Genomic DNA, 72,089 nt, shown 5'->3' with positions numbered 1-72,089 from the left:
GGCGAGGGGCTCTTTTGCGGCCGCTCGAGGCCGGAGCGAGAGGCGAGCTCGCCCTCGTGCCGTAAGTAGCGTTGCGGTGGCGGGCTGGGAGGCGGAAAGGGCGGAGCCTTCGGCAGGCGCGGCCGTTTGAAAGGCACTGCGCAGGCGCGCGGCGAGCCGGCTCGCCGAGGAGAGCGGCGGCGGGACAGGACAAGGCAAGGCAGTCGGCGCTGGGGAAGGAGAAGGGACTGGGAGGCGGCCAGGGCCGGCGAGGGGCTCTTCTGGAGCCGTTCGAGGCCGGAGCGAGCGGCGAGCTCGCCCTCGTGCCGTAAGTAGCGTTGCGGTGGCGGGCTGGGAGGCGGAAAGGGCGGAGCCTTCGGCAGGCGCGGCCGTTTGAAAGGCACTGCGCAGGCGCGCGGCGAGCCGGCTCGCCGAGGGGAGCGGCGGCGGGACAGGACAAGGCAAGGCGGTCGGCGCTGGGGAAGGGGAAGGGACTGGGAGGCGGCCAGGGCCGGCGAGGGGCTCTTCTGGAGCCGTTCGAGGCCGGAGCGAGCGGCGAGCTCGCCCTCGTGCCGGAAGCAGCGTTGCGGTGGCGGGCTGGGAGGCGGAAAGGGCGGAGCCTTCGGCAGGCGCGGCCGTTTGAAAGGCGCTGCGCAGGCGCGCGGCGAGCCGGCTCGCCGAGGGGAGCGGCGGCGGGACAGGACAAGGCAAGGCAGTCGGCGCCGGGGAAGGAGAAGGGGCTGGGAGGCGGCCAGGGCCGGCGAGGGGCTCTTTTGGGGCCGCTCGAGGCCGGAGCGAGCGGCGAGCTCGCCCTCGTGCCGGAAGCAGCGTTGCGGTGGCGGGCTGGGAGGCGGAAGGGGCGGAGCCTTCGGCAGGCGCGGCCGTTTGAAAGGCACTGCGCAGGCGCGCGGCGAGCCCGCTCGCCGAGGAGAGCAGCGGCGGGAGAGGACAAGGCAAGGCAGTCGGCGCCGGGGAAGGGGAAGGGACTGGGAGGCAGCCAGGGCCGGCGAGGGGCTCTTTTGATGTGTTCGAGGCCGCTGTGCACTTGGCAAGCTGGGGGTCAGAGGGCGGCACCCAGGGCATCACCTGGGAGCGCTGCGGAAGGGCAGACCCCTTGCGTGGGTGAACACACCAGCTCTGATGCTGCTTCACAGGTAGAGCTCTGGTGTGAACACGCTGCCACCCGGGCGTTGGGCTGCAGGTTTAGCCCTGCTCTCACGCCAGTGGGATGGCAGCGGTGAGCATGGCTGTGGCAGGGGTGCCCGGGTAGAGGAGCTGCTATGCTTAGTGATGGAGCTCAGGGAGGAGGTAAGCAGGTTGAGGGTTTTCAGGGAATGTGAAAGAGAGACAGATGCCTGGAGTCACACCCTATCTCCCATGACAGAAACCCAGCAGGCAGACAGAGCCTCTGCTGTGGAGAGCTCCCACTCCTCTCCCCGATGGGCTGAACAGGGTAGCTTGGAGGACAGGGGGCAATGGCGAGATGTTCCTGCCCGACACAACAGGCGCTGTAGGCACATCTGTCCAACAACTACCACACCTTCCGAAGTCCCATTGCAGAACAGATACACTGTTCTGCAAGGGGAACTGAACAACAGTGAGGATGATAACCCTCCTAGCTTGGAGGTGCCATTGAGGACTAGTCGGACCACCCCCCGAATCAAAACTGCCTCGGTAAAAAACAAAAGATGGGTCATTGTAATAGGGGGCTCAGTTCTGAAGGGGACGGAAAGCCCAATATGTAGACCAGACCCGCTATATAGGGAGGTTTGCTGCCTCCCTGGGGCCCGGGTTAATGATGTTAGGAAGAAGCTTCCTTCCCTGGTGTAGCAATTAGATTATTATCCCCTTTTAGTTTTTCAGGTCGGCAGTGATTGCAGTTACTGAGACGTGGTGGGATAGCTCACGTGACTGGAACACTGTTATGGAGGGCTATGTTCTCTTTAGGAAAGATAGGCCAGTGAGGCAAGGTGGTGGAGTCGCTCTTTATGTGAGAGCAACTGGAATGTATCAAGCTCTCCCTGGGGGCAGACAAAGAGTGAGTTGAGAGCTTGTGGGTATGGATTAAGGGGCAGGGTAATGAGAGACACTGTTGTGGGTGTTTATTACAGGCCACCTGATCAGGTTTGGGAAGTTGATGAGGACTTCTGCAGACAGGTGAGAATTGCAGGCCTCATGGGGGAGGGGATTCTCATGGGGGACTTCAACTACCCTGATATCTGCTCGAAGGCTACACAGCTGTGCATGTACAGTCCAGGAGGCTCCTCCAGTGCATTGATGATAACTTTTTGACTCAGGTGGTGGAGGAGCCCACAAGGAGAGGTGCACTACTGGACCTACTACTGACAAACAAATAGGGACTGGTGGAGGATGTTAAAGTTGGGGGCAGACTTGTCTGCAGCAATCATGAGAAAACTGAGTTCAGGATTAAGTGCAGTGTACACAAAATGACAAGTAGGGTTGAAACCTTAAACGTCAGGAGGGCTAACTTTGATCTCTTCAAGGAATTGCTTGGACAAGTCCCATGGGAGAGGGCTCTAGAGGGTAAGGGGTGTCTAGGGAGCTGGCTGATATTTAAGTATCACTTCCTCCAAGCTCAGGATCAGTGCATCCTGAAGAGAAAGAAATCAGGCAAGGGAAGCAGTAGACCTGTATGGCTGAGCAGGGACCTTCTGAAAAAGCTCAAGTGGAAGAAGGGAGTTTACAGTAGGTGGAAGGACGGGGCTGACCGCTTGGGAAAAGTATAAGAATGCTGTCAGGGTATGCAGGGAGGAAACAAGGAAAGCCAAGGCAGCCTTGGAATTGAACCTGGCGAGGGATGTCAAGGCCAATAGGAAGGGTATATAGGAGGCAAAAGGAAAACTAGGGAAAATGTGGGCCTGCTGTTGAACAAGACAGGTGCCGTGGTGACAAATGATGCAGAGAAGGCGGACTTGCTGAATGCTGCCTTTGCTTCTGTCTTCACTACTCGGGTCAGTCCTCAGGGGTCCCAGACTTTGTGGGTAACAGAGAAAGTCTGGAGGAAGCAAGAGTCCCTTGGTTGATGAGGAACAAGTTAGAGATCAGTTAGGTAAACTGGATATCCACAAGTCCATGGGGCCTGATGGGATGCACCCGTGAGTGCTGAGGGAGCTGGCGGAAGCCATTGCTGGGCCACTCTCCATCTTTGAAAGGTCCTGGAGAACAGCTGAGGTGCCTGAGGACTGGAGGAAAGCCAGTGTTACTCCAGTCTTCAAAAAGGGCAAGAAGGATGACCCGGGAAACTACAGACCGGTCAGCCTGACCTCCATCCCTGGAAAGATGATGGAACAGCTTGTTCTGGGTGTCATCTCAAAGCATCTGGAAGAAAAGAAGGTTATCAGAAGTAGTCAGCATGGATTCACTAAAGGGAAGTCATGTCCGACTAATCTGATAGCCTTCTATGATGGAATGACTGGATGGGTGGATGAGGGGAGGGCAGTGGATGTTGTCTACATTGACTTCAGCAAGGCTTTCGACACTGTCTCCCACATCATCCTCACAGGCAGGCTTAGGAAGTGTGGGTTAGATGAATGGACAGTGCGGTGGATTGAACAGTGGCTAGCAGATAGAGTTCAGGGGGTTGTGGTTAGTGGTGCAGAGTCTGGTTGGAGGTCAGTAACAAGTAGTGTCCCTCAGGGGTCAGTACTGGATCCAGGCTTGTTCAATATATTCATCAATGACCTGGATGTGGGGATAGAGTGTACTGTCAGCAAATTTGATGGTGACACAAAACTTGGGGGAGTGGCTGACACGCTGGAAGGCTGTGCTGCCATACAGCGTGACCTGGACAGGCTGGAGAGTTGGGCAGAGAGGAACACTGTAAAATTCAACAAGGGCGAGTGTAGGGTCCTGCACCTGGGGAGGAATAACTCCATGCATCAGTACAGGTTGGGGGCTTACCTCCTGGAGAGCAGCTCTGTGGAAAGGGACCTGGGAGTCCTGGTGGACAACAGGATGACCATGAGGCAGCAATGTGCCCTGGTGGCCAAGAAGGCCAATGGCATCCTGGGATACATCAAGAAGAGTGTGGCCAGCAGGTCGAGGGAGGTCATCCTTCCCCTCTATTCTGCCCTGGTGAGGCACATCTGGAGTATTGTGTCCAGTTCTGGGCTCCCCAGTTCAAGAAGGACAGGGAACTGCTGGAGAGGGTCCAGCAAAGGACTACAAACTTGATTAGGGGATTGGAGCATCTTTCTTATGAGGAGAGGCTGAGGGACTTGGGTCTGTTAAGTCTGGAGAAGAGAAGACTAAGGGAGGATGTTATCAATACTTACAAATACTTAAGGGGAGGATGCCAGGGGGATGGGAAGAGTTTTTATTCAGTGGTGCGCAGTGATAGGACAAGAGGGTAATGGGCACAAACTTGAGCATAGGAAGTTCCATCTTAACATGAGGAGGAACTTCTTTACTTTGAGGGTGGCAGAGCACTGGCACAGGCTGCCCAGAGAGGTTGTGGAATCTCCCACTCTGGAGATATTCAAACCTGCCTGGACGCTGTCCTGTGCAACCTGTTGTAGGTGCCCCTGCTTGGGCAGGGGGGTTGGACTAGATGATCTCCAGAGGTCCCTTCCAACCCTGACCAGTTTGTGATTCTGTGAACACACTGAAAACATATACAGGCACAGAAACGCGTGTCATGTTGGTATGGCTGTTTGCCTTATGCTTGATGCTACTAGTGCTACAGTTTCTATTTGCTTTGCAGGGGCAGCCAAACTGAGAAATGGCTCGCGGGATTTATTGTAAAGATCAGGTTACAGAGAGAGCAGGCGCCCCCAGTGCTTTGAATGCTTAATTTTGCCTAGGGTATCCTGTCTGAGAGCAGTTGTTTCACACAGGTGTAGTCTCTAGAGTCTGAATTGCTGTTAGGCCAAACTGGAAGTTGAAAAAAAATTTTCTCCAGTTTTATTTTCATGCATAAGAATGACAAATTTATTTGCTCCAACTAACAGTTCACATGTGTGGATTTCCATTTCTAACATCACCTTCTCCAGAACTTACCCAAATTATACCATTCTGCTTGAAGGGAGAGGTCTTTCAGTTATCATTTGATACCATGTCTATCAAATCTCTGTTTCTCCCTTCCAAATTTCACTCCAAGCACATATATCCTGATTATTACTTGCTACAAGTATTGTGAAGTGAAAGGGAATTCAATGGGAGCCGTAGATAGCAGGCCCCCTTCTCCCCCTTTATTCCCTTTTCTTTCTGATCTGTGTTGAAATGGAAAACTGGTGAAACATGAAAGCTATTGATGGTTGTACTCAAGAGGCACAAAACAAATTCCTAACAAAGAACAAAATCACTGATATTAAAACAGTTTGTAAAACAGAAATCATAAGAATTTTTTTCTTTCCCTCCTCCAGAGCAGAAGAACACAATTTTGCACCAGGGAGAGAATGTGAAGTACCACCGGGCTGAGGTGAGTATAGCAGTCTCTTGTTTTAAAATAGAAATGTAGCCATACCCCCTTCTGTGGCTGCTTCTCTCATTCTTACATTTGCCAGTTACAATGGGCATACTCGTTTGCCAACTATTTCTGCTACAATGACTAGAGAAACACTTAGATATAAAATATCTACCTTGGTTAAAATAGTTCTTCAGTCCTTCAGATGGATCAGTCTGGAGGCTTAGGGAAATGGCATATGGCTAGCAGATTTCCTCTGTAATTTGTAGTGCTATAATTCCATTTCAAGAAGCTATACAGGAAAATTCAGTGTACATCTACTTACCAATAAAAGAAAAGAGTTTCAGCTACAGCACTACAGAGCTTCCCAGCTTCATCCATATCAGGAATTCTTTAAGGAGGGCCTTTCCAAGTTATCTCATGAATTCCTCTTTCTAGATACAGATGATTTACTGCTGTGACTCTTATAGAGCCACTGATCTGTCAGCTGCTGATAATTGTTCTATCAATAAGGCACACAAAAGTTCAAGTTGATTCTGATCTTAACTAGTTGAGTTACTCCTGCCACATATCTAAAAAAGGTAGAACATATGATATGTATCTTGAAAATTAGCAGCCTAATAACAATAAAGTAACCTGGAGTTGATAGCTTTTTTTTTTGGTTGGATTTTAATTTTTCAAATCCAGATCAGGAAGTAATTCAATCAGAGTTTTGTTGCATTTGAACCCAAATTTCAAGAGCTGAAGATAGGATAAACAGCTTATGGTTTTTGCTCATCCCTGTTGAGTAGTAAAAAAACCCTCAAACAAACCAAATCCCAGAACCCCCCCTTTTCTTTGTCAGATTGCATGTTCCACAATTCTTGGCCCTGTTTGAATTGATTCAGTTGCTTTTGAATGCAGCATACTCAAAAGAAAAATACAAATCTCCCTGCCTTGGTAGAAATAGAAAGTCTGAGTCAGAGGCCATTTGTATCACTGCAATCTACTGAACTGTATCTCATTAGGTTTAAATTCTTCTTTCTTAATCTCTCCAGCTCGGCTTCGCAAGCTAATCTCCGCTTTTTTTATTCTAAAGCGGGAATAAAGAAAAATATAGAAGAGGGAAAAAATCCCCAATAACAAAGGATCTGAACTATTCATTAGATACGGCTATCTTTGTCAAAGCTTTTGCCTGCTGTAAAGTTCTGTAAGATAAGGTAAATGATACACGGTCATCAATACAGGGTCTAAAATTTGGGAAACTTTGGAAAAAAGGAAAAGAAATAATTAGCTCTATAGCATTAAAAAGCTATCATTGGATATCATAACTAAACCATGTTATAATTGCCAGCAGTAAAAGCCTCAAATGGCATTTTATCCTCCATGGAGAAAATTAGTCTTTCATTTTATGTTCTTACTTTTTTTTTTTTTTCATCCATGATCAAAAGCTACATTAAATAGCTGTATATCTGTCAACTTCAAACCCTATCTATGAATTACTGTAAAAGAAAAGAAGTCGCCGCCCCTGGGAGTTTTTCAATGAGAAAGAGCAGATTAGAGAAATAAAATGGAAATGGACTCCACGCATTCTTTCCAGAATGTCTGGCTTTAAATCTGCACAATAATTTAAATTATTGAACGCGCAGAGAGCATTAAATCATTGTGGTTTACTTAGAAGTATTTTTAACTTAGAACACAAGGAATACAAGACCTGCTACCTGTGTTTATCTGCACGTGCTGATAATTCTTGGGATGTACAAAGGAAATGGATTCAGCATTTTACATGTTATGTAGTAGATGTACCTGTATAAATCAGAAGGTTATTTTGAGTTGGCTCTGGGACCCAAGCCAAGGTTACCTATCAAGAGATAACATACTATGAGACTTTTAGGGAGGCTACAGAAAAAAATGTTTGGAACCTCCCTGAGTGTGAAGAGCTGGACGAGATCCTAATCAGGTGTCATTTCTTTTAAATGAGTCTTTACCAGTTCATCCTAGTAAATCCTTTCTATGCAGTGAGAGAAAAAACATTACTTGAATTTCTTCCCTAAAAGTCTGTACCCGCTTGCTAGCACAGAAGGAAGGATATTTTGGTTTGGTTGCATAGATAAGTCAGTCACATTTTTTTAAGCACAAAAAAATGTACATATTAAAACTTTCTTGCCTAAGTCTAATTTCATTTCAGCCAAGTTATTAGCAAAGAGTTTTCACTAGAAGCCAGACAGACCTAATGTAGGTGTGCAGCTACACAGAAGATGGAAGCCATCTCTTCACAAGTTGCCATGTGTAGAAAATGAGGGGCAACAGGTACAAGTTTTGGGACAGGTTTTACCTTGACATAAGAAAGACATTTTTTACAGTAAGATCAATCATTCACTGGAACAACCTCTCCAGAAGTCTTCAAGACACTTTTGGACAGGGTGCTAGATAATCTCATCTAGGCTCCCTTTCCCACAGGAGGTTGGACCAGACAATCTCCTGAGGTCCCATCCAACCTGGGCTATTCTGTTTCTCTTATAGGTGGTGTTCTGTGGAAAGGTCTGATAGCAACCCAGACGCTGATTTTAGGAGCTGGTGTGCTCCCAGGGCTTTTCCCCAAGGAAGAGAGGGATACTAAGAGGAGCGTGAGTACCATCAGAGGGAGTAATGGTGACTGGAGGCTCTGCAGACTCAGGTGACTAAAGAATTTTTAAAAGCTAGTAATCACTGCACACTGTCCACGTGGAAGGGTACTTGTCCTGGCTTTTAATATCCCGTAACAAAATGCAAGACTTAATAGACCTCACTGAAATGAAAAAAAAAAAAATCTCAGTATTGATTTGATTTCACCAAAGAACTTCATTCAGATTAACAAGTAGCACAGGAAATGGTTAACTGTATGATTGTTTTCTGAGGAGTGACTCCTCACTGGCTAATTATGTCAGGACGGATAGACCATTTTTCACTATAACTTATACATCACATTATATGATATATCTGCTACTGCTTTCAGAAACTACAACAGGCACCATTCTGCATGTTTTGTAAGTTTAGAGTACACATTCCACAACTTTTCCTTCTTTTTCCATTGTAGATGTTGCTCAGGGTCTGGCTACACATCGTAACATGTTGTCCCATAGAAAGAGCTGAGATCTCTCTCTAAACAAATCATGATGTGGATAGCACGGATGGGGTAACACAGTACTCATCCAAACTAACATTTGCTGCTTTGCTACTGCTGCGTATGGGATATCCTGCAAAATTTCTAGTGCAGCATATGGCAAAAGGGAAATCTGGAGATAAGATTAAAAAAAAAAATCTGGTCTAGACAAGGATCCAATACCCCCTCTTTAGTTTCAGGATTCCAAAGATAGATGATGTGATTCAGGATTTTGAATCTTCCTTTAGGTGGTAGCACTGAGATTCAACACTCCAGGTTGATTCTAAGGGCAAATTTATTTTTTTGAGGTAAAAATATCTCTAAAAGAGTTTTCTCCCTCCACCTCAACAACAAATCCTAACTACTCATTAATTCTAGTATATCTTCCTGTTTATTATAAGTCAAACTTATGGGAGAAAGGAAATAACAGAAATTCTCCTTTTTCACAATTTAATCCTAATGAACGCTAAGAACAGCTACCCTGGAAAAAAAACTTAGGAGTTTCAGCATCTTTCAAATGAGCTTGAGTCAACTGATAGATTATTACAAAACTCTTTGAAACCACTAGTTCCTCTGAGCAATAGAAGTGATCTTTGAATTATTTTTGGTGGAAAGCTTGAGAGGCTTGACTGTAGGTGCATCAAAGCTGATGGAGGCTTTTTTCATGAAATGATAAAAAATGAAATGGGTAAATCTGGGACAGTGCTAAAATCCTCCAACAGCAGGAAATGCAGTGTGGAATAATTACTAAAAATGATCATTAATACAGCATTGGTCACACATTAAGGAAAGGTTTCTAGGCTAAAATATAGCCGTAGCTGATATGTGAAGAATCTGCTACATCTGCGATTCCCTGTACAATACTGCTTGCAAAGCAACATGCAGAGTGGAGTGGGGTGGAGACTCCAAGGCCAAACCCCGTGATAATCCAGCAAATATGGGAACGAGATGGCACCATGGAAGAAAAACAGTGCGAAGGATGGAGCAGAGTGGAGACACTGCAGCTAAAACTCTGTGATAAAATGGGAACTTGGGGACCAAATGGAGCCCTTGAAGGTCTTATGGAACTGATAAACTGCCTACTTGTTACCCTGAGCCAACAATCTGTCATTTTTTTGGATGAAATGCTGTCCTTTAGTGAACTTTACTCATTATAGTGTCATTATAATACCAAAACACACCTCCATCCCAAAAGCTACGCGCCTCCAAGGTGTGACCACTCCTCCTTGAGCCCTGAATTTTTCATAAACTATACCTTTAATTGTGAGGCGAGAAAATTTTACACCAGTCATAATGAAAGCATTTATGACTAGAGTCACTCAAACTCCACCTTGAAGATAAATAGTATAAAAATAGCCCAAGAAAAGGGGGATGTGAGGGAAGACACCATCGTGGACTTCTGGGACCAGTTGACGTGCTGAGCCTCTCTTCCCTCCCCCATAAGGATGCTTGTGGGTAAGATTCGAACACTTGGCTATACCAAGTGCTTCCCCGGGAAACTTAGAAATCTCTATATAGAGTGGTTTTATAACTTAGCACATTTGTAGCCAAGCTATATTGCTAGCATCTTTAGTATTCGCATGTGCTTTGCAGACAGTCTCTATCACCGGCAATCCAAAAGAACTTGTGTATCTGTTGTTTAAATAAACTGCACTGTGTAGGCAGCTGGTTGTGTGGGTTTTCTCATTGAATGCGACCAAAACAAGGCCATGTTAGTTCATGAGCACGACTGGGCTGAAGGTGCAGTCTGCTATTAGTGTATCCAGAACTGTGACAGTTTAATATATATTAAACGCGCCTGGGCTGATAGTGGTGAATTGGGCATCACTCAGAATTTAAACCTAGCCGCACCTAGCCTCCCACCTCGGTGAGGAGCGTTAGAACGCAAGGGGGTTTATTTTCTGCCAAAACTACTTTGCCTCTTAATGCAACACATAGTAATAGTATTTTCAAGAAACATCACACAAAGTGGGTTTAACAAGCATGTGGCAAAGATGTGTGGGTTTTATAAAACTTCTATGAAGAAGTTAGGCCAAACTACTCCAGCATTTTGAAAAATTTAAAACTATGTATCTTTACATATAATTGAACCAAACCATGCCTGCCTTAAAGTAAAATACAAAATATCGATTCAGATTTCAGAAAACTCATCTCTAGACTTCCATGTATTATCTGTAGCAGATGTCAACTGTGCAATTGGCTGTGCTGTTCATATTTGGTTAGAGTGAACATTCACAAAAATGTCTTTGTGTCGTGTCGGCACGCCTGGAGAGTTGCACGTTCTGAGCCATTCAGATGTGTAGAGAACGGGGGTAGAAGGCGGAACAAGAAACACCAGTAGTGACTAGGAGAGAAACATAAAGAATTAATACGTTATTGCTGCAGGGGACTCTCAATCACAAGTGTCAAACGTAATTAGATCACGGCTTGGATATTGCATTGGGTTTTTACCACCTTCAAGGGGCTGGTAGCTCATTGAGATCCTTACCTTGCACAAGTGCGTAACTCCTCTTTTCACGATGCTTCTCTCAGTGGCAACAAGATGAGGCTGGGAGCTTCATAAAAAGCCAAGTGCCAACAAAAATCTCCTCAAAACTCTGTCAGGACAGAACTAAACTCTGGGTGAGGTCTGAATGCCAGACCAAGTATCGCTGACTTCAAAAAATAAAATACCAGACAAGAAACCAAGTGTGGTGTTCTGGAGCAATGCAGTTGCCTGTAAAATAGTTACAAGTTTTTCATTATCATGCAGTCATCATCAAAATATGTGACTTGGCTTGAAAAAGCAGCCCACCAGTGATATATATATATATATAAATATATAATTTTTTTTTAATTTTATATATATATTTTTTTATATATATATAAAAAAAAAGGGGGGGGGGGGGAAGGCCTTTTTATTCCTCAAATGTGGTGTCTTTGTGGTTGTGTCCCTGGCTGTCAACACTTTCCTTCCTGGTTGAAAGATTATCAGAAAAACAGGGTTCTGCCAGTGCCAGTGGCCTCAAGACCCTCATTATATCATGAGGATAACCCCAGAGAACACAAAATCTAAACATTGGCCATAGAGAGTTCTGTTCTGTTTGGTGAAGGTACACACGCATGCTTCAGCTGCTTACCAGCAGGTGAAGCTCATATAGCTGCACATAGGCAGGATTAAGAAAAGACCATGAGAAACTTGGCAACTTTTATCAGATTTTCTAGGGGGGGAAAAAAAGCCATTGGCAGGTAGGAGAAAAGATCTGGACCCAACTTCACTCCCTGCGTTCCCTCTTCTTCCTGGGGATGTGCGTTTTGTCTTCTAGAAGGGGAAACTGAGACCTATGAGAGGAGAGGTGAAAAAAGGAGTGAAGATGGAGTCCTTGGAAGCTTTTCTCATGAGATAACTAAAGGTCTGGTGGTCATATCTTTCCCCATCCCTTTGGAAAAAAGCTTATAATGCTTTTATGGGTTTTTTGCTCTTGGACTAAAAGCCTACAGCTGTTTTGAAGGTTGACATAGTTCTAGCATATAATTAATACCATTTCCATTTAACTCACCAGTTAAATCTTAAACAGAATGCACAAGCTGTGACATATTACTGAAAAGAAGCAACACATATTGGACAATTGACTTGGTGGTGGCCTTTAATGCTGTGCCCCGTTGGTGTGGTGTCTGTGGTTACCATTTTTCATTGGAGAAATGTCAAACAGTTCATGGGCCTGGCAAACATAACTCTCTCAGGCAATTCTGCTTCTGCTCGCTTGCGTCTCGTGAAACAGTTGCATTTGCTTACAGCGAGGCATAGATTTACAGGCATATATGCAACTTAAACTCTGCATACGTGCATACCTATTTTTACAGAAATATGCATAAGATACATAGTAGGTGTGGTTGCAGTCTGGTGTAGTTTTTCCTTACTAGATAGCCAAGAAACAGGTAAATTAGTATGGTCCAAAATAGCTAATTTAAATCTGTTTTGGCTATCTGCATTGTTGCAAGTCAGTTCGCTCACTGCAGTGTGGATATACTCTTCAAGTGAAAAAGGTTTGTTGCGAATACTAATTCACAAATGCAGAAATTGTGGTTTATGTGAGTTCTTCGGTATTTGGCGAAATTGTTTCTGTGATCATTTCTGTCTCTAAATTCTTTCTCTGGCATATTAATGGAAAACAGGCATGAAAAGGAAAACAAGCACAATAGAATTAAGAGGTTGACTAAATATTGCAACATTTTTTTCAGTGTTTCCATAACTCTAGTCAACCAGTGTAAATGTGCATTGCCCTATATATTTGAATCACAGGATAAGATTTCTCCAGTGAAAGCTGTTCCTAGCAGAAGCCCTGGTTAGCGCAGATTAGAAATACCACTTAATGTCATTAAAGTAATCATTTCTAAGTAACAGCAACCAATCAGCTGGCACAGTCTATATCAGTGGTAGACAAATTTGTCACAACTTAGCTGAAAGCAACAAAACAGAACATCCTACTCAATATTGTAGGGGTGAAAAATACACCAGCAATAGCCACAGAGGGAGGCTATTCCCACAGAGGGAGGCTATTCCCACAGAGGGAGGCTATTCCCACAGAGGGAGGCTATTCCCACAGAGGGAGGCTATTCCCACAGAGGGAGGCTATTCCCACAGAGGGAGGCTATTCCCACAGAGGGAGGCTATTCCCACAGAGGGAGGCTATTCCCACAGAGGGAGGCTATTCCCACAGAGGGAGGCTATTCCCACAGAGGGAGGCTATTCCCACAGAGGGAGGCTATTCCCACAGAGGGAGGCTATTCCCACAGAGGGAGGCTATTCGAAATGTATTCGGTAAAGATCATTGATTCCCCCTGTTCCTCTTGGCTTTGTTGTTGTTGTGAACGTACTGTTTGAGGGGAATTTTTCTTCTTTCCAAATCTTTGGTGGGGGTGTGTCAGCGATTAGGGCTTGCCCAGGACGCAATCAGTGTGGACAAGTACCGCCCTGAGCTACTGCAATCACATTACGCTCCCCTTATGTTCTTTCCATCAACTGACTATAACTTGGCTGGCTGGCTTTGAATTGGGATTATTAGTTTTGAAAGCCTTTCAGGTGTTGGGCCTGGCTGAATTTTAGACACACAGTAACATAACACCTGCTCTTTCAAGAATCTGCTATCACTTCTGAACTTGGCAGGTGACTGAATTTTTAACTGTGGGGGGCACTGCAATCCCCCTAAAAACTGATTTTATTTATTCCCTCCTAACTTTTAAAACCTACCTTTATATCTTTAATTTCCAGAGGTGTTCTCAGATTGACTACGTTGGCTCTGTATTATTACTCCCCTATCCAGTCGTTTTTATTATTTTTTTCTTACTGGATCCCTTACACTGTTTTTCATGTTTAGATTCTGAGAACCTGGCTTTATATTTTTCCTTTTGCTGTTTATAAACTTACACAATGTTCTGTTACACATAATCATGTAGGTAGAGCAAGTGTGGTATGCTGAAAATAATACTGGGATTAGGCAATTAGGGATTTTTCAATATTGCGTTTCTCTCTTGGGTTCCAATATAAAATCTGTGCGTTATTTCAAACATGAATATTTCTAGTTGTGTGAGACTTGAGAAATGACCTTCTTTGCCTCTCTGCTGCCACAGTCAGAAAATGCCTCCCTGAACAATGCAGCCCGCACGACTGTACCACTTTAAAAGTTTACTGGTCTTTAGCATGAGGCCAATACTGAAAGAATGACGAATGTCTCTCAAACTGTTTATACATGCCTGTCGCACACAGAAGAGCCGGCATTGCTTACTTCATTTTTCAAGTGGTTGAAATCTTCAGCTCCAAATGGATATTTTTGGTTGGTACTGGGTGCAAGCTGGAGTAGAATTTGAAACAAATGGTTTCCCACAAAAAAAATGAATTGAGAAAGACAGCGATTGTGAAGGCAGCCTCAACAACATCTGGGAAAATGCAGACTGGTTAGCTAGTTTTACTTGAAACAGGGAATACTTTTTTTTTTCTGTGGCAGAAGGTCTGATTGAAATTTTTGTATTGACTAGTTGCTTATTATTCTACACAAATTTTCAAATTTAGCACAAAATTAACGAATCATAGAGATGTTGGTTGGAAGGGACCGCTGGCCATCAGCTACTCCAACCTCCTGTCTGAAACAGGACTAAAGCCAACCTTAAATTGAGTCAGCCGCGGCTTTGTCCAACTAAGCCTTGTAAACCTCAGAGGAAGGCGAGTCAAAGGCCTGTCTGAGCAGCCACAAGTGGGGACAGTAGCTATCACCCACAAGATTTTAAAAAAAAAACCAAAGCAAAACAAAAATCCACCCAACAACTTAAAGAGCACTTTCAGGAAATGATAAGACCTTTGCTACTACATTGTTCCCTCCACCCCCTTAACCCCTGGGAAATGTTTTTTTTTCTGCTTAAGACCACAGCTTTTCTGGTGTGCCACCATTTTGTCACCAAGAAAAGAATGCAGCAGCAGCAGAAAGTGGTTACTACTGTTTTATTAAATAGAGATCCTCATAAATTCCAGCTGCTGACCATGTGTTCCATCTTTTTATGTGCAAACTCACTCTCATGTTAAGAAATGCTGAGCACATATGCGAGTAGTCCCCAGGCTTTATATTTGCATTGCACCTAAACCCTCAGCATGTGACTTTAGCATGAAAGGTCTGTTGAACGTGCCCCTGTCACCTTATTATCACTATATCTTTTCTTCTAAAAATGAATCTGACTTTAAAAACTGATCAGGTGATCATTAGACTATTTTACTTGAGCATTATCTAGCATAGATGAACTATGGAGATAAAAGGAGATAGAGATTTCAGCCTCTAATCGTCGTAATTTGAAGGGGAAGGGATTTTGCCCTACCATCTGTGGCAATGCAGGATCAGAATTCAGAGCGAATGGCAGGGGGCAAGTAGGGCTTTGTTCAGAATAGCCACCGAGCTTTTCACAGGGCATTTGTAGCAATGGTTATAACTCAGCAGGCATGACATAAAACCCAACGTCTAGCTAGTATTGCTCGTGAATGCTAGCTGCTGCTGTCCTCAGGAGACACATGGCCATTTTTTTCCTAGTTAACTTCACTGGCATTTGGAGAGGATATTTTGTAAGGGGATTTGAGCCGTTTAATAGTTTAACTTTTCTAAATCCACCCAAAGTCACAAAACGCCTTACTTGGTTACTGCCTCCCCAAAGAGAATAGGGAGAGGACTTGGAAGTTACATTGTTTTGACTTTTGTATTGATGTTATACTGTCCATAAATGTAGTATCTCAAAGGCCAAAGTACAAACTCTTCATCTCAAGGAAGGTGGCAACTAACCCCTTGAGGTACAAGAACCTCAGTAAGAGGAGTTGAATTGCAATTCAACAGACCATCAGTCATAACCACAGAAATTGTTCTTTTAATTCCTTCACCTATTGCTTAGATAGGAGAGCCTAATTAAATCATAACCTTATATATGCTAAATGAAGTCATGCCTATTAAAACACATAAGAAACATAAGTGAGCCACTAAGATAGGGAGTCACCTGCAGCCCTCAATGACTGGAGTAAACGCAGCCCCAGGCAACTTCAATGCCAAAATCAGCTGTTGATTTTAGTACACCTAAGTATATAAGAGGAATAGAAAAACATATATATAAATAAGGAAGGGAAAATACACAGTACAACACTTGCGTAATGCATTAAATCATCACCTGCCAGCTTTCCAAGACAGTAACGAACAACTAGAATGATCTGAATATGACTAAACCAGACAGTCTTCTAAAGAAGCAGCAGGGCTTCTAAAAGAGGGGAGATGAAAGTCGATTTCTCCAGGGAATAGACAAGAAATTGAGGAAGAAGGCTACATTTGTATAAGTGATGACTGGGCAAAGAGAAGTTGTGGTTTGTCTCATGTAAAATTATTTAAAAGCAAGAGCAATGTTCTGCTTGCAAGTTGCAATACTGGCCTTGAGAAGGGGTTGGTTAATAAAACATTGCAGAATTCTTCAGAAAGCTGTTTAAAGCTGTTTCCATATTACCGGTATCATGTTTATGTACCAAAGACTAAGGCATTATGGTTAAATGACTACTTCAAAAGATATATTGAAGTACTTCATACGCCATTATTTTCAACAGGATATATTTAGGATGAAGTTTAGTGTTGATTCTTACAAGGAAAATTTATTTTAAGGAAAAATAGGAGAGACACCCCTTTGATTAATAGTAGTAGAACTAAAACAAGGCCAAAATTCTGTCATTCTGTGATAGTAGTGGGGTTTGAAAGGATTGAAATACAATATTTTCTGAAGGGAAAAAACGAGGCACTTTTACAAATGACTATTTTTGGTTTTCAGTCTTAGAGGTTTCATGGAAGGGCATGGGATTTTTGTTGCAGCGTGATCCTGTTGCTGCAGCCCCTGGGGGCTGTGACAGTGCTGTAGGACCCAGGATATTTCTCAGCTCTTGTGCAAAGGTGTATCCACCAGCCACGTTCTAACTCTGTGGTGGGACAAGGTTCCGAGCACACATGGCAAGGGAGAGTGGTACAAGAGCCGGAAAGGAATGAGTCAGGGCATACACCAGTCACTCTCTGGGGGCTAGCTGCACCAGGGACTCGCTGGTCTTGCTCAACGTAGCCTAAAGGCCTAAGCAAACTTGGGTCATAACACCTCTGGAGCATAAATTAATACTTGAAGGAATAGCTAAGATCACTTGTACCAACCAGTCTAAGTGAGGTCAGTTTTGGATTATGTATAATGAAGATCAGTCATTTAAAACAGCTCCTTCTACTCCAACCTGAATTATTGCTATATGCTGGAAAGGGAAGTTATTTTCTGGCTTTTCAGAGTGATGAGGTCAGAAGTACACGGAGAAGAAATAATATCTAAATGCAATGTAAACTTTTGGCATGTGAACCAGAACTGAAATAATTTGAGGCGGATGCAACGCGAGGACTTTTCTTCTTCTCATTATTTGCCAGAGAGATTTGTGTAGTATGTGACTATTCATCTGCCAAAACCATATGCATCTCTGACAGAAATCACATTATGATTTGTGTCTTTTTTTCACATAGATTGACAAATACAGCCCTCCTCAATTTTTTCCACTACTGAAAAAGCAATAATTTGGTCGGTATTTTTTTAAAGCCTGAGACTGTTCCATGTCTGTTTTCATCTTTGAAAAAAAAAAAAAAAAATTGAAGACAGGTTTCTTAGAGATAGTATTTTTCCCTTCTCAGCAATTGTGTGCAATTTCACTAATTATCTGCTGGGTTTTTTTAAGAGAAGATCAAAGGAAACCTCAGCAACTTCCACACCTCTTCTGACTTCTAAGCCTGGTTATTTCTGTGCTTGAATTACAAACTGAGGTAAATATTTTTGCTAAAAGGGCGATCTTAAACACTTCCTAAAATTTTAAGTGTCAATTGCCTAGAGAAACTTACCGCTGAAAAATACATAGTGCAACCAACTAGTTATGGTCTTAAAAAAAACAACAAACAAACAACAAAAAACCAGAGGGTTTTGGGGATTGCCTTTTCCATACCTTCTCCTTTCAAATACGGTTGGACAGTGAAGCACGGCTGTCTTACTCTGCTCATGTTAAAACAAATCAGATGTCAGTCTTGTTATCTTTTTGCCTCCCTTTCTCTTGAAGATGCGAAAGATTTTCGCAACTTGTGAAAATTTTTGAGACGGATGTTTCTTTTGCATTACTTTTTCATTCTTGAAACATTATGAGCACATGCACCGCTGGCATTCGTTCGTAAGTTTGTGCGAATCGTTTAGTCTTGAGATGGGACTGAGGAGTGCTAATTTCTTCTGTTTTCCTGATGTGCCCTGAAGAAGGGTCTGATTAATGAGCAACTCTTTAGGTCTCTAGAAGGGAAACCCCGCTATAGCAGATCTTATCAGAAAATGCAGCTAGGGCTGTCGTTAGCCTCCAGCAAATTCCCTGAGACTTGGCTGACATCCTTGCATTCCAAAAATCTAAGAAATTTGCTACTTCTTCCCCTGCAGAGTAATCACATGTTTAAGAGACCCCTCATATGAACCAGATTAAAAGAAGCAACGGACAGACCTTTATTTATTGGAGACACTGAAAAACACAGGAAAAGAGGTACCAATATGAAAGAAGGCTTAGAAAATATTAAAAGAAATGTGTGTTCTGTTCACCCTCCCTTGCTGTAGAATAACAGGATTTCCCTCCTTAGGAGTTTTGCTGAAAAAGAAGAGGTCAATAAAGCATAACTGGGCCCTGCCCAGGGATGTGAAGGCTCCATACACAGCATTTTTCCAGCTAAACTTAACCATAGGTAATTTCTAGACAGTTATTGATCAAAAAATACATTATGCATGTGTTTGTTCTACCAAGACAGCTCATAAAAGTTTTGAGGTTCTTTTTTTGCAAAGTATCAGGCAGTCATAGTGCAATATGGTTGTTCACAGCATACTTGAAAGAGAGACATATTCTGGCTGCAAAAAGAAAAGGATCTATGGTTTTGATGGTTTTACGAAAAATGCCATCTTCTCTGTACAGGGGTAGTTTTTCGTCAAAGCTGCATTTCCACATTGCCATCAATAATAGTACAACTGGCTTCAGAAATTCAGGAGGCTCAGAAGTGAGGATTCCTATCCTGCCTCATAAAATGCAAATTATACTCCAGATTACTATGCTTTGGGAAGAACTGTTGGACACCCAAAAGATGCAACAGAACGCAACTTGAGAAGAAAGAGGGAATGTTTAGAAATACACGTGTCGTTTACATTGATGTGCACTGCAGGAATATTTCCTCTGCCAAGGGCAGCTTTGTATCTTTCAAACCTATTGAACACTCTTAATTTTCAAGCTTCTTGCTTGAAGAAAATGGGCAAGATATGATCATCCTTTTTATTTATAATTTCTTTAATTGGGAACCAGTTTTCTGTTCCTTTTCAAGTGATTTAGTGCTCAAATGACAGCAAAGATTATAAGGGCAGTCTTGAAGAGAAAAGCACTAACCATCAGCTGTTGTTGGCTTCATTCTTCCTGCTATACGGGAGTTTAACTAATGAATGCAGTTCTCCCGCTCTTGGAATAACAAATCCAACATGAGAAAATTGCTCAGGGAACTTACAAGCCAGAGTTACGATGTACAAGGCAAAAGACTAAGAATAATCTAAATGAAGATGGTAATCATTAAATGATCCCTTCTTTGAGGGTTTACATTGGAAAGCCTTAGCTGGCTTAGATATTTGAGCCAAGCCCCTTTAGCATAAAACTCTGGTGAGCGTGAGGAAGCTGACGGTTTTCTGTGGAGTCCCTTGAGAGACGGTAGGATGTAAAGGCAAGTGTTTTTTCAAATACTACTGAAGTAAGTTTCATAACAGACCTGAAGAGGTAGCAAAGTTATTGTTCCCACTTGACAGATTTGGAACCTAAACCACTAAGCAATGAGGTCATTTCTGTGAGATCAGACTGCAAGCAATAGCCCTTGCCATCTTACCTTTGAGCCCTAGCAAACAACTTCTTCCCCACAATTATTCTTTAAGGCAAGATGATATTATCCCCCACTTTATAGCTGGAGAACTGATGCCCAAAAGACTTAGCAACTTGTTGGAGATTGTACAAAAAAGCCTTTGACAAGTCTGGAAACTGAAACCAGATCTTCCAAGCCTCTGTCTGATACCTTAAACACATGCCCAGACTGTCCTTTTGTCTAATTTTACCTGATTTGACTTTAAAATGTTGACATTCAGAACATCACCTGCTCATTGCGTTTGTTTTGAGGCAACAAGCACTACCGGACGCGGCTGGTCAGATAGCAGCAGCAAGGGCTGCGACAGCCCACAGCACACATGTGCAGCCCACAAGCAGACTTTCAGCAGCATTTTGGAAGAGAGACATGTCCCACACCATGTGAGTCCTCAGCTAATGCAAAGAGCATCAGAGCTGCATACCAAAGACGCTGTATACTGGTTCTCTGATAAGACGTGCCTGATTGCTGCTTAAAACATGAAAAGGACATTTGATGCCAAAGAGAATCTCTGTAACGCATCCTGTGAATGGCATCCCACTAAACAAAACCCTCAAAAAAACACAAACCAAAATAAAAAAACCCAAACATCCCAACAAAACCAGCACGCTGGAGGAAACGTACTCTCCCTCTCTCTCTCCCCCTGTGAACTAAAAGGTCCTCTGGGAAGTTGCCTTCATACCCCAGTCAACAAATGTAGAAAATCATAAAGATATCTTAATTGAAAAAATAAATGACTCACAGCAAGTCTGGGCTATCTCAACCCAAACAACAAAGCAGCTCAGTTTATTTAGGGAAGACGGATTAGTGGAGAAAATAGTTATCAAACCACAAAATGACTAACCAGGGACATCCCTGCTAAGAGATTTACTTTCCTAACACAACGGTCCAGATTGTTTGTTCTAGTCTTTATGCTCACAGAGCAGTGCAAGAGAGAGTGTGCAAAATCAGGATAAGGCACTTAAATTCCTCTGTAATTCTGGTGCCAATCATGTAGTCCGTCATGTATTGTCAGGGAGCTGTCTGCGTATTCCCTGGGCCATTGCAGCAACCAGGGTGACCGAGGAGGAGAAATTCTCTGGCCATGCTACCTTCTTTCCTGGTCACATTCCTGGTACTGTAGCGGTGATGAAAAACATCTGTTAAGGTTGTTTCCCTAAGACCAGAAAAGACCCGTTTAACCATGGTTGAGCTGTGGATCTGGATGAATAAACAGTGTTTGTGCGATTGTTTAATAAACTTTCAAAAGCAGTGAAAAAAATGTTTTTATCTTCCGTAAAAACTGAGGAAAAAGAATGAGAAGTGGGCATAAGTGTATATAATCAGAAATCCTTCTGACTTTTTGATGCGTACCTTCCCATGGTATTTTTCTAGACAGTGACTTCACATGCTTTCTGAGATGGGTGAATAGCTATTCCTCTGAAAAAAACCCACAGTCCCTGGAGGGGTGTTTTTGGAGCTCTCTCTATTCTTGTAGGGTTTGACATCTGGAATTTGGTGGCCAGCATTTCTTACCAATAAATGAAATACATCTAATTTTATGAAAGGCTATGGAATTATTCCTGTTTACTGAAAAGTGTCAGTTAAATACTGTGAGTAATAAAAGAAAATCTGGGGAAAATTATACCATTTGAATAGAGCCTATATCGCAGTCTGTGGTAAATTCACATCAAATCTTAATCTAACTTTTATATTCATTACCAGTTCATCATGCAAACAAAAAAACATACAAAGATACACTGCCCTTTTACTGCACTTCACAAAAAATGTGATGGAAAGCACAGGGTAGAAATATGTTTACGAAACTACTCCACATAATCCACATAAGTGACTAATACAAGTATAAAAATGAAGGTCAGAAGAGAATTGTTTCCCAGAGTAATTTGTCTGACATGAACTGACCCAGTACAACAGATGACTATTCAGTGTGCTGCCTCATCTAAAATTCAACTATTTCCCAAAACATAAGGGGAAAAAAATAAATAAAAACAATATGAGGAAGCAATTGATATTATCATTCCCCTATTGTTCTCTACCCTGTAAACGAAAATAACTCGAAGGACACTATGAAATCCCCTGATAAAATATCAAGGGGACGTAAGCCTCCAGAAAGCTTTTTGCTAAAAAAAGCTAAAAACTAGAAGACATCAAGACTACCACACAGTTGGTTTTCCCAGAAACATTTTTGGCGTTTAGGAAATTTTCTTTGGTGGTAAGCTTCACGCACAGGCCATGTCAAAACTGGAAGCAGTTCCACTCATCCCAGCTGGGCTCTGAACCTACATCAAGGTGAGGTTTGTGCGCAAATATTTCTTCTCTGCCCATACCTTGCTTCCCCCCCTGGGAATAAAACCCAGGCACGTGGCAGGGAACTGCAGAGCTGGTGCTGGACTGTGGGGCACCATGGGACACATACCCACCACACGCTCTGGGACAGGCACCAGCCTCTCAAAGACGTTCACAGTTGACAATAACAGAAGATTAGACCATCTCGCTAGAGCCCCTCTTTTGGCCCCTAGTTTGCCCCCAGAAAATAAGCTTCCAATGAAGCAGGGCACGCTTTATGGTCTCTAAAGAGAAAGTTAAACAAGTTCCCAAGCAGCTGAGAGAGCGCCAGACCCGAACCTTAAATGGGCACACGTGATGCCCTGAGCATAGTGAAGAGCACGGACGCGTTATAGCCAAAACCACAGAGCCTGCCTGCTGCCAGGGCAAGCAGGATTTCTGACAAGATTTGTCATTTCTCTGTTGTGATCTAGCCCTGAAGGCATTTCATTTTAATACAAAGTAAGCACTTGCGATGATTAAGAGAAATGTACAGTTGGATCGCTTTGTTGTTCAGTGGCCAGTCATAACATAAAATTTGCTGGTTAGTGCAGAAATACAGCGCGTTTCAACCTATGTGTGGTTACTGTCTGCTCCAGCATCTGGGTTGATGCAGCGAGCTCTTTGACACGGACCGACGGGGCTATTTTACGCCTTCATTAGCTCCCCTCCCGGCTACCCTCACGCTGCCACCACCAGCACGCTGCGCTTCTCTCCATAAAATGCCCCGACAGACCCCTGTGGGGACAGGGGGGTCCCCAGGGAGCCCTGTCCCCTGCAAGCTGTACTCCCCCTGTGCAGAGAGAAAGAGAGCAACACTGGGGAGAGTGGCGTTTGCTGACTTTCACACCTAAACTGCAGCCTGGAAATCCCCTTTTGGGAATTGGGGAAGGCTGCGGGCAGACCTTATAGCCCCTTCCAGTACCTAAAGGGGCCTACAGGAAAGATGGGGAGGGACTCTTCATCAGGGAGTGTAGTGATAGAACGAGGCGTAACAGTTTCAAACTGGAAGAGGGGAGATTTAGATTAGATATTAGGTAGAAATTCTTTACTGTGAGGGGGCTGAGACACTGGCACAGGTTGCCCGGAGAAGCTGTGGCTGCCCCATCCCTGGAGGTGTTCAAGGCCAGGTTGGACAGGACTTTAAACAACCTGGTCTAGTGGGAGGTGTCCCTGCCCATGGCAGGGGAGTTGGAACTAGAGGGTCTTTAAGGTCCCTTCGAACCCAAACCATTCTATGGATTATTTGAAAGTGAAGCACTCTCCTCAGATATACCTGGAGACCCTCACAAGTTGGCCAGCAAACAGGCGTGGGATAACCCCAGAGCAGCTCTCAGAGATGCTATAGCACACCCCACCTCATACTTGGCAAGCGTTTTCAACAAGCTGCATGCGGTGGAAAAGCCGTACAGTGCCTGTAAACGAGCTGTGGCAGAGCAGAGCACAGCCTTGCAATCACTGGCAGCGCAGCTGCCCTCTGACCACCAGCACAGCAGAGGAGATGGCCTCTTTAGCTGCCACAGCAAGGTTTTCCGTCCAGACCTACCCCAACCTGAACATAAAAATCCTCACCCTGGCTGTCTCCCCCTTCCCTCCCAAATCTGCTGCCCTTTTCCGAGGTGGGCAACCATAAGTGTATGGCTCTGCGCTGTTTGTTTATCCCTCTCCCTATGGAAACAAGCTGCAGAACCTACAGTACAGACATCTGATTTAAATAAGCATCCAGAAAGAACGCTGGGTAGCTGGCACATTGGTTTGCGCAAGAGCAAGCTCCTAGGCAAAAGATAGGCAACGTCGCTGAGTTTCAGCGTGCCGCTGCCTCATGAAAACCAGGGAAGAAGGATTCTCAGCAAACACCGTTCCTCACACTGTCCTCCGGTCCCAACGGCATGCCCAAACCCGCTTTGTCCATCAACACTGAGCTAAGAAGTGCCATCGTGACTTTTTTTAGAGAACAAGGCAGTTGGCAGACTTATTTCACAACCTAATAACAGCAACTAAATGGTTCCTCTGGCTGTTTCCACTTGTGATGCAGCTAGCAAGAAAAGCCTGAGCAGCACTTACAACAAAAGTGGGATGATAGAAGGAAATGTTTCCCCTTAGCAATGTAATTAATACCTAAGTGTATTCAGAGTTATCAGTTATATTTGTACATGTGTATATATGCAAATAAATATATACATATAAAAAGACTTGCCAGCATATAGCTAGAGGAGAGAGAGGGGGGGAAAAGGAGAAATCTGAGATGTTCTTAAAAGTAAATTTTAACACTTCCGACAATTCAAGCTGAAAAAACAATAGAAAGGATTCCCACTGCTCACAGTTGACAAATGGATTTTTTAGATAGGATTAATGATCTGCTTACCTATTCTCTGTCTGCGCAGCCTCCAGGAAAAACAGAGAAGGGACAGAGCTTCAGACTCTGCTATGATAACCCCAACATGATTCTCCTGCTTTCCTCCTGCTTTTCCTCTTCTGTTTTTTTATTTTTTTCTTTTTTAACTGCTTTTTCATTATCATTGCTCTGACCTCTCTGTGCTTGGTTTGGACCTCATCCTGCTACTCTTCCTCTCTTTCTCCTACTGGCACCTTCAATGTAAACACATTCGTTTCTCTGTTTTCACTGCCAAATTGAAATCAAGAGAGCTGGATTGGGTACAGGTGCTCCTGAAGTACATAATGAATTCCCCCTGAGATGTTTCAGTCCCTAATTACCCTCCTGCCTTCTGTTATCACCTGTTAACAGGTATTTCTGGGTATAACAAAAGACTCCTCCCGATGCCTGATAATAGTGTAATGCAAAAAGACAGCTTGTTGGGCATTGTGTGTAGTTCCTTGGCTGCCGGGTGGCTGGGCCAAGGAGTACATCCATGTATGATACCACTCAAATGAGAAGGGGTTTGGATAGATCACATATACACCTATTGAGTTCCCTCTTTGCCGGCCAGCGAAGTGATTTAAGCCTTGTGTAAAGCCTTGTTTCAATGAAACAGGAGCTGACACTCCGAGATGGTGATAGATGATAACCTTTTACATGTAAATGTATACTTACCAATCCCACCCCCCAAATCCCTGTCTTTTTATCCCGGTCTCCCCATGGGAAGATTTTTTTTTCTCAGTAGAAGTTAGGGTGGAAAGTGTTGGGTAACGACTCATTTATACTTTAGAAATACCGAGCCAGTGTAGGTGTTTGATGATGCCCAGGAGTTATAGAGGAATGCATTAATATCACTGAACTTGTGAGGTTTTTGCAAGTTATTTTTGCAAGTAGGAGAGGAGTTCAGAGACCCAGTGCGATCGGGTAGGCAGCAGGGCGCTCCGGTGCGCGCTCCGCTGACGAACACGGTGACATGGCGGTACCAAGGAAGTTTCCTTTTTTTTTCCCTAAGTGTGTTCAGATAAACAGTAGGGCTTCAGTTCTTCTCTGACACTGTTAGAAATATATTTATTATTCCTTCTCCTTCGTGGAAGCCAAGTGAACCCAGACAGCCTGAATAGATTTCCAGGTTCGCTAATGACCTCACAGGAATTGAATAATGAAATCATATCTGCCTCTTTGCTGAACAGAGACAGCCCAAGCTTACAGAGATCTAATTATTGCATTTCTTGAAGATAAATTGCAGCCTTGAAGGCGTCTTGCAATCAGTTATCAGGCACAGCTCCGTGAGCACCAACTTTCATTTTTCTCCAGTACAGTGATGTACTGCCAATATTTAACAAGGGGCTCCCACTAAAATTTCCCTATTTATCTGTTCTATACCCTTGTGTCCCTGAGGCACATATTCTTGCAGGGAAAGAAAATAGTAATGAAGAAAATTTATTCATTTATTTTTACATTACTGTTTAAACATTTTCTGAGAATCACAGCCAAAGAGGAAAATAAAACCACTTGGCAAACAAACCTCTATTATATGTACTTTTGCAGGAAATGTTTATACTTCACTTCATTCCTGTAAAAAAAAAAAAAGAAGCTGGAGCACTTACAAAATAGTGTTTGACTTGTGATATTAGAGTTGGTAGCAGCAAAGATGTGGAGTTACCTGTCTGAAAAATTGGCAAGCTCAGGAAGTGAGTCTTTTTATCAAGTACGAGAAGGGATAAAACTGATATTCTCAAGCATGACAAGAACAACAATTAGCTAAGTGAAAGGGAAGGGATTCATTGTGAAATGTAGTGATCGCCACCATACTGCATTGAGCAATTCTGTCCGATCCGGTGGGGTAGAGGAACGTGTGACTAAGAAAGAATAAAAGTCCCGGGACCACTCTGTATTTTTAGGTGGAAATAATTCTGCTTTTGACTTTGTACAAGGACTGGTCACTAGATAATATAGTTACAAGAGGATGAAAAGAAATAACCAGATTTAACAAGTATCTAAGGGGTGCCACAGTTCCATTAGTGGTAGGAAATCATCCCAATATTCCTTTCAATTTGGCTGCAAAACCTTAACAAGGCTCTCAAGAACCACCAGGCATTTGCTTCGGTGATGTTCACTTTTTCCCTTTTCTTTTGTCCAAATCGGATTGTGTTTTGAAATTGGCTAATCTTTTGCTTGTATTTGCCTTAACAAGTAACCGGAGATATGTTCTTAAGTTTTTATAGATTGATTCCAAGTGTAAAACAATTGCTACTTTATTTTTATTGTTTGTATAGCTGGTAGCAGTGTTAGTGTCCTTATATGGATTAAAAGGAAGCAGAACATTTAACATTTCTTTTTTTTTTTTTTTGCTTTAAAAAATAAAGTTTTTCCCTGGTCCGAAGTGAAAGAACACATATTTCAGCTGAAAGTTCAGAGCTTCCATGAAGTTTTGTATTATTGCTCACATCTTATTTGACTTTTAAAAAGAACTGATGTGAAAAATATTGGGACGACGTGACTACTCATCCTGATAATGAGCCCTGCTTCCCCACCCTGATAATTAACAAGTAGCCACCCGTTATTAAGCAGACCAAAGATTTCAATAAAGGGTCCTGCTGTGTTGTCTCTGTTCTGAAACAGATTTCACTTGAAAATTGAAATAATGAGGTTCTCCTAAACTGATAAGCAGCTCAATCAAGCCCACTGCACTGGATCCATAAATCTTAAGCAGAGTTTAATTATGAGCAGAGATTTCCTGACAGAGCCAATAGAGGGGCCTTTTTCTCTCGCTTGCTGACTAGTTGTGGTTCCCGTGATCCGAGTAAATCTCTGTAGACCTGCCTGCGAGGAAACCGGTTTGAAGTTTAGACATCCGTTAAACGGGAATTTGAGGGAGTTGCAAAAACGATGTCCCGAGGATGCTGTTGAACATTGCGCACAGACAGCTGAAAACAAAACATGCAAGCGAGTAATTAGCAAGGCCAAATCACCTCCAATGGGGCATCTGAAAGGCAATCTATGTGGTTGCAGAGAATAGAAGACAGAAAATGATCACCTCTAAAAATATACCCTCCCCCGTACACAGAGGAAGCGTTTCAGCGTGTGGGACAATGTAGGAAGAGCGGACTATGATAATGAGGGATCATGTGCAGCTTTCTGTGGTGGGCAGTATGTCTCTTCTAGCGCTATGGGAACATTCGCAAACACTTAGAACACATATATCCTGATAGTGTCTGGGGATACTAAGAGCAAGATTTAGTGTGTGAGAGAAAAGGTCATGCCGAAGTAAATGGGATTAGCCAGCATTTCTTCTTAGCAAAATCATAACTAAGACTGAGTTGGCACTTCCGTATGACTGTTCAAACACAGCAGTAAATCGACTTTAACAATTTTTGGACTAGAGAAACTGGTAGCGGCAGCGCTTTTTGGATCAGAAAAAAGTCAGAACTTTAGAAGTTCAAGTCAGTCAACCAGTCAAAGCAGAGGTCCTTGCCTCTGTGTCTTTTCTGTTAAGTAGGAAATAGAGGTGGATATTGCTGAAATAATGGCTCCTAACTGAAAAATCCTACGCATACTATCATAGACAAACTGTTAAGTCCTCCCCTGATTTTGAAAGGGCAAACAAAGAAAAAAAACAGGTGTAAATGAAGGACGAACCGTCAAATACAGTTTACAGCAAAAAGATACTGCAGAGCTATCAGTCCCTTCTGTACTATCAACGTTGGTATAGAGCTACCAAAGTCTGGAAAACAAAGCTCAAGGAAATCAATAGAAATACAATTTAACATATCTGAAGACTTTTGTGAGTTTTACTTTGTATTCAGTTTAAGACTTAAGACTAATGTGTGCATCTGAGAAAAAAAAAATACAGCACATCCAGTCTTTGCATACAGTGTATTAGATTTTAACTGATTTATTGTTCTGCTGCGTGGACTTGAGGGAAATCATTGTGCTGTGGTGTTTCACAGATGATGCAGAGTACAAACTGAAATATTTGTTATGAAAGCAACTATTTGTTACAGTCACAAATCTTTATAAGCCATGTTGGTGAAAACCAAATTCAATACTACCGGAAACATTCCCATCATACACCAAGGAGCTGGAACATGAAGATATTCACACTAACAGATGAGTCTTGTACCACATACCTTCAGCACTCAAAACTGTTGCATGTCTAACACATATGAGTCTAACTCACATAATGAGTCTAACTCATTAATGGAACTTTTTTTTTTTACTGGGTGGGATTCTAGTAAGTTCAAATGAGCCATGAAAAAAAAACCCAAACATTATGGAAAGGCTTCCAGTTTCACTGAGAATGTGAATTGTTTACATCTTCCCTTTCAGATCTCCTGACTAACCTACTTGGTTAATAACCACACCCCAAATTTCAGCCTCTGTTTGTAGTCTTAAAATATTTGAGGCTCACTCTTCCCAAAATTATTAGGACCTTTGTTAGTAACTTGAGTATGAACAAGAACAGAGAGCGCACGTATAGTGAGGATGCTGGAAAGAGCTTCTTTACATAAATTGTGTTCTTGTTTTTTTGCCGTGAAGGGGATGTCAGCATCTTTGGTTCCTGTCTGCCAGTCCTGAGGGCCGTATGGAATCTCTTTGATTACACAGACAGGAAACTGCATATAGTCCTAATGCCTGTACCTGCACCTGCTATGTGAATGATAGGAGTACTTTTATGACGTGATCATATATACACTGTCTTAGGAATTGACACGATTTTTCCTAGCACTCTTCAGTGTGTCGGGTATGGGGCAGTTCTGCTCCCATGAAGTCAGCCATTGTCGCTGACTGCTACATGGGCCAGTCCTTAACATCTTTGGAGATGCTCTCCTGGATTCCTGGGGAGCTTGCCCCAGACACATCTCCACTTTATGAGGTTCACAGTGCACTTTAGTGTCCACAAGCCATTTCTAGGAATTTGCTGAGTGTGAGGAAAAAGTTATTTTGTATGTCCATTTCAGACTTCCCAATGCCTCTCAAGTGCTGGGGTGTGTATGTGCTTGTGTAATTTTCCTCCCTCTAATTTTCATTTTGAGAGGTCTGTACAGATTCCTAGACTCCCCCATAAAATCTCTTCAAGATTTTCTTATGGAGTAAACGTTGTATAAAAGTCAGGGTTTTTCTTTAATAGTTCTTCACAGTCTACTAAAGAGGAGCCATAAGATGCATCCACTTGTACACCTTTCCTCTCCAATGAGCCAAATAGAAATTTTCCCAGCAACACTGTGCCTTTTAAAGACTTCTGACCTTTTATTGATGATGTAATTAAAAAGGTATATTCAAGCTTAGTGAACGCCCTCTCAATAGCGGAAAAGTCCCACCGTGTGAACTCACTGTCATGGCTGTCAAACTGCAGGAATATCTTTGTGCTTCCCAGAGACGAAATGTACCTGAGATTTGAAGTTTGTGTTCAAATATGAAACCGTCTAACTTTTGGTGAAAGGTGAACAGGTAAAAAAGTGGAACAGAGCGTAAAGGGCACCGCTTTCGCATAGAGGGAAAAAGGGGGTTGTGTTGGGTACGTGGAGAGAACATTCACAGTAAAGCTCTCCCAACTCTGTATTTAAATACTCCCCTATACATACGAATGCAAGCGTTAACCAGTCTACTTTGTGTGATATTTAACATGAAAATTAAGCGTGAAAAAGGACCCAGACTTATTTCTGATTGTCGTTTTAGATCACAAGCCAGAACATCATGCAGAAGGATCATATTCCAGTACTGCAGAGTGACATTTCTGACTGCCTTCTCCAGGAACAGGTTATCACAGCTCCACTCGGTTACACACTCTGACATCCCTGGTGTTTGCACACACACGCACTGCTGCCCCTCTGAGCATAATGGCAAAAGGCAGGCTTAGCTGGCTAATACCGTAAGGTAATTTAGCTGCGTTCATTATTTTGATGTAGTGCTCCAAGTTGTGAAAAGCTCATGACCGCTAACTACATCAGAAAGAAATATATGAAGTCAAATGAACTTCAGCATTTGAGCCAAGCAGCCAAAATATTAAAACTTTGCACTAGGCAAATCTGCTTTTTTTTTTTTTTTTCAAAACAAAACCTGTTTTTAGTGTTGCTGTAGATATTGAAAAAAAAATTTAAAAAAAAAGGACAAGAAATAAAGCTGGTGTGTCTTTTTCCAAAGACTCCCATAACATTAACTTCACTATTTTTAAAATCCCTCTGTCACTTGTGACATGATATTTGCATGAAATCAGAGGCACCTTAAATCATATCAGAGTTAACACTTGAACTGCACACAAAGCATAACACTTGAGTATATGGAAAAGATTTCCTCAACTTTACTTAATTCTGGCTAGCTAGTGATGTTTTCTTCCAGAATGAAAATGTCTAATCTGTCACAGAGTCATCCAGTTGCATTATAAATGTTTTCTTAAATGGCAGTTCTGTCTTTTTCTTGCTACTTTGCAAACCACAAATATTTGTAATGTGTTTCAGAAGCTTAATTTTTCAGTCAGGCTCTGCTATAGCCTTTAAATGTAACCTTGCCATTTTCTTTTCAAACGTTGTACCATTATCAGCAGGTATTGGAATGTAAACTCTCGCTGCCATCCTGGCATTCATCCCAGATAAAGAATTGACAGACTGATTAATTGAGCCTAAATCCTGTGCAGATCGCAGAAAGCGGCGGTGCTGTAGCTGGCACAAAGGGACAACAGTCTCAGCAGAGAATCTCCCCGAGATGCGGTATGTCATGTAACAGGAAGGGATCTGAGGCACAAATGGCGGGGGAAAGCTCATGCTAACACTTTCTTGATGCCTGAGCAGGTGAAGAAAGACCTCGAGACTTTCTCAGCAGTGCTTGAAGCTCACCTTATAAAGCAAACTCCTTTGCAGCATGCGGGGGGCAGGGGGAACCTAGCCTGGAAATCCGCACCCCCGTTCACAGGAGCTTTCCCAGAGCGCAAGAAAAGTGGTAATAAATTAAAGATGTACCTTTGTTTTAAAAGAGAGCGAGAGAGAGTTTGAGCTGACAAAGCACAGCGGTTTTACCGTACGCTTTGCCTACAGTCACTTGGCACGCCACTTGCGTGAGGCAGCACAACTTTTCATTAAAAGTAAATGGTACACGCGTTCAACACAGAGCTCACATAAAAGAGCAAGGAGAGAGAGCCACCGCTGCAATTCTCTGCGCCTGGGTGATGCTAATGATTTATATCTTCTTTTGTGGAACCTGTCATCCTCCGCCTACAAACAGAACGCTTAACTGGCTTGATTTGTTGAAGTGGTGTGGCGCTAGCAGGGCGTTGCATAAATACGAAGTAAGGAGCTCTCCCAAACTTAGTATGTCTTGAAAGAGAGTATTAAACTGAGGATTGCCAATTCCCAGCTGAACTGTGAACCGTTTCTCACTTGAGCTGATGAAGTTCAGTTCCATTCCTTGCCGTTTCAACCCAGCAGGAAAGAAATGTAATTCCAGAAGATAGGAACAAATTCACAGTTGAGGAAAATAAGTATGCAGTATCGTGGACGCTCTGCTTCTCTATGTATTCACTCAGATTTGTTGTTCCAAATACCGTCCAACAAATAAACAACTCTTCCTGCCTTCTGCACAGTGGAAGATCTGGCTTCCACATGTTCCTATACCACAGGCAGCTGGGAAAAGTTGTAGGTTGTTTTGGGTTTCTTTGGTGGTTTTATTTTTATGGGACAAAAATTGCATTCCAGAAGAAGTGTTTTAGAGAGAGGCGTAGTTATAGTCTGTTATAGCCTCTGCCTGTTGCAAGAAGGTTCAAAAGATGAATGAAAACTTCCATTCGGTGCCTAGGAGGTGAGTAAGGACACCTTGCTTGCTTGTTCTCGGCAAGTTGCCTCTTCCAACCTGACTTTCTGTTTCACGCATGAGAACTGCAGACCCTTCCTGAACTGCAAGCTCTCACGGCAAGCGCGTTCTCCCGGCTAACTGGTGAGGTGGAGTCCATATAATGGAAAGGAGAGTGCTGTGCACGCTCAGAAAGGCATTTCATTGGACATTTGCTGAGCGTGTTGAAAACAGCTCCGCAGAGGGAACTCTCTTCCCATTGTGCAGGTCTAATCCTTCTTTTTTTCTCCTCCTTTCGGTGTACCTTTACTGATCTGTATTCCTTCTCCAACCCCCAAGCCCTTCTTCATTACTAAAACCACTTCTCTGATCCTCAGCAAGCTCTGTCATTACCAAATCAATCTTCCTAATCCAACATAGTTTTTCCAAGCTCATTTTGTATATCCAATTCCTGATCCCTGTAAAGAGCTGATTTAAAGAGCGCAGGAAAAAAAGTCATTTTCCGTGAGCAAATTTAGTCTGTATTTCAAAACCTAAGAAATACGTTGCCTGATCTTAACCAATACCCCTTTCATTACTCAGGCACATGTAGATTAGTTTAACAATCCCCAACACTCACCATGACATTGTCGGTCAAAATTATTCAGTTTCACAGGAGCCGATCATAATGAGGTCTTCCGTGTTCGGTATCATAGTTTTGGGCCTTTCCTAGGTCACCTTAGTCATATTAGGAATTCTGAAGAAATCCTACATTTCATACCTTTTTAGACAGCACTTTTCTTTTTAGTATTTCTTAAAGTTTATTTGCACCTGAGGTAGCTTTATTTCAAGTTCTAGACAATGATTCATGCCATTGTAATTTATTTCAGCATTTAGAACTCATGCCTAAATAAATTAAAAATAGGAACAGTCCAATAAACTAACCCTGCACATGCTTTCTCCTTATTAAAAAAAAAAAAGTGCAACAAGAAATATTCATTCTTCAAACGGGATTTTAGAAGTTTTAAGAGCATGTATGAAGTGCAGTGTTCCTAACTGCAGGAAGAATAACTTTAGTTTTATCTCTCCATTCTTGCCAATGAAAATTAAGTTAGAATTTAATTTTAAAATCTGGGATGCTGCCAAGCGTCGGTGCCCATTCATTTTGCTGAACTTCCTTTTATGCAGTGTATTCTTTCAGTAGTGACTTATGTCAACAGATTTCTGTTGTTCTTAATTTTATTCCACAGGAAACATTTTTTTTCTCTTCTGTATTGTATTTTGGAGGTTCCAATGTTGTAGGTGCAGTTTCAATCCCCAATGTGCTAAACAAATAACAAAGGATAGATGTTAACATTTAAAATACTGCAGATATGGGACAAGAAGATAAAAGGGCTATCAGAGCTTGCAATGCCTGGTGGACTAAGAGTAATGACCACAACAACAAAAGATAGATTGGTCTGTTTTGTAAACAGCCTTGAAATCTGGGGCCGTGTACAACTGGTGAAAAGTAATTTCGGGGGGTTAGTGGTTTAAATGCATTAGCAGAATACTTAGTGATGGTTATTTTCTTTATAATATTTACTGTTCAGTACAGCTAATGCAAAACACTGCTAGAGTCACAGTGGGGGATTTGGCAGCTAGAGAAACTTGGAAAGTCTAGCAATTACAGCGTAGGAATGTGCCATGCACACAAAGAGAAAAATGCTATCGTGTATACACAAATAATAGCATGAACCCAATCAAGAAGTACTATTCCATAACTCCCATGTACTCTGAGTCAGTGTGTTAGTTTTCTTAAGATCACAGCACTCAATAGAGTCAGATATTCTAATTCAGGTGTTCTAATAATATTTCCAGCAGATAACTAATACAAAAGGGAACTCTATTCTCTTCATTTCCCAGATGTTTATTCTCCGTACGCCCAGCTCTGCCAGTCACACCGACCTTATTTTCTACATCAGCGGAAGACCATCCACGTGCAAAATTTGCCTGAGTATCAGTGCAGGTAATATTTGAGAAACGTTTTAGGAATTTCCAAGCCAAGTAATGCTATGCTAGCAAGGCTTGAGCACATAGCACTTCTGATATTTAGCATCCTTATAAGAAGATAAACATACAAAAGGAGGAGGTGAAAAATGAGAAAGAGGCATCTATTTTACCATCGTTTCTTAGGTATGAAGTTTGAATCTCCTTCACAGTTTCTTTAGTCTATGGTTTCTTTCAGGAACAGATACTCCACAAGACCAAAGAGAGTATGAATGAAAGTAGAACAGTTATTATCCTGGCAGAGAGCAGGAGAATGTCATCCAAGAAAGATATTGTCTGTTGACTGATGACAATGACAGTTAAAGCCCAGAGGGCTGAAGATAGGGACCAGCCCAGAAAAGCATGTTGCATTCATAGCACATTTAGGGGAAAAAAAAAAAAAAAATCCAGATATTAGTGCTGTGAAGACATAAGCATTTGAAGGATTACATTTGCTATCAACCTCACAAACTCAGTGCTTCACAGATACGTTGTGCACCAGGGGACTGAACTCAGAGAAGGGAGTTGGCTCTGTTGCTCCATCCCACATCTGTGCCTTTTAAGGGATGAGAGTGTGTTCATTAGCAATTCTGCGGTAACAACAAAACCTTGTGCATCAAGGAAAACATGAGCAATTGGAGATGATGAAGGACAGTGAGTCCTGGGGAGATCATGACTCGACTCTCAAAGGGCCTGAGCCTCTAGGTTTTTGGAGGTTTTTTGGCCCTATCTATACTGAAGTTGGATGCAAGTACAGTTTGGAACTGCACAGTCATCCTTTTTGGTGTTTACTTTTATATGAAGAAGTGTAGTAGCCAAAGAGAGGAAGGAGTCTAAAAGGCACTTAAACATTTACCAGCAACATACTTTTTAAAGCAAATCTCTGAATCGGTAAAATACATGCATAGCCAACAGAAGGTAAACGGGAACCCTCTAGAAAGGGATTTCGTAGGCAAGATCATTTGTCTGTGATAATCCATTAAGAACAAATTAAAAATGGTGACTTGACACGGTACAAAATAACAACAGCATTGCGTGAGGTGACAGGATCATTTCCCCTTTGCCAGCGGGTAACAGAGTGCGTGGTTTGTAGAAATCAGGGCTGCAGAGAATGCTAGAGTTAGTACATATCTTTATTCAATGAACAACCCTTCTCATTACCTGAGCTGGAAGATGTGAGGCTGTGCAAAGCCAGTGCTCTTCTACAAAACAGTCATCCTTGTAGCAGCACTGAGAACCTGGTTTCTTTGGGATATCCTATACCATTCATGTTTCCCTGAGCTTTACACTTGGAAATTTCTTATACAGAATTGCTTACCCTTGAGTGACTGTGTGGTCTTAGGGGGACCCTGCTATGAACCCCATTCTGTGACACAGACAAAGCCCACCCAGATAAAGGAAAGAGCGTTAATATGTGGAACGCTTTGCCTAAATAGCCTCAAAAGTCACTTTTCCCTTTTCTCATGCAGAGCTTTATCCCGAGTGCATAAGCGTTGATGATTCGTTGGATGCTGCATAGTAACTTCACTACACCCAGAGATGTGGTAAGAAACACAAGATCAATTTTAATTCTTACTGGAAATATACCCTTTGCACATTCGTGGCAGTCATTGATCAAAGGATCACAAAGTCTTACGTGGGAAAAAAAAACCAACCAACAACCTTTTGCTATATTTTTTTTTTATTGCGGTCAGAAAGCTATCCTTTATTTCAAGTTTCAGTTGTACCCTGAGTTTTTAAGCCAAGTTTCGTACCGACTAAGTGGAGCCTGGAGCATCCCTTCAACTACGGGAGGGAAGGTCTCGTGTATAACAGAATAAATAAGTTGTCCCTTCTCCTCAGGGAAAGCAGTGGATGAGCCTATTCTTGCTGTTCATAAAGTAAGCACAACACACTGATGGGTCTGTGAACAGCAACTGATTTGGCTGAGAAAGATACAGAGGATCAAGTAATGTTTTCGATCAAACTTTCAGACACTGGGAAAAGGTAACAGGAGGGTTTATTCATTCAGAGAAATCTGTGGTTATTCAAGTAACTGAAAGCATTTAAGGAAGGAACGGCATACAAAAGAGAAACATTAATTGGGCCGATCATAGCACTGTAGATCTGTTTTTACAAAACCCAAACACATTTATACGTAGCCCTTCCTTTGAAGCATTTTAAGGCACCATTCCTTTCTTCCTTATCTGCATAATTGACATCTTCATTCTACTTCAACCAGCTGTTGTGTGAATTTATAATCATTTTATTTCTTTCGGGGGAAGGCTTAGTCTTTTGAACTCGAGGAATAATTATTATTGCTAAGCAGTTTTCCTTTTCCAAAGGGACTGCTTTGGGGTCACGGCTGCTTCCAGCCTCTCCGGGCGGGAGAACAATGAAGGCGTTGTTGGGGCTGGAACGCCGTCCCTTCCAAGGAGGTTGGTGCTTTCTCTTTCTGCCCTCCCCTCCACATATTGAAGTGAATTGTGCCACATCAAAAGGCTTTAAATTAGCACTTCACTGCTTGCAAGTGTCTGGAAGCTAATTTTAAATCCTGTGGGGCTAAGAACCTTTTCTACATCCTTGTGCGCAGGTATACCTCTCAGAGTACAAGGTGGCTTACAAACATAAACAACACTTTTACGGTTATTGCCGCTCCTCGTTAAACACCATTTTTAAAATGCACATTTTACAATTTTTAAACTAATCACCAAACAGAAAACACATTATGCGTATTTTGAGGGGTGAGCAGCTATTATTCTATTTGGGAGAAAGCTAGATTTCAGTGACAGGATCAGGGATTATCGCGGAAGAGGGATGGAAGCTGCAGAAAAACCAGTAAGTGCTGCTGCCGGTAGTAATCATACCAGTAAACGATCCTACTATCAGGCATGCAAATGGACTTAGTAAATCCAAATGACTCTATAAGCCTGAAAATTGGCTTGAAAAGTAAATTTTAAACTCTGCATCTTCTTTGCATATTTAAAAGCTTGACATGCAATCGTAAGCCACACAGAGTCTCTCTTTATCCGATCCCTTAATAGAAATTGCAAGTAACTCTAAGTTTAAAATACTCTTCCTGACTCAGTAAATAAGGAACAACTAAAAGAAAGTTAGAGGAATCATCTTCATGCACTGAAAGATGATGGTTTAACTTCTCAAGACCATTGTTTTTATATAATGCGTTTATACAAAGCGAGGGATGGTCAGGTGGGCACCTACTGGCAGCAGCCATTCGTGCGCGTAGCCCAAGCTGAGGAAGGTGCCTCCCTCTCACTCTGCAAGGCACCAGCCGCCACAGCAAGCTTTAAGCATCCAAACAGCTCCAAACAACAGCGTACAGCCCGCCTGGCCTGGCTCGGGGTTGAAGGGACCACCTACCTCATCCAGCGACAGCGGTAGAGTATTTCAGGAGCGGGATCTACAGGCCGTGTGATGTCCTCTGGTCTAGCAATGCCCAAGTCAAAAGCTGTTTAATATGGGTCTGCGTAAAGAATGAATGCTGCCAACAGCTCTGAGGGCCAACGGGGATTTCCATGCCATGGAGAACACCAGCTACGTCCCAGTCAGCAACACTGGAAAGTAGTTTTATGATTTTTTTTTTGTTGGTACAGAAGGTACCGAAGATCTTGTAAAACATGTAAATAATGTTTGCATCCCCAACTGCGTCTTTAAGGGATGTGAACAATGCACGTGATAACACGATGGGGTGAAAGGAATGGCTGAAAGGCGGCACCAGAGAAAACACTGCAAGGAGCAGCAGAAGGTCACAGAAACCGCATGATTCCTTGTGCTCCACAGCTGTATACAGAGTACATAAACAGACTTCTAAAAACTAATTAGATGCAGAAGTGCATTTTGAAGAACATCGTGTCAAGCCAGAGACTGAGACGTTGCTCTTATTCGTTAGCACCCAGCACAGCCCAGCGTATGTGGCTTCCAGCAGGTTTACAGGCCAGGGGAACCCTCTGCTATTTCTGGGCACAGATGGCTCTATTTGCCCCGCGGTCTGTTTACCTGACAATCACAGTTGGTGAAAGGAAGCCCAGTCATGTGCTAATTCCACCCAGGCCGAAGAGAATATGAAGCTGCTGGGGGCCCGATCCTGCAAATGAGTCCCCCTTGCAAGCGAATCGTTAAGCTCTCCGCTCCGTGGGGTTGCGGTGCGGGGACCGCTCGTGGTGGTTCCGTGAGGATCCACCTCGTGGTGGGATCTAAGCGCTAGCGTGTGTGCACAGAGGAAGGTTACGATTCTTGGGATTCATCTTCCATCTTGTAGCACTTTTTTTTTTTGTTTGTTTTTCTAAAAAGTCTGACCCTGTCTTGTCCTCAGCAGCTTCTTGGAGAGCATTTTAAAAACCCCAGTTACACATCTCCTCTGTGTAGGAATGATAATAACCGCAATTAAATTTTCCTGCCCTGCTGTATGAAACATACCAGCCCTGATGAATTACAGACGTAAAAATAACTTTCACAATCTCAGAAGCATACGTAAGTGAAAGAAGAAAATGAGATTTTTAACTTTCCTAAAAAAAGCATGTAAGCATCTCCCTGCCTCAGACCACGGATTTGTTAAAGGTCGAGGCCCAGGGGATGCTGAGCAGCGGTAGTTGCTCTGGGGTGCCCAGCACATCTTCCGACCTGCTGTCCCAGCTGTGGGAACGGAGCAGGTTTCTTGACTGTACGCCTGTTCTTGCTCTCCTTGCAGGCGGTGGCAAAACTCCACATCCATTTTAGTAGTGCAAGACTGAGCTTTCTGTGGCCGTATTGCTAATTCATTTGATTTTCCTAATTAGAGCTACATATAAATTGCCAAAATCGGATTTGATTCCAGGTACATATTTTCCAATATCTGGTTTACCCAGACAGTAAGGGTTACCCAGGCATTTCAAGGGCTAGCCTTGAAATACAGAGTAAATTCAGTTCCAAATGTTTTGTAATTTTGAGACCAAGGGTTAAAGCTAGAATTCAACTCTTCTTTCAATCTTTTCTAATAAGAACGAAGGAAAAAAGTACAGCATATGACTGAGTTCCACTACATAGAAAGACCTAAACATTCTTCCATAGAAAAATAGTAACTTACGGAGGAATACAGGTTTCTCTGCACATAGGTAGAAGAGAAAGGTTGATATTAAAAAAACCAGTTAATTTAAGTTCAGTAAGGTCCAGGGCTGAGAGACGCAAAGCTAGCAGCACACTAGTTTATCTATCTCTTAGGCAAGTCTGTGCCTACTTCCCCTGTTCTGATGGGAGCATCTGGTTTTTCTTATCGACTCACCAGTGACCGACGCTCAAAATAAGCCGAAGCTGCATGGCGCAGTACTGTGGTGTTTGACTGGTTTTGGGGCGGTTTGGATCCTAGTGCAGGAGTCGCTTGCCTCACTAACTGGATCCTCGGTCTCTGCCCTTGAAAGCGGGTACAGCCTACGCATCCCAAATCTTTGTTAAAACCCCTAATTGTGGGTAGGTGAAAAGTGGAGAGGAAGGGCTAAATAGGAATTAAGTCTAATACCCCACAAACTAGAGTCCTGCTGCTGCGTATGTGATATGTTCTGAGGAAAAAAAATAAAGAAGAGCAAAGGGGGTGACCCGCTAAGGTTCATTTTTATAACCATTGTATAAGATTTCTGTTTGAGACTGAAAGTGCATTAAACAGTCATGGTCTGTCAGTGACCTTATATTTAAGAGCAGAGAGGTAATATGGGATTATTGGTAACACACTATTTTACAGGGCATCAATAACCATGTGTAAGAAATTACCATAGAATTACAAAGTTATTACATGGTTATTTGTGGGTTTGCCAAATACAATGTTACTTGATCATCCTTAGATTAATGGGGTGTTGATCGGGTTTGGCCATTTACCTCCATTCTAGGTCGTAAACCTGACGTTAGCTGAACTGAGTTCCCAGTCTAGCAGTCATAGCGTTTAACGTTTCTTTCCCTCTGCAAAAATAGGTTGCTGTTGGGAGGTACGATAGGCTCCGTCCCGAGGAAGCAAATCACAAAGTGCTCTGGTGCTTAAACGCCGGCACGATTTCAGGCACAGGCTTTCAAAAAGACTCCATCAAGACCTTTTCAATAAGCGCATGTTATTTTATATTCCCCACAGTCTGTAAACAGATTCTCAAAGTTTGGAAATGCCTATTTTCCCAACCTATTTGGATTTTTCCGTCAAGAGAACACTGCTTGCCACCACCCTTCTCTGCACTGTAAATGGAAATAAAGTTAACGAGCTAAATTTCATTTAACACATAACTTTTATGAAGGCAGCATTCTTGCAAAGCGCAGACCTATTGTTCGTTAAATCTGGGTGCAGGCAGAGCCAAGAGACACTGAGTTTGGACTTGGAAGGCTGTAGAAAATCCTTATACACACGTCTGTGTGCGTACGTATATTTCTCTATATGTGCGCCTACGCACACGTGTGTATATATATACATGGTAATATATACCTATGTGGTAATTAACATTTGCTCGTAGGCTATAGGAAACTATAGGTGACCCAGAACTTTAGACCAACGCACTGCCCTCGTCTGTTTAGAAATTTCTAAAAGAAACATCAAGCTACGGACCTGAGGCTTCGGCACAGAGGTTAGCCAGAACCTCTGCAGTTTAAACACTGAGGGCGACAGGCTGTTCCCTCCCCGGCTTTCTGTTTTTCCAGTTTTTCTCCCAAAACCAAGGCAGGTTGAGCCCAATCCTGGCACTGCCTACTTTCTCTACTTCATACAGAGATATCAATCCCAGGGCCCTCAGCTGAGGAGGTCTGAGAGAAGCATAATAGTACCCTACACCAGTCTAGAAAGTTCACCGTGGTGTAGGCTTTATGTTCCTTATGGGTGAGAGTTTAAGGCATTTAAAGATTTTAGGGTAGATACAGAGTTGAAATTCCTACGTGCTTAGGTTGGCTTTATTGGTACACCTCGCAGCAGCGATAAAAAATAAAACCGTTTCTAAAAAACGACTGCAATTCTGAAAGGGCTTGACCTTGCCTTCCACCTCACTGAGTAATAAGTGAAAACGCTGTGGTCACAGTGCCTTATGCTCGTTTTGTACTCGGTTTACGAAGTTGTAAATGACTATAAATGCACAGTCCGGCTCCAACACAGAAACAAAGCCCTCGTGGGCTGGCCAGCGAGGGTCATCCCATGCCTCTCATCGTCCGTATTGCGGTCTGACGTGCCACAAAGGAGATTTTTTTATTATTATTATTTAATCAAAGACGTGCTGTGAAAGAATAGGAAAGAAACTCTTTTCAGAGAAGCAGCAAGGATTCCGCCATGCGCGCGCAGTCCCCTCCGCTTTTCCTCCGCTCTGCCATTGAGTCCCCCTGCCACCTTGAACAAACTGCTTTCTTGGCACCTCGATCTTCCCCAAATCCCAAACGCAATAATAACGCTTCCTGTCTCTATCAGTGAGGGAGGTAATTTGTTAATATCTGCTGAGCCGCTTCAGCTTCTGGGATGAAAAGTGCTATTCACGCTCAGGTTATTGTGTTTGGGGCCGGGAATAGGGGTTGATATTCAGCTGTGCATACTGCGCCTAACTCCCCTGCCTTTTTTCTTTGCTTGAAATGTAAAGCTCTGAGCTGATCGAACACCTTCCCCCCCGCCCCGTGGAAGCGCCTGTCATTTTTCATATTGGTGCAGCTGTAATTCAGAATTTCTTTTCCCTAAACCTCCGGGGCTGCAGAAGGGATAGAGGAATGCCCGCCGCCTCTTTGCCTGCCTGTGGAAGTTGCTGTCCCCTGTGCCGGGAGGCTGCTGGGGCGGGCAGGGGCTCTGGCAGGACGGGCAGCGAAAGCTCTCATCACCGTCTTTTAATCAAACACACCAGCCCTCCTGTAAAGGGGGGGGGCATCTGTCAGCGGCTCCGGCAACTCGCTGCCGAAAGTCCTGCTCGCACCCTCGTCTAATTCAGGAAACCAACTCTTCTTTAAGAGTGTTAATATTGGCATCCAGTACCTGATTCCAGCTTATATTGTAGCAAATAATTTCTCTTGCCTTTCACCAAATTCATCCTCAGTGGAAATTAGAAATATATATATTGCCATACTCTTGAAAATTCCTGAATAAATCAAGGGCTGGGCGATTTGAATTTATAACGGCACCATCCGTCACACCTTGAGCTCCACAACACTAATTCTCTGTTTCTCTTCCATCTGAAAGTAACCTTGGGGATTAAGTACTGGGTATAAAATCACCCCACGTGTGTTACCAAAAAATATTAGGAACGTGGCAAATTCACCTATGTAAATTTGCCATATCGTGTTGTCTGAAAAGTACAATTTCCAGAGACGGAGTATTTCTACCTATTATTTGTTTGCTACAGATTTTGAAAGTGTAACACATTCTGTTTCCACAGCCTCTCACTCCCCCCAGAATTCCCTGTTTAATGATTTCAGTCTTGAAATTGCAAACCTTGGAGCATTAAAGCACCGCTTACGGAGTCACCTGAGTAGAAGGCACAGGGATTTGAATGTGGCCTAAGCACATTTAAAACCCAAATGCAAACAATGTTTGATGTTTGTATCACAATAAAAAGGGAATAAATCTTGTAGTAGAGTTCTAGCTTGATAATTAACTGTCAAATACAGGAATTTAAAAAAAGGATACAAAAGAAGGAGAAAAAAAGACTAATCAGACAAAACACTTTTTTTTGAGATTTTGAGGTTAAATAACAATTTTTAGAAGGTGGGCCATAAGTTGTTATAATATTAAACTAAACAGGAGAGTGTTATTTGGTCTGTTAGTTTACCTTATAACTTGCTGAATTTAAAAAACGAGAGGAGAAGAAGAACGTTTAAGTATTATTTAGCAAAAAATGACATATTAAAGATCTCGCTATGTAAGAATGAACATACTGAATATGAGGACAAGAGCAAGCGAAGTAACGGAAATGAAAGCACAGAAACAGAAATGATTACATCCAACACAGAATCAAAGTTGGGGAGCCTTAAATTATAAACGCCTCAAGCATCAAAGCCTGCAGCTTTCTGAGGACCTCGCACACCGCTGCTCATCTGTGTCAAAAAAAAGAAAAAATGCTTCTGGGTGCAGAAAATAGCTTGGGAGGCCGATTTCCCGGGCCAGCTGCGGAGAGGAAGAAGTTTGGCTTGTTGAGCTGTTGTTTGGTTTGCCGTAATTGAGCTCTGCTCGTGCTTTGCCTCACAGAGCTCCCTGAAAACAAACGTGTCCGTGCCCAGCAATTAGTACGGAGCAGAAGAAACCCATTAGCGTTGCAGAAGGGGACTACTTTTCCTATGAAGGAAGGACCACCTGCTTGTGGTCTTTGCCGTGGTCTTTTCTGATTCAGTGTAGGCTCTAAAGTGGCCCCAAAATGGCTTGACAGACCCTAAGTTGTACTCAATGATAGCCATGCATTGAGTGTTATATGCACCGATGCTAACGTCAATAAAACCTGTCCTGGTTTGAGGTAAAAAAAGAGAACCTTTTTTTTTTCCCAGTAATTTTACTTTTGAGTTAAGTCTCTTCTAATTAACTCTCTGAAATCAGCAGCATCTCCGGACTTATATGCAGAATTAGGACTCCGGCCTGGATGAAGTCTGTTGTAGTCTCTGTGTTATTTTCCATTTTGGGAGATAATCTTCATCTGGGAAAGGAATTAAAACTTGCATGTCTTATAATGTAAAAATGTAATAAATGTCAAAAGACATGAGGAAATTACATGAGAGAAATGGACAGAGCTTTGAATCCAGTCTTTCGTGGAATTCCCCGTAACTTCATAGAACAATGATTATGATCTATTTCATAATTTTGTATAGTAATAAATAAATATTTTTCCCAGAAAAAGAATTATTATTTCTTTAACTTTGCAAAAGAAAGAGGGAAATCTCTAAAATGAAAGCCAGGCATATTTTATGTAGATTACAGCAATAAAATCTCAACCTCTGCAACCATCAGAATCAACGTTACTGTAGGGGTCTGACCCAAAATTCACTGGAGTCTAGGGAGAGATTCGTCCCGGCTTCAATGGGCTTTGGATTAGGTCCTGCAAGAACAGCCAAACCCTGCAAAAATTTGTTCTGCCAAGTTCAAAACCAGATCTTTGAACGCAAATAAAACTGAACCTCAATATCATCTCCTCTTGCAATAAATTCTTCTAAGTTCATTGGGTAGAAGGAGCTGAGATTTCACAATACCTAAAAGCTCCAGTTCCCACATTCCAACAGAAATAAAGAAAACTGGTGGGGCTTTACCGGTTCCATCTTTTCTCGTCTCCAGGGAATACTGAAGACAAGGCTCCTCACTCTTTGGTGGAACTCGCTCTCCGTTCCCACGTGAAAGTGGGTAGGAACCTCCACCACAATTACAGTTCACAGGGTGGGAGAGAGATGAAAAATGCGTCCTTTTTTTATTTGCTTTCCTCAGAGATTATGGATATAAATCCTGTGCCCAGATGGAAGGGAGGCTTTCTTTTTTCCTTTTTTTTTTTTTTTTCTTTACCCTTTCCACAGCGTCTTGGCTCCCATCTCTCACTTGGAAGTCAGTTTTATTTATTTGAGGAAAGGTGCAGGCTGGACAGTTGTGGCCAATATTTCATATATCTGCAGTCCTATGACTTTGATTGCTCTGGTTCCCCCCCACACACTCATCATTTCCCTACTGCGTTCACTCGTCACTGCACAAACAATAAATCCCGAGGTTAATCCCCTGCCTCTGCAGCGTGTCGAATGCTCTTGGTGTCCTCCGGAGAGCCGTCACACCTCCCCGGCGGCTCACTGTGTGAGCCCTCGCTGTCTGCTTCGTGCCCGTCTGGCACGTGGGGCCAGCTGGGGCTGAACTGGTAAAACCGTGTAGATGGTCTCCAACGCAGCGGGCAGGCATTCAAACGCAGGTTTATTTAGACACTACAGCCCTGTGCGATGATGCGGGTCGAGGGATTCTGTGAGGACGGCCGGTGTCTCCATCGCCGCCGGCCCGCGTGGGCGTAGGGTTTAGGGCTGGGTTGGGAAAACAGCGCTCTTCGACAGCTTTTCCTAACTTTTCGTTAGTTGGAGTGTAACGTATATCAGCAAGTCTTTGTGTTACGCAGGGCAGATTTTTCTAAACAGCTCTTCCTGTGGTATTCCTCTGCCAATAATACTTTAATTGAAATTAAATAGCATCGGGAGAACTCAGTAACCTGGCTCACCGTGCTCCACAAACAGTTTTGTTTAGGTAAGACAAAGGGACGGTGCTTCTACTTTCGTTAGTCATAGTTAAGTCTGTGTATCATCTGTCCTTTCTTTAAATATGAAAACAAAAAAAAATAGTGGATAACGCTTAACTACATTTCTCTTCTCTCCGTTTCCTTTTAGATTGTTTCGTGTTTAAGCTATCTTTTGTTCTGCAAAGTAGCAAACCGCAAAGAAATCTGTGACAAATCTTTCTGTTTTCAGGTGAATCTGATACTGACTTTTCTCTTTTTTATCTGTGCCTGACAAGACGATGTTTTGATTTTCGTTAAAAACTTAAAATATGTGAAGAAATGATGGAAAATCAATACTTGGTTCCTTTCCCTCTCCGCTTCATTCATTAGGCATAACTAAAACTCATGCACCACGTTAATTCAGAATAAGTTCCTTATGGGGGGAAAAAAAAAAGAAAACAAAGAAGAAAACAATGAAACATGAGTGAGCAGGAGATGCTATACATAAGGCTCACGTGTCCTTTGGTAGCAGAAATATCTCAGGGGAATGGCAAGTCAGATTTTGCAAGAAAATCCACTGTCATTACTATTCAAATTGTTTTAGTTGACCTCAGAAACATGTATAAAAATAATATAAAAAATAATTCCCACACAGTCTCTCTTAAATGTATGTAATAGTGTAGCTCCATAAGCCACTATAATACCTGGATTTAGCATTCATAATCCCTACATTTTTTCCTGTATAATATCTGCATAAAAATACACACATACACATAGTTATGCTGTTTTAAATACAGACCATATTTAAGTTTACTTTCTGTGGGTCAGGACACACGGATTTACGTGTAAAGCAATAGCGAACGTCATGTTTCTCTCTGCTTAACATGAACAAACATCTCCGCATGCAGCGTTCGGGAATCGACTCCAATACACTCAGCAGAACAGCCTGACAATTTTACCAGAGCTGATGTAACACGAATTTAAAATACACAATCACTGGCTAAAAGCTACAGAACAGATGACTCTCCCCAACAAATGTATTCATCGCCGACTTCCTCCAGTTTGAGCTGCCAGCTAGTTTATCCTGTCCATCAAAGAAGTTTTCGTTAAAACTGATGATTAGCTGCTGAAAATAATACAGTAAAAGGGGACACCGATGATTTTTGGTTTAAAATTAACTGCTGCTTTTTTTTTTCCCCCCACAAAAGCATCGTTAATTTCACCCACAGCTATTTATTTCCATTTCAAAAAAAAAAAAACCCAAACATTATGTATAAGCCAAAAAGAGTGGAAAGAAAGAGAGAAAAATTCTGATTATCCGCATATACCCTTACTTCCCCAACACATCTATAGTAAATTTCTGTTACTTTCAAATACTAATTACAGACTTTTTCTCCCAAGACCTCCATACCTGTATTACCTAACACTAAAACCCATTGGAGCCTCATTATTTTTTTTTTTTTCTCCTTGGCTAAGCCAGGATAAGTCATACTAAGGAAAAGGTGTAACCACCAGTTTGAAGACAACCTTCAGACAGCAACAGCGCGGCACCGAGATACCCAGGGCAGCTCTCTGCTGATGCTGCCGGTGTTTACTGCCGCACAGACCTCCTTGTTCTCTCCCTGTTGACTCGCAGATTACTCACGAAACAGAAAGGCGGCAATTTCTATAGGAAAAGGCACTTATTAGGTTAAAAGATACCATTTTGGTGGGGTAAGAGGGAGGGGAACATTGCACTTTTCAGGAACTTGAGATTTTTTAATTTTTTTTTTTGTGCAAACAGGCAGAGAAGAGCATCCTCTCGGCAGCAGCCTGCAGCAGGGCTTGCATCTGCCGTGTCCTGACAGCAACCGCTGCGCGACGCCGGCTCTGACACGTGGAAGTAGCTCCGCATGGTAGTAATTCGCTCAGAATTAGAAAGAGGAAACTCAAAAGAGACGCAGCAGACAGAGCTGGTGGCCAAATGTTTGAAGAAAGAGAACTTCTTATGGGGATTGAACTTTCTGTAGCCAAAACTACTTGGTTTGCTGTGAAGGTTGTTGATTCACTGTCCTTTATTATTTTAATATGTCTCTGTTAAGCTAACAATGCGTTAGGAGCCAAATCCTCAGCTGGGATAAATCGTCTGATTTATCAGCCTACCTTCGTGACACCCTTTTTGCTCCGGCCCGCGGTATTAAATCCCGCTTCAGCTTCATCAGTAAAAGCCTTTTCCAAGTTAAAGCGCTGGAGGTAAACAGAGGAAAAGCCTTTTCCTGTTGTTGCTGATACCGCTCAGAGGCTTAGCGTGGATTTTTCAGGCTAAGGATTTAATTGCACTGTCTAATCTGAGATGTCTTTAAATCTTGGATGCAGTTCATTAGACAGATATTTTCTGCTTCTTTTTCCAAAACTTAAGCATCACAAAAACAAGAATGTATAATGCTGGAGCCTCAAAAACCCGCTCTAGGCAGCCCAGCGAGACAATGCTGTTCCTAGATGAGATTTTTAAAGCCTGAAAACAGTGCTTCTAGGAATCTTTGCCAAAGCACTTTGGAACCTCTTTCTACCAACACGACATACAATAGGCTGTGACTGAAAGAATTTGAAAAACAAAAGATTCAGGACATTGAACGCTTTTACCCCAAACAGCCTGTCCGAGTAACAAAATAATTCGTTTTCCGTAGTGTCCACTATGTTGTAGGTGCTTCTCCGAGGAGAACGTGCAGTTCCTCCTGCCCAGAGACCCACCACGTCTGGCTGAGGGGCTTTCACCACACGCTGCACGGAGAGGGGTGGTGGGTGGTAGAATTTGCTTCTAACGCTATGCCTCTGGGGAGAAATCTGGTTACAACAGTTCTCTTATTATTTCATCCTTTTTTACACTTTAAACTCTCGAGAAAATTGGGACCGAAACATATCAACATGAAGAAATGTTGATATGAGCATCAGCGGACAGTCATGTTTTTCTCTGATATTCAGAATCTCCTCCAGTTATTTTGTTTATGATTTTATACAATAAAATGTAATAAAACACCCATTTATTTTCAATTCTTCTATTTTTAATAACATAAGCAAAAATGAACTTGATAATCCCATTTCTCTAATCGGATTGTGAAATGCTGCATGTATTCAAGAACTATTTGGCAGCCAGTCAAATCGCTAGCAGAAGATCCTTTATTTTCCCGATTTGCTGCAAAAGTCTGAAATCAAGTTCTTTCCGCATGTGCTTTATGTGGTGCTGCACATCACTAATCCCCAGACGAGTCTCACAGGTATTTGGGGTGTGCTGAGTGTACTTCTCCTTTCAACCGATGTGTATAAACTGAGGTGTTTGATATTTCAAATCGTCCAACACACACCCAAAAGACATTTCTTAACTTTTTTTTTTTCTGTATAAAACCCTTTACATCTCTTTTTTGGTGCCCTTTCATGCCCCTCCAGTTTCATAGTTTTTTTTAAGGATGGTGGGCCTCTCTGCATTTGAGAGAGAACCAACGTGAGTACAATTCCTGTGGATTTACACTGGTATAAATGGTGGGAGAATTGGGTCCAAGTATATCACCACCTTTTCTCAAGCTACTGTCTTTCGCCCTCCTTAATACTTTGGAAATTATACTGTTTTCTGCTGTTAAGTCTTATCCGTGTTCCCATTCTACACAGAAACAGACAAAACCCAGTTATCTCGGGTGAAGTCCTGCAAATTATAACCTTCCACCCCAAAATGATAGCTTAATCTTCCAGGAAACAGCACAGACAGAGAGTATTTGAGCTTTGGGGGAGAGCAGTTCACTGCGGCATGTGAAATTGGACCAAAGGACGTGTGACGGGCTGCAAGGAACGGAATAATTAATTTTGCTTCTGATTTTTTACATGGGTTCACCCAGAAGGTTCTCAGTGCAGCCGGCCTCCGGTGTTCGCTCTTGAAGAGCTCTGCGCCATAAAGGTGGGCTCCATTTTCCACTTCTAGTAAAATAAGCACAGTGCGTTATACCGAATAGCGTTCAGGCGGTGCTGTAAGCTTTAAAAAGTCTTTTCTTTTTACATACATCTGCACCTTAATTTGCGTTCCCTGTAAGCGCTGTGGGTGGGCGCAGCGGGACGGCACGGCGAGGAGGTGTGCCCCTGATCTCTCCGTCTCCTTCTCCACCGGAAGGTATCTGCTGGCAAACTGCTGGACGCAGGCGGGCGAGAGGCCGGGTGATGCTGGCAGCGTCCCTCTCCTCCATCCCTACCCGAGGCGGACGCTGGCACCGGCCCACCGGGAGCCGGGAGCTCGGGGGATGCTGCGGCGGGGGGTGCTGGGACCAGTGGCCCCGGAGCTCAGCCCTCGCTCCTACGCTGCGGAGGAGGAGCGACTTGCTGTCCCTGTTCCTCCGGCTGTTTAAAAATAACGCGTCCCAGAGCCGAAGGAGGGAAATTACAGGCCCCGGGACGCGAGGCCCTTCCTGGCGGACAATGGCAGGAAGGCACCGCTATGGTTTCTCCGGGACCTGGGTGGCCCGATACAACGCTGTGAAAGAAATTCAGCGAGCGTGCGTGGCGAATCCACATACAACACGTGAGCTCTGTGTTAAAGGACAAATAATGCCGGATACTTTATCAGCTGCGTTGTGAAAGTGTCTCATCCGCTGGCCGTAAATGCTAATTAACCCTGCGGCATCTTCACGCGTAAAACCCTTTTAGCTTTATCAAATAACCGTTACGCTCATGCATTCATGCTTTGTTTCTTCCCTTACGTGTCCTCATACTGAACCACTGTTCCTATCACTGAGAGAAAACACACCGTGGTTACCCAAGCGATTTTGTACAGGTGAAGAGCGGTGTCGGCTCTGCCCCGGAACATCCCTGCTGAACCAAGAAAACCGAAGGCACGGCAGAAGGCAATCTGTCCATGGGATGGGTGAACCTTATACAGGCACAGACAGGGACCAAAATGAAGTTATCCTATAACGGTGCTCTGAGGGTGAGATCCAAAGGCTGCGTTTGCGTGAGTTTCCCACCCTCTGGGTAAGTTCACGTTTTGGACACCGCTTACACGGCACTGCCCTGCGGGCTGCGCACGGGCTCCTGCTTCAAGCCCTGCCAAGCTCTCGCTTCAGTGGTACCTCGGTGAGCTGCGTCCACTTGTCCCACCTTGATACCTTAATAGGTTCCGCAGGTTAATCGTACAAGATATAAACCAACAAGCTTAATATATTCTGTTTTAAAACCTGTTACATTACTCTCTTGACGTGAAAACTGCATGTAGGAGCCCAACTCTGCCACGTTGGCACTCATCACTGATAATTTTAGCTGTAAGCTCACCCCGCGCTCCCTGAGGCAGAGGATCAGCCTCTATCCGCTCTCACCGTAACTGCGAGCAGCTCGCTGGTGTTTAGCCGCACATACGGATTCGGTAAGCGGAGCACCACTACGGTGGGTGTTGTGGGTGTTTTTTTTTACCAGCCTGTAACACCCACATTTTCCCCCACTGTGGTACAAAGCAGCAGAAAGGAGCTGTATCGCACAGAAAAAAAACAGTGATGGCATTCAGCTCCTGGCAACTTTTCCGCCTGTCTGAGAGCCCACAGCATTTCAAATCACAGAGGTAAGTGACATTTTCGGGCTCAAAAGCCATCGCTAAGGCACCCAGAGAGGGGCAAGGGATTCCGGATCCTACCGAGTCTCAGCCCCCTGCTCTGTCTGACATACTCACTAACAAACCATGTGGACCTGTAATTAAAGTTACTACAGAGGCAAAGCAAACAAACCCCGAAGCGTATTAGAAACATCTAATCATGACAGAAAAATTGCACTACAAAAGTATGATAAACAAAACACTTCTTAGGAGTACCTTAAAAACCAATGACAAACGCAAGATTGTAAAGATCAACAATAAAAATTAAATGTAAGAAAAAAGAACCAAAACAAATGTCTCCTAAATTAACGACAATATTTATAGAATAGATCTAAGCGCAGACCTAATATTTAGCTTTATTTAAATTTTGGCTCCCAAGAGAATTAAAAAACCAGCTGGTACTGTTGATCTAATAGCGCCATGTCGGCCGGAGCAGACAGCGTAAGAACTGTGTGAGGTTCAATGTCAACAAGCCATAGACTTGGAAAGATTGCGTTTACTATTTTATTTTATGTTTAAATGTCGTGCTGCGATGAGGGTGGAATTAGATGAAATTCTAGAGCAAATACACGGTTTAAACCCTAATTCATTTAGTCGGTTTAGGCAAAGGAAGAAATACATATCACCCCACTCGTTGCCACCAGCTGAACTGTGTATTACGACATCAACAGAGAGCGTCAGCTGGATCAGATGGCTTCTGGAGCTCGGGAACTGCCGCCTTTGCAGCTCACTTTGGTTTTCAGGAGGGATCTGTAAGACCGAGTTGTAAACAGTAACATAACGATCCTAATTCAGTTCTTAATTGGTCGCCGATTCAGAGGAGGCAGTTTACTGTCTGACTTTTGAAGACCTTACAAAATTAGGCTGCCCGTCTAGGTGCTTGTTTGTGGATTATAATGTCTAACCTTTGGCAATGGAAATAGCATTTAGGCTCCTTTCTCTCCGAAATAAACATGATTAAGAACAACAACAAAAACCAAACCCGGACGAGGATTTTGTCCTGATGTAGTTTAGCCAAAATGGTAATTATCTCCAGTATGACATTGTGGTCTCTGAGGTATACCCTTCAGTTACAGCTCTCCACTACCTCTCTACACGCTATACATTTATTCTATGTCCCGGAGCAAATATCGGGGGCTTGTTCAGCATGAGGGGACCTACGCGTGAATCAAGAAGTATAGGTAATGGCATTGACTTAATTAACAATAGGAAAAGTGATGTTTCTGACCGCCAAAGAAGGCGTGAACTCCAGCTCACAAAGTTTTCTTCCTCTGTCTGGTACAGCCCCGCATGTTGGCTCCGCCTGGCTGCGATTCCTAGACCCGTTCTGGTTTGCGTCTTTCAAATAAGGGACCAGGGAACCACTACTAGAAGGCTACTAGAGTAAAAGCTTGTAGCATTTTAGACCTAGCCAGGATTACAATGAGCAGACGTCTCCAGAGAAAGCCTGTGCAATTGACATTTGTAGCCTGATAGCGAGAAGATATTTTGGTAAGTTCAGACAGACCAGGATGGGGCATGGTGGGAAAATTAAACGCAGAACGATGCACTAACTGTGCTTTTCCCCACCGTATCCATCCCTTCTCTCCAAAAGCAGCATGGCACTGGTCCACGTGCCGTCATTCGTGTCTTAGTCTGGTGCATCACAGGGATAATAATGAACCTGAGGAGCAGAGGAATATTAGAGAAGACAAAAAAGACTGGTACGGTTATGTACATACAGCCTAGTCAGAGCAAGAGGACAGCAAGAGAGCAATTCAGCGTCTCCATACATGGGTCAGAACTAACGAGGACTTTGCAGCCACCTCAGACGGCTTCATAGCTTGCCAATAGATATTTATACTTCTGAATTTACACACACACACACACACGTATATTAGCACAAGGCTGCCGACAAACTAAAATCTGGTTTGTTGGTGCCAAAATTGGTTCCAGATTGCATGTATAGAATTATATAAACTTCTTACGCGCCCAGAGGTTGCGGAATGTGTAGGAGGGCAGGAGAGCAGCCAGCTCCCCCACCCAGCCCAGCGCTCACACACAAACCACCCAAGGGACTATTTGATCCGCGCTGTACCCAGGCAACAAATATTTAATTAAAGTGACAAATAGGATGAGTGAGTCCGAGCCGTCGCCCCTCCTCTCTACGTTAAGGGAACAGAGCGGAACACTAGGAGGGAAACCTCTGTAACGCCCCCAGCGCCTCCCGCCTGGAAGGATGTTTCTTCCCTCCAGCTTTTCCAGCTTGGCTCTTTTCCATCCCATGTGGAGCAAACGGCAGAATAATCCCGACGCAGAGATCTCTTAACCGTGCTCTAAAGCCTGGCCGCGCATGGGGGGGGGGGAGGGGTGGAAATACCCGATACACGCGTCAATACGGGACTTCCCCAATCGACAAAAACCTGCAGATAAATATTTTCACCTGTCGGGAGTGCCTTCCCAGGTACAGCCCCAACAGTACACTGCCGATGTGACACACTGCACGGTATCGTAAGCTATCTCATAGACCCCCTTTTCTTCTCTATATTTATTCATACTGAGAGCCCATAATCTTTTACTAAGATGCATTTTTTAAGAAATAACAGAAAAGTGCTTCTAAAGCCCATTTTATAGGGAAACTTGCCTTTTTTTTTTTTTTTCCTATTGTTGCATATCTTTATCCCCCCTGGAATGATTTCTCAGTGATATATAGTGCTCGATGCTCTTTACCATCAGTTTCTTGGCATAAAATTGCACCCAGTTTAGTTCCTGACACATCCGGTTGAACAATAAAGATTTGGGAAAAAAAATTGAGCCCTGACACACAGGAGCTGTACATAATTTTTCTTTAATGTTCCTAAAGGCATCTTTTGCATTCAGGAGACCATTTAATAGCACCAGACTAATATTTTTTTTTCTGTTTTGCCTTCCCCCTTTCTTGGATCAGGTCAGCGAGAGGAGAAGAAACTATGGAAAATCTCTGGGTTAAATTTCCTATAATATCCTTGCAATCCAAAACTTTACTTTTTTTTTGTCATCCGAAGATGGACAGAATAAAGAACTAGCTGTCTTATGAACCTGAGTTTGACCTTAATTTTTCAGCCTAAAAGTCACAGATTTGGTCCCATTTCAGCAACAACCCCTGATTCATATAAGCCTGGGAATGACCTGAAATCTCTATTTTTTCAGGTCTGATAAAAATTTCAGTAAATCTTGATTTAGAATCTGCCGTATTTGCTATAATGCTTAGACGCAGGGGAAGAAATGAATTAGGGTAGCCCTAATTCACAGGGCAAGCCTCTGAACTACAGCCAGAGCTGGGCACGGGTCCGGGATGAGATTTACCAGTGCAAGCACTGGGGTCCGTGCTCACCTGGAGGGGAACAGTGGCACCTGGAATCACTCTCCTTGTCCTCCCAGTCCCAGGTGCACATCTTGTGTCATGAAACCATAGAATGCTTTGGGTTGGAAGGGACCTTGAAGATCATGTGGTTCCAACCCCCCTGCCGTGGGCAGGGACACCTCCCACCAGCCCAGGTTGCTCCAAGCCCCATCCAGCCTGGCCTTGAACACCTCCAGGGATGGGGCAGCCACAGCTTCTCTGGGCACAGAGAATGTGTTGCCACAGAGCATTTTTCTGTTCTCTGGACAGCTGGGAAGGAGGACTTTGGGTCACTCCGTAGCACCCACCCAACGTGCAGCCTAGGGGCAAACACTGACCTACCAAACCCCATTTCTTCAGCTGATGGGCACAGCCAAAGCAATATTATAGATTCATACTGAGCAAAGTTCTCATAAAATTGTATCAGCCCTCTCCTTGTGCTGCTGATAGGGTCACCAACCAAAATTTTTTTCAGGTCTCCCAGTTTCTTGCTTTGTGAATGCCAGGCCAAAATGATATCAGGATAGTACATTCTGTATTGCGTTGTACAGTAGCCAGCATGCCATACGCAGACTGAATTTTTTTTAATATCAAAGGTATCCTCCTTATTACACGTTGAACCACGCAAACGCCTACATTTCCTACACAGAATTCTAACGCATCATCTATAAAAGATAAGCTAACGTGTTGCCTATGAGCTGTAAGTACATCAGTAATTCCTCGTGGAGTTCTCATCAACTAGTACAGTAGGAACAGCCATAGCCTCAGGTACTCCTTCCTGCCTGCAATTTTATTTTGGTTTTCTGCACATCTGCTTCCTATCGTGCCTTTTAATACTAACACCTTGAATGTGAATGATTCCCCTAAGGCTTTCTGGCCGGCCACCTTGCTATTGTTTTTTCTCCTTTAAAAAATAACAGTAAAAAAACCCACCCCTGACCTAAATTATTTGGTTCTTCGTAAAGCACTACTGTCTTCACTGGATCTTTGTGACAGATCATATTTACATAGTTAGTCCTTAATGAAGGGGATTCAGTATTTCCTCACAATTATTGTTGTACATTGTACAAGAAATACAATTTGAGATACTTTGTTTTTTTATTTGGTATAAGCCAAATAATTTTCTTGTCTAAGATCATTCTTTATCTATAAAGGTAGGATGGTCCAGTGGTATAATGTGGTTTCCAGAAATCTAGGCTCAGTTCTCCGCCCCAACATAGACTTTGTGTGATTCACTCTTAGCTAAACCATGCAGAGTTTGCCTTTCCCTATGTTTAGGTCCCTATTCTCTGGAAAGGGCTGGATAACCTGGAGTTTGGCACTGGTGACTCAGCAAGGAGAAGATGGAGAGGGTGCTACTCCACATGGCATGTACAGGAACCAGCCCTCACAGCTGACCAAAAAGGAACAGATGAACAAGGACATGTCTCAGAAAGCAGCTTCCCCTAATACCGGTATCTTTGGACAGCAGGGAGGTGCTCAATGTATTAAATTAATTTCTATCAAAGATTCACAGCCCATTTGACCATCCATCCACTTTAGCAATAGATCAGAAGATAGTTTTGGATGGAGATGGGTACGCTTCACGGCATGGGCTGTAGCAATTGCACAGCATGTTGAAGATCCTCTGCCTGATGTTCAAACTCGTATCAGACTTCCAGATGCTTTCCCTAACACCAAGAGATTGGCTGCTGCCAAAGTGGGGTTTTCTTCACCTTCCTGTTGAGTAGTTTTTCATCTCAAGACAGACACCTTTGCCGGTCCGGAAAAGAGAGTAAGAGTTCATATGGCCTCACAGCACACTCAAAAGGCAGACCAAAGTCATGGACTGTAGTTCTTACCCTAAGAAGTGTTTACACTTTAACCGATGTGAGTTTAATGGAAAGTACACTGACCAAGTCCAAGTGCTTCTGCACCCACGTTTGCTAGGGGAAAAAAAAAAGGCAACCCTGTAGGTCCTTTCCCTTTTGCAGTCATTTCTTGCTTGCTTGTTAATCAACCAAGCAAAATTTAAATCATCTCAGTCGCCCTTCGCACTTTCAGCTTTGATGGAGTTTTGACAGTACAAGCAGACGTTTCAGAAACTACACATTCCGTAGCCACAGCCCATCACTCCGTCCTTTTTCCACTCTCGTACTCTTCCTCGTCCTCCCAGCACAAGCATCACTGGGGACGGGATACGGGACTGAATAGCCATTTCGCCTTTTTGCATGTCACCTCGCAGCCTTCAGCCACTGCTGAGAGAGGAAGAGCAAGTAGAAAGGAAGACGAAGTAGAAAGAAGAGCCCTGCCAGCTTTCTGATTAGCATGGGAGCCAAAACCACTTTGGACTGTTCAGCAGCTATTTATATTTTATAGATACGATTTTCTCACTCTTACTACTTAATTGCGTTATGAAAGAATTGCTCCTCCTTCCTGGCTGGTTCAAAAGCAGGCAGTACCCAGATGTTATGCTCTCCTTATGCGAGCGAAGCAGAGAAGCGCTTCGCTTCCAGACGGGCACAAATTGCGTCTGTCTTTCCTTTGCTTTTATGAGGTCTAGGATATCAAACAGGATATGTCGGAGGCCCCAATTCAAGTACACAATTCACTTTATGCAAATGTTTATGAGCGTTACTGAGTAGGAATGGCTTTGCCATATTAGGAGCTAGGATAAAGGAATAGTTTGAATAGTCTATGTCCGAAATCATGGAGATTCAACCACAAATGTCTCAGCAAAACTCTTGAAAGGAAAACAAAAGTCCAGATAGGAGCAACCTTGTTTATCGATGAAGTTCATGAACTTATTCATGTCCCTTAAAGGGTTGCACAAAGGAAAAAAAAAAAAAGGCAACTCAAAAATGTATTCACAGGGGGAGAAAAGGGAAAATGTTTCATTCTAAGTTCACAGTGGGCAGTTTATGCTCATAAAAATTTTTTTCATAAAAGGGAGGAGTCTGACAAGATGTCTCCTTTAGTAGTTTGTTTCTTTTTTTCTGCCATAAGTTCCTGGTAAACTTGAGAGGGCAAGATCCTATCAAATAGTGCGGCTGCTCAGCACTGAGGCTTCCGAAATTGTGCCAAGCTTGCACAGCTTTCATTTCCCTTTCCTTTGCCCTGTCCTGCACCGCCTTCCCCTTCGTTCTCCGAGAGGCGCCAGGGCTTTGCGCATCACAGGCCGGCTAGAAAATAGAATTCAAAACACACCTCGCTTTTAAAAAGAGCGTCTTCCACTCGTCTCTCCCTCTGTAAAGGTAACATACAAAGACAGAGCGCCAAGATTAGGAAGCCTTTGTTCAGAACACTTTGGGTCTGGCTGGTTTCTATTTATAAATCGCAATAATAAAAGCATTGCAAAAAGAACAGGCCAACAAGCTAGAAATTAGAGCTGGAAGCTGCCAGGCTGGGAGATCTGGTCCCAGTGCTTTGTGAGCAGTGACTTCACAGTTCTTCCTTTTTCCCCTCCCTTCCCGATGGCTTGCCGCTTCCTCTGATCTGTCGGTTTTGCAAACTAAACCTCAGTCATCCTTCCCTAGCAATCTATCCCTCGACAGTCTCTACCTAGCAGGCCAGTCCTTAAATTCTCAGTCTTTTTGCGAGTTCTCTTTGAGGATTCATTTCTATTCCCCCGGACTTCTTTATCTGACCAACTATTCTGGATGCTTGCAAAATATCTTCTGAGAGACATTTGGTCTCTTAGATGCTGCCAACTCTTGTTTCTCTGAAGCTATTGCATTTCGTTTGGTTTCCAATGCACTTTTTGGAAGCTTTTAGTTACAGAAACTTCAGAACTTTTCCCATTGTGTTTGGTATTCATGCCCCCGGGCCTGCAAGAAAAGCAATAAATGAAGACATATTCAGATGTTTCCAGACTCAAATTCTTGTCCAATTTCCTTCAATTCAGACCAAAAATTTCTTTTACATAGTTTTCCTCACTAATCGCTTGTATCAACAGCCGGGCTACGCTGTCTTTCCCGGCAGTCTAGTTTGCTTTATGGTTTCAGCTGGGCGAGTTTTTCACAGGCACTGTGAAGCAGAGGAAAAGCAAGCTGCTCCGTGAATCTGGGCCCGTCGTGCAGACTTTGTTCTTCAGGAGCCTCGCAAACAGTAGTTACTCTGCATTGACCGTACCAGGGTGCAGAAATAAAAGCATTTGTTCTAAGATGTTATCCCTGAGGTTTTCTGACTTTTTTGGCATCCACAAATCACCGTGACAACTCCAAACTCCTCCAAAGTCTCTCAAGGAGACACGTCAAAAGAACTGTAAAAGGTGAGGCTTCAGAAAACGTCCGATTCAATGTCTTTTCATTTCACTGCTTATTCTTCAACTGACTACGACATCCTTAAAGAATAAAAGCCGAAGAGCAGACCTCTTTTCTTCCTCAAACTCTTTTCTAAAGACACTGCTGTAGCGTAAGCAATTTGGGGATGTTGCTCACGCTTTCCTTAAACTTTCCACCGGAAAATAAATTCAGAAGCTATAAATAGCACACGTGCATGTAGAAATGAGTTTACCCTACAGGCTCAATTTTATGGATCATTCCAGTTGTTGTCTGTGCTTTGTGTACGTTAGAAAGCAAGCTCTATGCAGCGTATGGTTGATAAGTCTAAGTTCCCGCGCAGTATAAGGAAATAGCACCAAATCTTTTTTTTTTTTTTATTTGCCGAGATGTCAAAAGGGTTTTAGCCGACATAACGTTGCGGAAGACTGGCTTGTGACTCCCGCCAAGCTGAAAGGTACCATCTTCACGGAAGGACGGCAGAGGTGAGAAACTCCGTCCCGGCGCCTTCCTCACACGGCTTTCGTTTTCCCCAGCTGCCTGATAGGCCTTTTTTGTTGTTCACCGTGGTGTGGACGGAGAAAACCTGCGGACTCGCAAGCTTTCAGTAGGCGATCAAGGAGCAGCGAGGCCTCAGTAGCACACGCGACTGCATACCGACCTTAATGAAACTGCCTCTTCGCAGGCAGGCCCCAGAAGTTGGCAAGCCCTGCTTTGCAGGCCCTAATTAAAAAGCAGCCCAGCCAAACGCGTTTGCGCAAGTGGCGCGGTCACACTTCTGTCTTCACGCTAGTTATGTGATCGGCATCAGAACTGCTCATTAGAAACGCTCCTAGAAAGGCTCTCGGAACCCAGTTTTTTTGCATTTCGGGCGACAGCTACTTCGGCTGCATGTGCAATTAGGGGATGCATAAATGAGCAGGCAGCTGCTTAATTTTCTCCATGTCTGTGAAAACAAGGTTAACCAAGCACATAATGGATGCTGAAGAGAAACGACAGTTGCTGTTTACGCGTTTCTGTCGGGATGAAAGATAACACTTCACAACTGCCATGACATATCTCATTTTGAAAACCAGTCCGTAGTTCCTTTCCTGCTGCTACAGGCAACCTCAGTTAGGCGGACTCAAGGTGCCACACAAGAAAGGACCTTCAAAGCTTTGTTGCTCCGGTCCTACCCCCCCGTGAAGCCTTTACAGAGCTTTGTAGGGGCTAGAGAACAGCGGGAAGGGCCGCGGCTATGCTAGCTGTGCACACCAGTAAGAGAAAATGCCTCTCCACGTAGTTTTAGTTGTGGAAGAGTGGCGATTCAGGGCGTAGGAAAGGATTTGGGGGTTCTCCTGCCTGCCCCAGGTAACTTCCAACAGGCCTAGCAGAATCTGCGCGAGATGAAGAATGTCTAAATTATAAAGGACATTACAAAACCTCGCATAATATTTATTTTCCGAGGCAGTATGACTGGCCTTTGATTTTAGTCACGTTTATTACGGAGTTCACTGACATTTACTTACTAGTCTCTGGAACTGCTGCCTCTGTGCGGGGCACGTTGGGCAATTTCATTAAGAAAAGGTACTTCTGTGAATTACAAAAATCAAACCTTCATCTCTGTGGCAGGCTTTTAAAGAGCTGACACCAAGCTGTGTGAGGAGACATGAAAGGAGCTCACGTACGAGCATTAAAAAAATGTGGAAAGGTGGATGGAGCGCTGGTTATCCAGTCCAGTCTGACACCTCTTACACTAAAGCATATCGCAAGTAAAAACTGTCTTTGATTCCAAGATTTAAAAGCTGAATGTAAACGTGTTATGCTTTAACCCATGGAAGACCAGCTCCCACTAATTCACTATTTAAAGGATGTCTAATACATGACCCAAAACCGGAACAAATATAGGGAGATAATAGTCAGATCTCAATAGTATTTAAAAAAAAAAAAAAGTTTTTTTGCAAGACTAACAGGGCTGACAGTTTCCTGATAGTCCTTTCAGAGGTGAAAATTCAAATGCAACTTCTACAACTCATCAAATCTAATTAAGAAGCCGTTAGGATAATGATCACCAGACGGTTTTGGCAAGAACAAATACACTTCCTTCCATTCATTCATCCTTGCCATTAGAACCGTTAATTATTACATTAATGGCATTGGAGACGTGCAACGCTGACAATAGGAAGCAATGGGGGAGAGTGTAAGGGTATGATCGACGCAAACATAAAAGAGCTCAAGGTTTTGCATTCCTTGCGGTGTATTTTGTGAGCCTGCGGGACTCACAGGTAAATTAGAATTTTTCCTGTGCCCATCACCTGACCCCCATACTTTTCAATAGCTGGATTCTCTACAAGCTTTCCAGTGAAAGCTTCTGTTTCACTCTTTATTCTAGAGAGCACGACCTCAAAACCATACTGCCCCGAGTGCAGTGCTCTAAGTGGGTACTTTACGCGCGTAATCTGTGAGAACAGCCTAGAAAGACTTATTGACAGAAACAGTGAAGTTACTGTGGAAAGTAGACATCCACGAGGAAATGGTACAAGCCGACCTAAAAAACTGCCAGTAAAAGCGGATACCGAGTGACATGGTTGTGCGTTCTGTACGTGTGACTTATTTTACAGAAGCCATGCTTTGGACATTCTTTAGAGAACTCAAAATACGTTTTGTAGGTTCTTGTTCTCCGTGTGTCTTTTGTGAAGTCCTGTACCACAAAAACTTATGAACAGACCTCAGAAGTAGAAAAACATGTACAGCTGACATAAACACCTCCTCCTTTCCTGATAGTACTCCGGTAATTAGGAGCTCCCGTACACGGACCTCTGGAACGATGATTGAGATTGCACGGAAGGTCATGGAGAGACCGAAACTACGTGGGTGAAAACCAGATCAGGATACGACAAACTCCTCGCACTGAAAGCAATGGCTTGTTGGATCTGAAACCTGTAATAAACCCAGCGCCCACTATTGCAGCAGACTCCAACTTGGAGCAATATAGACCTTAAATAAAGACCTTGTGTGAGAGGGGGCAATACATGTGTTTTGGTTATTTTTCAAAGGCAGCTGCTGTTAGACAGAGGGTCACTGCTTTGAGCCCCCCAGGAAGAGTCCGAGCACAAAAACATTTTGTAGGTGAAGAGGTCAGAAGTGAGTGCCCTTCAGCACAGGAGGGCTCAGTTTATCAAACGACCCTGCTATTTGTCACGCCGACATCATTATCACAATACATCTGTTATAAGCACTGACATACTATATATAATGTGTACATGCAGCGACTTTTTTTGGTTTTCAGTATTTTCTACTATATATGCATGTTTATAAACTTATAGATAGACGTAAACGGAGGATTTCTGTGTTCTTTCTCTGTTTCATTCTCCAGCATCACACACATCAAGCACACAACAGGCACTGGCAATGTTTCTGTAATTATCCAGTTTTGGCATCAAGAAAATAATTGTTACTTTACAGCATTATCTTAGATTGTCTGTGGCCATGCATGTTTCTTCCAGTTTGTCTTTAAGCATCTGTGTCCAGAAGCATAACTGGAAGTAAGATCCTCCTTTGGGCTCTTTGCCTGAGGCTTCTGAGAAAGCAGTGTCAATTTTCTCCATAAAACGTCTCAGAGGCACCGCTAATGCCAGCTCACCCCACTAACCCATCAAGAGAGTGAACTTTGAAAGGGAAACGGGCACTCCTCTTTCAGCTCTTGGTCGTTTTGCCTGCAGGCTGAACGTGCTTTTCTTTTGGCAGAGCAATTGGACCATAATGGTAAGAAATGACCACGTGCCACTGAGTCGCTGCTGATTGCGTAAAACCCACGAACCCAGAGAAACATTAGAAGACGTTCTTCTCATTTCGTTTGATTACAGGGCGGACTTTAACACGTGATCCACACAGAGAAAAGTCAGTGCTACCCAGGCGGTCAGGGACGAGCGAGAATGTTTGCTTCAGACATTTGAAACCAAACAACGCTCTCCAAGAGGACTTTTTGGCCTTTAAGAAAACAAAAATGTAACTTGTGGATTGATGATAACTAGGCACAGTACTGACGTTAGCTCCCAGACACCGCCAGACGATAGGAAAGTACGGGAAATCCATAAGTCGAATCATTCTCCTTGGGGGACAGGCTTTGTCTGACCTGGAAACCACACACTCAGCCCTGTCCAAAAGCCAAAGATTAGTCGCTGAGGTAGGTGGGCTCTCAGTACTACCTTACATGAGCCTGACGACAGCCTGTTAAGGATGGGCCCTTGCGAAAAGGCAGTTGGCTTGAAAACAAGATATTATAGGGAAAACGTTACCATTTGATCTCCTTTATACTCTCGAAAAGCGAGGACTACATACTTGGGTGGGATGCAGAATTAGCACCAGCGGAAGCTGAGTTCCCCTCTTTAGCCGTTAGTACGTGACTGCAAGTTTTATGATGTTGCTGGTACTCCATATCTTGCAAAAATCTCATCAAATTCTCATTAACATTGAATCTGAACAAAGAGGAAAGAATAACTGCCCACGAAATTACTGCGAACTCCTAAGTGCTATGTATTTGTAGTAGGTAGTCTCTTCTAAGCTTCCCATTAATAGGGAAGAAAAACTGTGCCAATGCATTAACTGGCTTACACAATCCCCGGATTTTCCCACTTTGACTGTATTTGAATAATACAGTTTTTAGTTAATAAAAGTAAAGTATTATTCTCTGCATTTCTAGTTGTCTCTATATGCTGGGTGCACATCAACAGTCTCAGAAGCTTCCAGCATCATTTCAGCTGCAGCGTATAAGGAAAGTAACCACCCTCAAACTGGTTTCAGGTCCTTTTTTCATTATGCAGGGCTTCTCTGCTCCTCACCCATGCTTTCCTCCTATTCCCTCCGCTCATGCATTTTCTCCATCCCATAACAGAGTAGTTCCAACTCTGCATAGCCAAGCAAACGGACTTTTGGGGTCAGGGTAACAAGCAAGAGAAACCAGTGCGCTGCAACAGCAACAGTACAAGCTTCAGCGTAAAGGAGCCCCGAGAAGAAATGCTGTCTCCTGTGGCAGCCCTACTTCTGAGGTCCCTCACCCATGACCACGTGCCAGAGGTAGGCAATGTTAGTCACCACCCCATGTCCTGGCGCACGGGACTCCTTAGACGAAATGCCCTCATCTACCAGAGCGAAGACAACTGGAGAGACTTGCACACCTTACAATGGCAACTTAGGTTTCTCCTTTGAGATGTTCACAGAATTTTATAGCAGTTTTCTTCCACCATTTCTCCTTTACTGGGGCTTTCCTGTTTCTCACTGCTAGCTTTCACACTTTCTCCCGTGCTTTGCCCCACGAGCTCTTTAAAAGGGACCGAATAAGTTTTTCCCTCATGACAAATTGGCGGCACTGGATCGTTATTATTCTTTAGGTTAAACAAACAGTTTGGGTAGGGGGCGGGTCTGGGTTAACTGAGGTAACAAGAGGAACAGAGCTGCTGCTGAGGCCAAACGCTTGGTGGGTGGCATTTGCTTGATTCCCTATCGCTGCTCTGAATTGCGCAGAATGGGCAATCCAAGAGTTCTGCAATCAGGAATCAGGACCAAAAATCTCTACATTTTTGGCACTGAGGTCACAAATTAGAGTTTGGTGGTGGTTTTTGTTTTTTTTTTTTTTTCTGTCTCTCCTCCTTTGAAGAGTTAGCAATTTATTGTCGCATTTTGTTTGTCTTGCTTAAGTAGGTCTGCTCTTCTCACAAGCATTTGACTTAGAAAGTCAAGGCTTGAAGAGAAAACCACGCTGCCCAGAAGATGTGGGGTGCCACCAAAAATCTCAACCTGCTCCAAATGGGACTCTCCACTTGTAGCTTGGATGGATCTCCATGGTGAGATGAGGCATTGCCTCCTTTTAAGGACCACGCTGGTCTCAAAATCTGCCTACTTGGGGAAATCTCGCAGGATTTATCCCAGTCATTGCTTTGCACGGGGATGCGCTAATAATAATAATAATAATTTTCAAAGTTGCAGCTTTCATTTTAAGCAAATCTTTGTGTGTGGTATGAGACTCGCTGCAGTGTCTGGACCAGACGGCAAAGTTTCACATAAGTCAGACTTTGTCAAAAGGCAGGTAAGTCCCTTGGCAACTGCAAGGACGAATGGTTGAATTTCATTGTTTGTACAGAAGCCCACACCACACTTTTAAAGTAAACCAACGTAGATCCCCACAGGGTCTCTCAGCTTGTTTACTTTTAGACTCCTGGAAATTTGGGGTAGTTGTTTAATTGGCTTGTTACTTTACTGTCCTGGCAGCTCCTCCAGTACCTTTGCTCACTACATCCTTGCAAAAAGGAAAACAAGAAAAAAAAAAAAACAAGAAAAAAAAAAAAACAAGAAAAATTCAATCCCATAAAGATAGCATGATAAATGTTGCATCAGCAGTTTTCGAAAAGGATTTTGTTGTTATCAAAGCTAGCAGACATTAAACAGACAGAGTCTCGGAATAATGGATATGGGCGAGAGGGTAAGCGTTTAGTCTCCCAGTAGGCTAACCACCTGTGCAAACAGCACTTCCAACTTCTATTTCAGCTGCTGGCTCCCGAACAGTCAATTATTTAGGGCTTTCCAGAGATTTCACTGGTGGAGAGAAAAAAAACCATCCAGGCCTGCCTGTTTTCGAAAGGTAGCTTTATCAGCGCAGCTCGGTTGTGCAGTTCTAGCTTTTCTCTTTGTTCCTCTCTTTAAGGTGACTGCAGGTTTCCAGTGAGACGGCTCTCCTTTGTTTAACTTTTGAGGAGCAGCAACAGCGCCGTTCCTAACGTTGCCCTATCCCTCGTAGCCCACGCGATCCCTTCCGCCTGCAATCTCTCTGCACGTGCTGCTGAAGAACAGGGTGGATTCAGAGAGCCGCAGATAATTTTATCCCTCGCTTTCCTCCCAAGACAAGAAAACAATTCCTGAATAGCTCCTAATGGGTGATTCCAATAATGACTAAATACCAGTGAAAATAAACTACTCGGAAAGACCTTTTCCTGTAGTTGAAGCTTTCCTGGGGTATCATTCCGCAATAAGGAATGCACGATTAAATAGAGAAGTCATGAATGCGGGATGAAAAGACGGACCTGTTTGTTTCTCTCACTCATCTGGATTAGACATCGGGGTACATGATAAGAATATCCATATTGTTCTAGGCAAGGCCAATAATAATAAAACAACAACTAAAAGGAGATATATGTCCCCCTATTTGGGGGAGAAATAGAACCACCAACTTCCAAATGCTACATTTGTCATCCTGGTTTATGGTTTCATAAGTCCCCGTTCGAGGTTTCTTGTACGTATGGCTGAGGAGGATATTTGATTTCAGAAACCTTTGATAATCTCTATCGTGCCTTGTTCCGCACTCTCATGGGGATTTTGGAAGAAACTCTGCTACTTTTTTGTGTGAAGAGAATCGTGTTAGACAAACAGAAAATAATTCCTGGGGGAAAATACATTCCTAAACTGATGTATAAAATGTTTGGCTCTGATCTGCTCATTAGCACCCAGGAACAATGTTTAACAGTCAGTGCTGACAGCTCAATTTTCAGTAGTGGTCCGGAGATGAAATATCAAATCAGCAAATATGCTCATGCAGGCAAATATTTTCCCTGTGTGGTGTTCTCCTTCAAGGGTTGTTCATGAGTCACATACTCATCATCAATTCTACCTCCACTTCGCATTTGGTGTCTCTCAGAAGGAGTTGCTCAGAGTTCTTCAAGTTGTTTCAACACTGATCCCCGGCACCCACCATTGCTTGTTTTCGTGGTGATTTCTTTGCCCAGAAAGATGCACGTCCAGCCCCTTTATGTCCCAACAGTTAATGCTTCCTTACAAAGTTTTTGAACGCAATCCCAAAGTCGCCTTAATGAGTAGTTCAGGATTAAAACCAGCTTTTGACCAGCCGGGACCCTGTTACCCTGCTGGTGTCATTTGACTCTTTCTCATTGCTGGGTCGGGTTTAAGGGTTATTTGGGTCAAAAGTAGAATGGTCCAGGGACAAGGGTTATCGGCACCACCATGCTGACCTGTCCCTGCTCCTGCTGGCCACCCTCGCAGAAGGGCTCTCCCTCCCTTTGTCTCCCCAGAAGGACCTGGCCCCTCTCCCCCCTGTCGCTCAGAAAAAGGAAATCACTTTTTAAACGTATTTTCTGGTGACCCCAGGGCCGGTACAAAGCACGTTCTCTAGACCAGATCCTGGTTTTCTTGTGGGAGAACTGAAGCCCCATCGTTGCAGTAAGCGAGGCGGCACCATCTCCCAGTGGCCACAGCCCGCGCGTTGTCCCGGGCGCTAGCTCTCCCCAAAACAGCTCCCTTCATAGCAGCAGCTACTTCAGAGCCTCACATCAAAACTAAGCTAAATATGCAAGTAAAAAGAAAAAGAACACAAAACAAAGTTTCCAGTTTTAGAACTGAACCAGTTTCTCTGACCTAAAGAGAGACTAAAACCAGAAAATTACTGGCAAGTCGCTTTCGTGCCAACGCGGTGATGCTTCCCCATAAACACATTCGAGAGCTTTATATAGCTCTAGTGACTCAAGGGATAAAATTTCCAATATATTCCTCAGCAGATTATTCACAGTTCGCTTAACAAAACAGATATGTTATTTTTTCCTTCTGTTAGCCTACATATCCTGTTGCTCAGCCTCATCCTGCTCTTCCCAGCAAGACTTCTATCGAATGGCTATACGCCACGTTCTCCTGGCATATGGCATTAGCCTTAAAACGTGCCCTGTTGTCACCAGTGAAAGCCAGCACACTGCATTATGCAAGCAAGGTTTAAACACCTTTTAGCTGCCCAAAATTTACTCCTCTGAAATATTTTTTTCTTGAACCACCGCATCCCCCTGCCAGCCTAGGGACGTTTCTGCATCGCTCTGGATGCGTTTCCCCGTCTCAAGGGGTCCCGCCAAAAGTTCTGCTGTGACGCCTGCACGTATGTTACGTCCTCGCTTGTGGAGACCTTACAGCCTCTTTCTCCTCCACGCTCCGTGTATGAAAACAACGCACACACAAAAACTGCGTGCAAGACTCTGACTTTCCAAGCAGTTCCCTCTCAACAGGGGTCTCAAAAGATCTTCTGCGATTTCCATCATGTTTGCTCTTCTGGGGGCCGTCAAGCCCAACTAAAGTGCTGTTGATCATATAGCTGTGACTGCAGACGAAGAGGTATGAAACAGCACGAGGGAGTTAAACTGACTTTCTGCTTAAATTCGGTACAGTTGTTTTCAATAAGGAAAAGAAAGCTTCAGCTAAAAAAGTCTGTTTTCTGCTAAGAGAGTAAACTAAGATAAAACCTTCCCAGCAAAAGTAACCATTTTCCGTGGAAGTAAAGGGAGGCCAAAGTGCATCAGTTTTGTTTGCTTCATGTGCCTTTTTTGTGGGATCCATCAGGCAAATACTGCACTAGAGTATTCACTGAGCGCAATATTAACATTTGGCATCCGTCCTGCATCAGCTGAACTTGTAATCGTTAAAGAGATTTACATTGTCCAATCTGCCTCGTTCTGACTGGTCAAAATCAATCTTAATACAGGGTGCTGGTTTCTACCAGATGTCACTCATCCCTAAGGTCCATGGTTCTAGAGCAAGTACATAGGCAAAATCCCAGGAAGGTGAAGATTACATATGTTATTTTACAAAACCAGCAGCAATGAGATTCAGTCTCACTGCAACTCTTCATCCCATCGCTGATACTGCCCCTCATAAAACGACAGATATTTTAATGACTTTATTGCTAACATTTCTAGCATGCTTTGGTTTTGCCTGATGGATAAACAAGTACTCCCCAGTAGTTTTCCTAAGTGCCTTTTTATGTGTTGATGTATGCTGTAAACTGAACATAGCCCGGCTCATTTTAAACTATATTGCGAAAATACCATGCGCTCATTTCAGAGATTATGAAGGAGTGAAGTAGGTACAGCTTTACAACAGATTTTATCTTACGGTCTTCCTTTTTTTTCTTTCTTTCTTATTAAATTTTTTAATTTCTAGACTTTGTGTCCCTTTATTGACTTTAGATGTGATGTGTCCGCATCTTCTTCTCACTCAAAACTCACTTTCAAGAAGATCGCAAGTTATGACCCGCATCTTACAAATCGTTTTGCCTTCTACCACCAGAACAATTTAAAAAAGTAAAGAAAGCACTTGCTTTACATTATTTTCCAAACACATTGTCAGTGAAGAGCAAACCAATTTCAGTCTGATGAAACAGGTTTGTATCTGTCTTGTCAAAGGCAAAACTGTGAATTTCACATCAGTGAATTCAGTTTTCCAAATACTGGAAAATAAAATGGTTAAAAGCATAGGAAAGCAGGTTCATATGTGGAAAGATTACTTTCTAGATGTACCGTGATGTTTCATTACCCGCAGTCACAGATATGATATTCCATACAATGATGGCTTTGTGTTTGTCGTAGTAAACGAGACCCTTAATCTCAGGTGTACCTGACTTCGAGCTCTTTTTTCTAAAAACGGAATGGAAGACCTTGAAAGACCTTGCAGGATATTCACACTCTCGAGCTTGTCATATCTCATGCGAACCCTTACTGGGAACTGACGTTCCCTATTCAATCAAAGTCCTCCTCGGAGGACTCCAAGTGCATATGCAGAAGCCTTTGTCTCTCCGATAACTATACAGAAAGCCTAGGCATTTAAATTAGACCGAGAATTAGACGTCACGGAAATCCTTAGCTCCCAGATAACTATCACGAAAGAAACAGCTTTTTCCTCCCCGTTCCTTGTTGCAAAATTTGTAGATTCATTCTTTTCCATTCGTGAGTCAGGACTCATTCCTTCAGCTTTACGCGCAAGTTTCCTCCACATCAAGAGAGAAAGGTATTAGAAGCATCATTTTGGCACGATTTCTTGTGAAAGATATTTTAATTGGATTTAATTGTCACAGTATATTCTTCCGTGTCCTCAATCAGAGATGGTGGGCTGAGCCCCTCCCCCCGGGTCGCTAGAGTTAATAAAATAAGCAATCCTTTTCTGCATCCTTCTCTGCCATCTGGGGCATTGCTGGGGCAGTAATTCTCTATACTGGTGGAAGCACAGATGGGTTTGGGGAATTAGGGCTTCACCCAGATTGTGCTGTAGATTGCCTCAGAATATGAGCTTTTGTTTTTAAACAAATTATGTACCTCCCCTTCGCTGCTTGGTTGCAAAGACCCTTTTCCAATATCCAATCACATACCCATGTAATCCCTTCGTTATTGCGGCCTCGGTTAACTACCGCGCTGAAAGAAATGAAAGCGAACCTCTTCCTAGAGGCAGTGGGCAGGCAGCCGTGCCTGGCTGATCGAGGCACCGCGCTGGGCTGGAATTATTTTGTATCATATCTGGCTTGACATATGACTCACATAAGGACCACAGATACAGTATTTGACTGCTCTATTTTTGCCCTTTCCCTGGTTGGGCATCGTGTGCCCTTCTGTGCCTCCTTCAACCTGGGAAGGAGCTTTTGGGGTGAGATAACTAAGGCAGAAAATTAATCCTTCGCCAAATGGTCACCTGACAGCTGTTAGTCATCAGCGCTGCTTGGATACCAAACTGCTTTCCGTGGGCTTTTCCTGCACATCTCTTCACTACCAAGCTCTTACGTCCAACAAATTTCACTGCGTAGATTATGTTTTTAAGGAGGTAATTTCAACTGATGTGTGATATTTGCATGGTTTCCAGAAAGCACACGAAAACCAGACAATTAGCCATACTTTTCCTGGTGCCTTAGAGCTGCTGATAAGTTCTACTTCCATTTCTAATGGGTGCTGGAGAAAAAAACCTTTTTTTTTTTTGAATTCTTATTTATAATGTCCGTGGAACAGAAAGTAAGGCCACTAGACTAGAAACAACATTATACTCTTCACATAAATTACAATTTTAATAGTCAAATTGCATTAAAGCTATTAGAAAGCCCAGCAAACTGGCCGTTTTTACAGTAAGCTAAAAAAAAAAGCTTACAGTCCCAAAAGTTTCCCTCATTTAAACTACATTCATCACCAGTTTGGAGACAAACATGCATTTAGACACTTCGTCTGGCTGCAGAAGTATTTTCCAACATCTACTATTTTCTGTCAGCGAACAGCACCGAATCTTCCGAGTGTTGAATTTAACACTGTGAGTAGGAACGCTGTTCCTGCTGTCCCCATCCACCCGGCGGGCTCCAGCCGTGCTGGGCTGGGATTCCCATCGGTGCCGGGGCCCTGCCATCGGAGCCGACGGGAAGGTGGCCGCCCCAGAGGATGCCCTGCATCCTTCCTTTTCCACATGGCCCCAGCTGGTTCCTCACCTGCCCGCGGAGCCTCCTGAGCCCTCCCCGTCACTTTTCTGCCCCTTCCCCCCCCCCCCCCCAAGCTGTATGACATGTGCTGCTCCATCAGTCAATCCATCACCCACGCACCCAGCGGGGACACCGCTGCGACTGACTCCCGCCGCGCGCAGCGGCGGGCAGCTAAAGGCAGGCAAGCACCACTGGGCAAATCACAGCAACGGAAGGTGAAACAGTTGGTAGAAAAGCCATTTTCATTTTCGCTCGGCCACAATGAGGAAAGGAAGCAAGCACTGAGGTGATACGTGAGATTTTGGCCTTGAACTCTGCGGGTACTCAGATCTTGGTGTCCCATTATCACAGTGACCCAATTGCAACTGATTAAGTCGGAGGCTACAAAATATTTAATCCATTCCTAGAAACCTTATGCAGGATTCTGGGAAGTAGTTTTTTTATTTTTTTTTTTATTCAGTCTTTACATTCCATTACCTGAGTAAGGAAAGGATTAAAATAACATCAAATTCCTCTCATTCTTTCTATTGCAGAAGGCTGCAGAAACTAAACTCGTCACAGGTTTTTAAAAGGAAAAGTGAAAAATACCTGTACAGCAGAACTTTGACCGTTGGAGCTGATAAACTAAATTTGTTTTGGTACGTCTGAAACACTTTTGTGCACTTGAAAGCCCCCGATTGAGTATGCAAGGCAGAAAATTAAATTATCCTGATTGATAGACATCCGCTTTAAGAGGTGGGGAAGCACAGCTGTACAGTCAGCTGCACCGCTGCGGGGCAGTCACAGAGGGCTGCTTCAGGTGGTGGAGTAAACTAGAAGTCTAAAGGATGAGTCCCCTCCGTAATGTAGAAAAGACCAAGTGACTAATGATCTTTGCACACCCACTTTTCCGACCTTTGATTCGGTTTTGAATTTCATCCAAAGCAAGCACACAAATAGACACATACAAATATAGTCGTCTTCCCCCCTGTTAATCTCTTCTTCCTCTCCCTCCTGTTAAT

At 43.3% G+C, this 72,089-nt stretch overlaps 1 long non-coding RNA gene across 1 annotated transcript; it reads left to right on the top strand.

Moving 5' to 3' along the window:
- The first annotated feature begins 34,340 nt into the window (after window positions 1-34,340).
- LOC309671096 lies at window positions 34,341-47,513 on the top strand. The gene is made up of 3 exons (XR_014269103.1): window positions 34,341-34,470; window positions 35,960-36,034; window positions 47,406-47,513. It is a non-coding gene; the product is annotated as an uncharacterized lncRNA (long non-coding RNA).
- Window positions 47,514-72,089: the final 24,576 nt, after the last annotated feature.

Source organism: Vanellus vanellus (assembly GCF_965231255.1).
Source record: "Vanellus vanellus genome assembly, chromosome: 4".
NCBI classification, from domain to species: domain Eukaryota; kingdom Metazoa; phylum Chordata; class Aves; order Charadriiformes; family Charadriidae; genus Vanellus; species Vanellus vanellus.
This window is presented reverse-complemented; position numbering and strand designations above follow the sequence as displayed.